This window comes from Mya arenaria, chromosome 5, assembly GCF_026914265.1.
Source record: "Mya arenaria isolate MELC-2E11 chromosome 5, ASM2691426v1".
Lineage (NCBI taxonomy): Eukaryota > Metazoa > Mollusca > Bivalvia > Myida > Myidae > Mya > Mya arenaria.
In genome coordinates, this window is record NC_069126.1 from 25,835,940 (window position 1) to 25,908,028 (window position 72,089).

At 40.9% G+C, this 72,089-nt stretch overlaps 2 protein-coding genes and 1 pseudogene across 2 annotated transcripts; 2 read left to right on the forward strand and 1 right to left on the reverse strand.

Annotated features, from left to right (window-relative positions):
* The first annotated feature begins 6,425 nt into the window (after positions 1-6,425).
* LOC128236236 (uncharacterized) lies at positions 6,426-24,302 on the forward strand (annotated as a pseudogene).
* Positions 24,303-27,331: 3,029 nt separating this feature from the next.
* LOC128236095 (tetraspanin-1-like) lies at positions 27,332-44,177 on the reverse strand. The gene is made up of 9 exons (XM_052950946.1): positions 44,055-44,177; positions 40,348-40,814; positions 36,733-36,999; positions 36,317-36,391; positions 33,603-33,710; positions 33,189-33,380; positions 32,688-32,771; positions 32,061-32,134; positions 27,332-27,412 (listed from the first exon to the last, which is right to left on the reverse strand). The coding sequence occupies exons 2-8, from the start codon at positions 40,405-40,407 to the stop codon at positions 32,066-32,068; spliced, it is 855 nt and encodes a 284-aa protein (XP_052806906.1). The 5' UTR covers positions 40,408-40,814; positions 44,055-44,177; the 3' UTR covers positions 27,332-27,412; positions 32,061-32,065.
* An 18,446-nt stretch (positions 44,178-62,623) lies between these two features.
* LOC128235579 (uncharacterized) lies at positions 62,624-64,135 on the forward strand. The gene has a single exon (XM_052950391.1). It carries the CDS (start codon positions 62,624-62,626, stop codon positions 64,133-64,135), a length of 1,512 nt encoding a protein of 503 aa, XP_052806351.1.
* The last annotated feature ends 7,954 nt before the right edge of the window (positions 64,136-72,089 follow it).

A 72,089-nucleotide genomic window follows, 5' to 3' on the forward strand; every position in this document is an offset into this window, starting at 1 on the left:
GGATGTCAGGCCCCCGATATCACCAGGTTATCAATATACAATGATGTGAATTGGGGATGCCTGGCACCCGATATTACAAGGTTATCAATACACAATGATATGAATTGGGGATGCCAGGCACCCGATATTACCAGGTTATCAATACACAATGATGTGAATTGGGGATGCCAGGCCCCAGATATTACCAGGTTATCAATACACAATAATGTGAATTGGGGACGTCAGGCCCCCGATATCACCAGGTTATCAATACACAACGATGTGAATTGGGGATGTCAGGCCACCAATAGCACCAGGTTATCAATACACAATAATGTGAATTGGGGATGTCAGGCCCCCGATATCACCGGGTTATCAATACACAACGATGTGAATTGGGGATGTCAGGCCACCAATAGCACCAGGTTATCAATACACAATGATGTGAATTGGGGATGTCAGTTTACTGATATTAACAAGTTATCAATACAGAATGATGTGAATTGTGGATGTCAGGCCCCCAATATCACCAGGTTATCAATACACAAGGATGTGAATTGTTGATGTAAGGCCCCCGATATCACCAGGTTATCAATACACTATGATGTGAATTGGGGGTGTCAGGCCCCCGATATCATCAGGTATACAATACACAACGATGTGAATTGGGGATGTCAGGGCCCCGATATCACCAGGTTATCAATATACAATGATGTGAATTGGGGATGTCAGGCCCCCTATATCACCAGGTATACAATACACAACGATGTGAATTGGGGATTCCAGACCCCCTATAACACCAGGTATATAATACACAATGATATGAATTTTGGATGTCAGGCCCCCGATATCACCAGGTGTCCAATACTCAATGATGTAGATTGGGGATGTCAGGCTCCCAATATCACCAGGTATACAATACACAATGATGTGAATTGTGGATGCCAGGGCCCCGATATCACCTGGTTATCAATATACTATAATATGAATTTGGGATGTCAGGCTCCCGATATCACAAGGTATGCACTATATAATGATGTGAATTGGGGATATCAGGCCCCCGATATCACCAGGTATACAATACACAACGATGTGAATTGGGGATGCCAGGCCCCCTATAACACCAGGTATATAATACACAATGATATGAATTTTGGATGTCAGGCCCCCGATATCACCAGTTGTCCAATACTCAATGATGTAGATTGGGGATGTCAGGCTCCCAATATCACCAGGTATACAATACACAATGATGTGAATTGTGGATGCCAGGCCCCCGATATCACCTGGTTATCAATATACTATAATGTGAATTTGGGATGTCAGGCTCCCGATATCACAAGGTATGCACTATATAATGATGTGAATTGGGGATATCAGGCCCCCGATATCACCACTTTATCAATATACAATGATGTGAATTGGGGATGCCAGGCCCCGATACCACCAGGTATACAATACACAATGATGTGTATTGTGGATGCCAGGCCCCCGATATCACCAGGTTATCAATATACAATGACGTGAATTTGGGATGTCAGGCCCCCGTTATCACCAGGTATACAATACACAATGATGTGTATTGTGGATGCCAGGCCCCCGATATCACCAGGTATACAATACACAATGATGTGTATTGTGGATGCCAGGCCCCCGATATCACCAGGTTATCAATACACAATGATGTGAATTGGGGATGCCAGGCCCCGATACCACCAGGTATACAATACACAATGATGTGTATTGTGGATGCCAGGCCCCCGATATCACCAGGTTATCAATATACAATGATGTGAATTGGGGATGCCAGGCCCCCTATATCACCAGGTATACAATACACAACGATGTGAATTGTGGATGTCAGGCCCCCGATATCACCAGGTGTCCAATGCTCAATGATGTGAATTGGGTATGTCAAGCCCCCAATATCACCAGGTATACAATACGCAATGATGTGAATTGTGGATGTCAGGCCCCCGATATCACCAGGTATACAATACACAATGATGTGAATTGTGGATGTCAGGCCCCCGATATCACCAGGTATACAATACACAATGATGTGAATTGGGTATGTCAGGCCCCCAATATCACCAGGTATACAATACACAATGATGTGTATTGTGGATGTCAGGCCCCCGATATCACCAGGTTATCAATTAACAATGATGTGAATTGGAGATACAAGGCCCCCGATATCATTAGGTATACAATACACAATGATGTGAATTGGAGATACCAGGCCCCCGATATCACCAGGTATACAATACACAATGATGTGAATTGTGGATGTCAGGTCGCCATTATCACCAGGCTATGAATACACAATCATGTGAATTGGGAATGCCAATCCCCATATATCACCTGGTATGTACAATGATGTGAATTGTGGATGTGAGGCCGCCATTATCACCAGGCTATGAATACACAATGATGTGAATTGAGGATGCCAGACCCCATATATCACCTGGTATGTACAATGATGTGTACTGTGGATGCCGGGCCCCAAATATCACCAGGTGATCAAAACACAATGATGTGAATTGGGGATGCCAGGCCCCCGATATCACCTGGTATGTACAATGATGTGAATTGGGGATGCCAGGCCCCTGATATCACCTGGTGATTAATACACAATGATGTGAATTGGGGATGTTAGGCCCCCGATATCACCTGGTATGTACAATGATGTGTACTGTGGATGCCAGTTCCCCGATATCACCTGGTATGTACAATGATGTGAATTGGGGATGCCAGGCCCCCGATATCACCAGGAGATCAATACACAATGATGTGAATTGGGGATGCCAGGCCCCCGATATCACCAGGTGATGAATACACAATTATGTGAATTGGGATGCCAGGCCCCCGATATCACCAGGTGATCAATACACAATGATGTGAATTGGGGATGCCAGGCCCCCGATATCACCAGGTGATCAATACACAATGATGTGAATTGGGGATGCCAGGCCCCCGATATCACCAGGTGATCAATACACAATGATGTGAATTGGGGATGCCAGGCCCCCGATATCACCAGGTGATCAATACACAATGATGTGAATTTGGGATGCCAGACCCCATATATCACCTGGTATGTACAATGATGTGTACTGTGGATGCCAGGCCCCCGATATCACCTGGTATGTACAATGATGTGAATTGGGGATGCCAGGCCCCCGATATCACCTGGTATGTACAATGATGTGAATTGGGGATGCCAGGCCCCCGATATCACCTGGTATATACAATGATATGAATTGTGGATGCCAGGCCCCCGATATCAACTGGTATGTACAATGATGTGATTTGTGGATGCCAGGCCCCCGATATCACCTGGTATGTACAATGATGTGAATTGGGGATGCCAGGCCCCCGATATCACCTGGTATGTACAATGATGTGAATTGGGGATGCCAGGCCCCCGATATCACCTGGTATGTACAATGATGTGAATTGGGGATGCCAGGCCCCCGATATCACCTGGTATGTACAATGATGTGAATAGGGGATGCCAGGCCCCCGATATCACCTGGTTTGTATAATGATGTGAATTGGGTATGTCAGGCCCCCGATATCACCTGGTATGTACAATGATGTGAATTGGGGATGCCAGGCCCCCGATATCACCTGATATTTACAATGATGTGAATTGGGGATGCCAGGCCCCCGATATCACCTGGTATATACAATTATGTGAATTGGGGATGCCAGGCCCCAAATATAACAAGGTTATCAATACACAATGATTTTAATTACATCATCATGCCCTATACATTATACACTGTAAATTTTCTTTTTAAAGGGGTCAAATGTTTTTTTAATCATGCCATGCTGTTTTGTGGAAATAATGATATGCTTGAGATTAAAATAATGACTTAAGTGTTTTCATGTTATTGTGTAGTGACCCCATAATAATTTTGGTATCATTTGAAAATATTTTTATAATTGGAAAGTTAATATGCATAACGTAAGAGTTGAAAAACCATTTGTTTGGCCTTGGAAGATGGCAATATTGGCCAGTTCACGTCTCGTTTCAGTTGAAATAAAGAACAGACATTTATAAACTGTATAATGCATAACTTTATTACTTATGTTTCTTCGGATATTTATTTTACATCAAGTGAAAGAAATATGTTATCAGTATTCAAACCCTTTCCAAATGAAAACATCATTATTTAAGGTCAGATGGAAATTCGAATATGTTCATGAATATGTTCAGATGTAGAACTGTACACATCAAACAACTCACATGTACCTCTAGTAATAGTCTTTAATTTGAAGTTGAACTAAGTCTTATTGAAATTGAAAGTCCCAATTTGACCAATGTTCAAGGTTCCGCCCTTTAGTCAGGTTACGGGCAACTGAATGGAGGAGGTTACAAGCAACTGAATACAGCCAGTAATGAGTTGTCAACTTTGAAAAGACATTTGATCTCAACTAGCTATATATTTTTGAATGGTATATTTTCAGTGCTTGAGCCTTGAATTTTATTTGAAATTACGTAAACTATGTTGAGTGTATGTTTTAAAATGAAAACAATTTCTTATATGAGCGATCAAATTGGGGATAACTCGTGGAGTTAGTTTTGCTGAATATAGATGAAGTTTTCTTTCCTTTTAGATAAGTGAAACTACTACTACCATCATCATCATCATCATCATCATCATCATCATGTTCGTTGATTTTTTCTATGTGATCACATAGCTTGTCTACCTCGTCTTCGTATAATTTAGGGTTCATTTTGGCAATCAACAGAAAATGGAGCGAGAGCAGCAAGGCCGCAGGCCAAGAAAACTACTATTCGAAGACGATAAATGACTATGAGTAATAAGGACTAGACACTCGTATCGTGATAATTGTCACTATCGGTAAGGTTCAATAATTTTATCCAACATTTTGTGACACAATAGTTCTACATCTCCATTGCCCATAAGTCGTCCGTTAAGTAAATGGAAGCTGTTACAAAAAAGTGATTTTTAAGAAAACCGAAAACACAGCGAAACATTAGCGAAAAACAACACTATTTTCCCGCGATAACTGACGCTCTATGCGAATCAAGAGAATGAACACTCTAACAAGACGAACCTTGTGGTGTAATGTCTTCGCGGAGAACGAAGAATTGATGAAAATATCAGCTTTCGTTGCTGGAACGCAAACAAATGACAGACGTCTAAATATTGACGACAGTGGTGTACTTTGAAGACTCTTGGTTTAAAAACGGTTTCGAATATAATTAAATATAATCCCTAATTTGGCATTTGCTGTTTTATTTGAATACCAATTTTTGGATATGTGTTTTTTTTATGTTAACATCATGAATTTATTTGTTAAACAACGGAAACAACTTAAGGAACAGGTTCAGAGTTATTGTTTGTTCTACGCTATAAAAGTAGACCTCGTATAATAATTACTAACTCATTTTGTCAAAGAAGAACTATGTGTGAAGTGATTAGGCATTTTCGCCGCAAATAGGTTTTCTTTACACATACAATATGGTTCGTGGCTAACAGTTTACGGTGTCTAACTGTATACGATGACTAACTGTATATAGTGACGATCTGTATATGGTGGCGAACTGTTTACGGTGACGAACTGTATATAGTGACGATCTGTATATGGTGGCGAACTGTATACGGTGATGAACTGTATACAGTGGCGATCTGTATAACGTGACGAACTGTATACGGTGATGAACTGTATACGGTGTCGAACTGTATACGGTGACGAACTGTATACGGTGTCGAACTGTATACGGTGGCGAACTGAATACCGTGACAAACTGTATACGGTGACGAACTGTATACGGTGTCGAACAGTATACGGTGACGAACTGTATATAGTGGCGATCAGTATATGGTGACGAACTGTATATAGTGGCGGTCTGTATGTGGTGGCGAATTGTTAACGGCGACGAACTGTATATGGTGGCGAACTGCATATAGTGGGGAATTGTATACGGTGACGAATTGTATACGGTGATGAACTGTTTACGGTGACGAACTGTATATGGTGACGAACTGTATATAGTGGCGATCTGTATATGGTGGCGAATTTTATACGGTGACGAACTGTATATAGTGACGATCTGTATATGGTGGCGAACTGTATACGATGACGAACTGTATACATTGGCGAACTGTATACGGTGGCGAACTGTAAACGGTGGCGAACTGTATATGATGACGAACTGTATATTGTGTCGAACTTTATACAGTAACGAACTGTATATGGTGGCGAACTGTTAATCGGTGGCGAACTATATACGGCGGCGAACTTTATAGTGACGAAGTGTATGCGGTGGCGAACTGTATACAGTGACGAACTGTATACAGTGTCGACTAGTATACGGTGACGAACTGTATACGGCACTACATTCCAATTATCGTTGTAAATGTCGATTTTATATTCAAATGAGCATGCCAATGTACTGAAGTAACATACTTTCGTTCATGTACGTTCATGTACGCCACTGATAAGGAGTTACTGCCTCACACTATGGATTGTATTAACAAAGCTTTGACTTTGATTTGTAAGTAGCTATATGTTTTTACTATTTAGATAATTTAGAGCAAAACGTTTCTTTTCATTTTTGATCCCTGGGTAACGATTAACCGTGACTATACAGTCTCCTGACTCTTAAAACTTACTTTTGTGCGTGTACAAATGCTTTGTCGTGTGTGTAGCGTTGCTCTCACTGTCACGATTAAGCCTGCGATTGCCAACGATTTAGAACATATTGGTGATTCCTGACAGTTGATGAACACATTCGTAACAGCATCTCAGTGAATCGTGGTGTGATAGTGGTGGATCGTGGTGATCATATCGTGGTGGGTCTTGTGTATCGGGTGATGGTGGTGAATCGTGGTGTGATAGTGGTGGATCGTGGTGATCATATCGTGGTGGGTCATGTGTGTCGGGTGATGGTGGTGAATCGTGGTGTGATAGTGGTGGATCGTGGTGATCATATCGTGGTGGGTCTTGTGTGTCGGGCGATGGTGGTGAATCGTGGTGTGATAGTGGTGGATCGTGGTGATCATATCGTGGTGGGTCTTGTGTGTCGGGTGATGGTGGTGAATCGTGGTGTGATAGTGGTGGATCGTGGTGATCATATCGTGGTGGGTCTTGTGTGTCGGGTGATGGTGGTGAATCGTGGTGGGTCTTGAATGTGGGGTGATTGTGGTGAATCGTGGTGGGTCTTGGATATTGGTGATGGTGGTGAATCGTGGTGGGTATTGTGTGTCGGGTGATGGTGGTAAATCGTGGTGGGTCTTGTGTGTCGGGTGATGGTGGTGAATCGTGGTGGGTCTTGTGTGTCGGATGATGGTGGTGAATCGTGGTGGGTCTTGGATATGGTGTGATTGTGGCAAATCGTGGTGGGTCTTGTGTGTCGGGTGATTGTGGCGAATCGTGGTGGGTCTTGTGTGTCGGGTGATGGTGATGAATCGTGGTGGGTCTTGTGTCTAGTGTGTCGGGTGATGGTGGTGAATCGTGGTGGGTCTTGAATGTGGGGTGACTGTGGTGAATCGTGGTGGGTCTTGGATATGGTGTGATTGTGGCGAATCGTGGTGGGTCTTGTGTGTCGGGTGATGTTGGTGAATCGTGGTGGGTCTTGTGTGTCGGGTGATGGTGGTGAATCGTGGTGGGTCTTGAATGTGGGTTGATTGTGGTGAATCGTGGTGGGTCTTGTGTGTCGGGAAATGGTGGTGAATCGTGGTGGGTCTTGTGTGTTGGGTGATGGTGGTGAATCGTGGTGGGTCTTGAATGTGGGTTGATTGTGGTGAATCGTGGTGGGTCTTGTGTGTCGGGTGATAGTGGTGAATCGTGGTGGGTCTTGGGTGTCGGGTGATTGTGGTGAATCGTGGTGGGTCTTGTCTGTCGGGTGATTGTGGCGAATCGTGGTGGGTCTTGTGTGTTGGGTGATGGTGGTGAATCGTGGTGGGTCTTGTGTGTTGGGTGATGGTGGTGAATCGTGGTGGGTCTTGTGTGTTGGGTGATGGTGGTGAATCGTGGTGGGTCTTGAATGTGGGTTGATTGTGGTGAATCGTGGTGGGTCTTGTGTGTTGGGTCATGGTGGTGAATCGTTGTGGGTCTTTTGTGATGGGTGATGGTGGTGAATCGTGGTGGGTCTTGTGTGTTGGGTGATGGTGGTGAATCGTGGTGGGTCTTGAATGTGGGTTGATTGTGGTGAATCGTGGTGGGTCTTGTGTGTTGGGTGATGGTGGTGAATCGTGGTGGGTCTTGTGTGTTGGGTGATGGTGGTGAATCGTGGTGGGTCTTGAAAGTGGGTTGATTGTGGTGAATCGTGGTGGGTCTTGTGTGTCGGGTGATAGTGGTGAATCGTGGTGGGTCTTGTGTGTCGTGTGATTGTGGTGAATCGTGGTGGGTCTTGTCTGTCGGGTGATTGTGGCGAATCGTGGTGGGTCTTGTGTGTCGGGTGATTGTGGTGAATCGTGGTGGGTCTTGTGTGTCGGGTGATTGTGGTGAATCGTGGTGGGTCTTGTCTGTCGGGTGATTGTGGCGAATCGTGGTGTGTCTAGTGTGTCGGGTGATTGTGGTGAATCGAGGTGGGTCTTGTGTGTCGGGTGATTGTGGCGAATCGTGGTGGGTCTTGTGTGTCGGGTGATTGTGGCGAATCGTGGTGGGTCTTGTGTGTCGGGTGATTGTGGCGAATCGTGGTGGGTCTTGTGTGTCGGGTGATGGTGGTGAATCGTGGTGGGTCTTGAATGTGGGGTGATTGTGGTGAATCGTGGTGGGTCTTGTGTGTCGGGTGATTGTGGTGAATCGTGGTGGGTCTTGTGTGTCGGGTGATTGTGGCTAATCGTGGTGGGTCTTGTGTGTCGGGTGATTGTGGTGAATCGTGGTGGGTCTTTTGTGTCGGGTGATTGTGGTGAATCGTGGTGGGTCTTGTGTGTCGGGTGATTGTGGTGAATCTTGGTGGGTCTTGTGTGTCGGGTGATTGTGGTGAATCGTGGTGGGTCTTGTGTGTCGGGTGATTGTGGTGAATCGTGGTGGGTCTTGTGTGTCGGGTGATTGTGGCGAATCGTGGTGGGTCTTGTGTGTCGGGTGATTGTGGCGAATCGTGGTGGGTCTTGTGTGTCGGGTGATTGTGGTGAATCGTGGTGGGTCTTGTGTGTCGGGTGATGGTGGTGAATCGTGGTGGGTCTTGAATGTGGGGTGATTGTGGTGAATCGTGGTGGGTCTTGGATATGGTGTGATTGTGGCGAATCGTGGTGGGTCTTGTGTGTTGGGTGATGTTGGTGAATCGTGGTGGGTCTTGTGTATCGGGTGTTGGTGGTGAATCGTGGTGGGTCTTGAATGTGGGTTGATTGTGGTGAATCGTGGTGGGTCTTGTGTGTCGGGTGATGGTGGTGAATCGTGGTGGGTCTTGTGTGTTGGGTGATGGTGGTGAATCGTGGTGGGTCTTGAATGTGGGTTGATTGTGGTGAATCGTGGTGGGTCTTGTGTGTCGGGTGATAGTGGTGAATCATGGTGGGTCTTGTGTGTCGGGTGATTGTGGCGAATCGTGGTGGGTCTTGTCTGTCGGGTGATTGTGGCGAATCGTGGTGGGTCTTGTGTGTTGGGTCATGGTGGTGAATCGTGGTGGGTCTTGTGTGTTGGCTGATTGTGGTGAATCGTTGTGGGTCTTGTGTGTTGGGTGATGGTGATGAATCGTGGTGGGTCTTGAATGTTGGTTGATTGTGGTGAATCGTGGTGGGTCTTGTGTGTCGGGTGATGGTGGTGAATCGTGGTGGGTCTTGTGTGTTGGGTGATGGTGGTGAATCGTGGTGGGTCTTGAATGTGGGTTGATTGTGGTGAATCGTGGTGGGTCTTGTGTGTCGGGTGATAGTGGTGAATCGTGGTGGGTCTTGTGTGTCGGGTGATAGTGTTGAATAATGGTGGGTCTTGGATATGGTGTGATTGTGGCGAATCGTGGTGGGTCTTGTGTGTTGGGTGATGGTGGTGAATCGTGGTGGGTGTTGTGTGTTGGGTGATGGTGGTGAATCGTGGTGGGTCTTGTGTGTTGGGTGATGGTGGTGAATCGTGGTGGGTCTTGAATGTGGGTTGATTGTGGTGAATCGTGGTGGGTCTTGTGTGTTGGGTGATGGTGGTGAATCGTGGTGGGTCTTGTGTGTTGGGTGATGGTGGTGAATCGTGGTGGGTCTTGAATGTGGGTTGATTGTGGTGAATCGTGGTGGGTCTTGTATGTTGGGTGATGGTGGTGAATCGTGGTGGGTCTTGTGTGTTGGGTGATGGTGGTGAATCGTGGTGGGTCTTGAACGTGGGTTGATTGTGGTGAATCGTGGTGGGTCTTGTGTTGTATGTCGGGTGATTGTGGTGAATCGTGGTGGGTCTTGTGTGTCGGGTGATTGTGGCGAATCGTGGTGGGTCTTGTGTGTCGGGTGATTGTGGTGAATCGTGGTGGGTCTTGTGTGTCGGGTGATTGTGGTGAATCGTGGTGGGTCTTGTGTGTCGGGTGATTGTGGTGAATCTTGGTGGGTCTTGTGTGTCGGGTGATTGTGGTGAATCGTGGTGGGTCTTGTGTGTCGGGTGATTGTGGCGAATCGTGGTGGGTCTTGTGTGTCGGGTGATTGTGGCGAATCGTGGTGGGTCTTGTGTGTCGGGTGATTGTGGCGAATCGTGGTGGGTCTTGTGTGTCGGTGATGGTAGTGAATCGTGGTGGGTCTTGAATGTGGGGTAATTGTGGTGAATCGTGGTGGGTCTTGTGTTGTGTGTCGGGTGATTGTGGTGAATCGTGGTGGGTCTTGTGTGTCGGGTGATTGTGGTGAATCGTGGTGGGTCTTGTGTGTCGGGTGATTGTGGTGAATCGTGGTGGGCATTGTGTGTCGGGTGATTGTGGTGAATCTTGGTGGGTCTTGTCTGTCGGGTGATTGTGGTGAATCGTGTTGGGTCTTGTGTGTCGGGTGATTGTGGTGAATCGTGGTGGGTCTTGTGTGTCGGGTGATTGTGGCGAATCGTGGTGGGTCTTGTGTGTCGGGTGATTGTGGCGAATCGTGGTGGGTCTTGTGTGTCGGGTGATTGTGGCAAATCGTGGTGGGTCTTGTGTGTCGGGTGATGGTGGTGAATCGTGGTGGGTCTTGAATGTGGGGTGATTGTGGTGAATCGTGGTGGGCCTTGGATATGGTGTGATTGTGGCGAATCGTGGTGTGTCTTGTGTGTCGGGCGATGATGGTGAATCGTGGTGGGTCTTGTGTGTCGGGTGATGGCAGCGAATCGTGGTAGGTCTTGGATATGGGGTGATTGTGGTGGATCGTGGTTGGTCTTGGATATTGGTGATTGTAGTGAATTGTGGTGGGTCTTGTGTGTCGGGTGATGGTGTTGAATAATGGTGGGTCTTGGATATGGTGTGATTGTGGTGAATCGTGGTGTGTCTTGGATATGGTGTGATTGTGTTGAATCGTGGTGGGTCTTGTGTGTCGGGTGATGGTGGTGAATCGTGGTGGGTCTTGTGTGTCGGGTGATAGTGTTGAATAATGGTGGGTCTTGGATATGGTGTGATTGTGGTGAATTATGGTGTGTCTTGGATATGGTGTGATTGTGGTGAATCGTGGTTGGTCTTGGATATGGGGTGATTGTGGTGAATCGTGGTGGGTCTTGTGTGTCGGGTGATTGTGGCGAATCGTGGTGGGTCTTGGATATTGGTGATGGTGGTGAATCGTGGTGGGTCTTGAATGTGGGGTGATTGTGGTGAATCGTGGTGGGTCTTGGATATGGTGTGATTGTGGTGAATCGTGGTGGGTCTTGGATATGGGGTGATTGTGGTGAATCGTGGTGGGTCTTGAATGTGTGGTGATTGTGGTGAATCGTGGTGGGTCTTGGATATGGTGTGATTTTGGTGAATCGTGGTGGGTCTTGGATATGGGTTGATTGTGGTGAATCGTGGTGGGTCTTGGATATGTGTTGATTGTGGTGAATCGTGGTGGGTCTTGGATATGGGGTGATTGTGGTGAATCGTGGTGGGTCTTGGATATGGTGTGATTGTGGCGAATCGTGTTGGATCTTGTGTGTCGGGTGATGGTGGTGAATCGTGGTGGGTCTTGTGTGTCGGGTGATGGTGGTGAATCGTGGTGGGTCTTGTGTGTCGGGTGATGGTGGTGAATCGTGGTGGGTCTTGTGTGTCGGGTGATGGTGGTGAATCGTGGTGGGTCTTGTGTGTCGGGTGATGGTGGTGAATCGTGGTGGGTCTTGGATATGGTGTGATTGTGGTGTATCGTGGTGGGTCTTGTGTGTCGGGTGATGGTGGTGAATCGTGGTGGGTCTTGTGTGTCGGGTGATGGTGGTGAATCGTGGTGGGTCTTGTGTGTCGGGTGATGGTGGTGAATCGTGGTGGGTCTTGTGTGTCGGGTGATGGTAATGAATCGGAAAGAGCCATGAAAGCGTTACACTTTTCAAAATTGTCTTGATTCTGCTACGGTTTGTTCTAAAAGTAATGCTATCGTAACTCACCCGGGAATTGTGTTGCGGGCATCGGGTGTCCATTGTGGGACTTTACTTAGTAGTTGTTGCTGAGTGTTCTATATCGTGACTTAAATATCAAGACGACTCAGTAATTGAATACGATTTGCTACCCATTATACGATTATTGCCCCTCCTCTACGTTAATTGGCCGGGGGAAATCTTCATGTGTGCGTGTTTGTGTTTGTGTGTGTGTTGGGGGGGGGGGGGGGGGGGGTGAAAAACAGGCTGAAGCTGATTTAAGAAATAGGCTGCAAATCCAGAATATAAAAGCTAGAATGCTAGCATTAGTCTATATTTCATACCCAAACGTGTTCAAGTGTTCTATGCTGTGTAGACTGTGATACAGACAAAAATTGCGTGTGAAGAAAAAAAACTACAATATACATATAAAACATGCCACATACTGCGGAATGGTAATAACTATTTAGAGTTTAATAATGAAATCTTTCACTATCTTGTTCGGCATACACAAACCAAATTTTACAATGAATTACAAGGTGCCACGTTCATTAAAAGTGTTATTCCCGGCCATCAGACACACAAGTTTGGTTTTGGTCATGATAAACACAATATATTTAAGAATGGCTTTACCCCTCCTTCTGTCAACCAGTGGTGTTGCGGTCTTTCCGACCGGCGGTCGCGGTCGAATGCGTGGACCTGGACGGTCCAGGATGCGCGAGCCTACTCGCCCAAAACACCAAACTTTGCGAGAACGAGGTGTTCGCGCGCACCGCCTGTCAGCGGACGTGTGGCCTCTGTGGTAAGGCCCAAGTTTATATTATGGCTGTTTTATGTGATTTTAGCAAGACTGCATGGTAAACACGTACCGCTTCAGTTTTAATGTATGCACACATATATATTGGTATATTGTAGTTCTATAATGCATGTTCCTATTTCATCAACACAATGTTTTAGGTTACAAATACACTTTCCTCCCAAATATGATAAAAATATGTAAACACTTTCGGTAGCCGTGACGTGTTACCACTGTGACCAGGCGCTGATCAGCCCCGCCCACTGCAACACCACCAAGGCTTGTCAGCCGGGGGAGGTACGTACGCAGTTTATATTACCAACAACACATTTCACAAAAAGTGAAACCTTATCAATGTTTCACAGTTGTGAAATTGTATTCGCGTGATCACCAAATTAAATTTGTTATATTTCTATTTTTAACTTCACACATTTTAATATTTGTAACATAATCTTAATTTAAAAAAACGCACGCGCACACGCGCACGCACGCACGCACGCACGCACACACACTTAAAGCTAAGCACAAAGGGATTGAAGGTCATGCTAAGGGGGTAATGAAGCTTCAAACATATTGGTTAAAGCTACACACACGAGAACACTTAACACTTAGGGTTTGAAGCAACAAACCAATGGTAAAAACTACACACACTGGAGTTGAAGCTACACACACATGGTGGAATCAACACACACTTGGGTTGAAGCTACACATTACAGTGATAGAACACAACACACACAAAGGGGTTGAAACTACACACAATGATTGAAGCATCACACGCACAGGGATTGAAGAACCACACACACACACGCACACGCACACACACACGCACGCACGCACACGCACACACGCACACACACGCACACACACACACACACACACGCTGAAGCTTAATACACATTGGTTGAAGCTACACATACACGTTGAAGTATTACTGGCCAGGAATGAAACAACACACATGAGTTGAAGACACACCCACGTTGAAACTAAACACACCAGGGCTGAAACAACACTCAGGAGTTTAAGATACACCTATACCACGGTGGAGAACCCACGTGACTTATTTGATAAAGTGCACGGCAACAAATGTCAACAAATCTCGATTTAGGTAAGGTTTTTAAAGATAACTTTCTTAATATTTGGAGAATTCTTGTGAAATAAAGACCAAAAACCCCGCATTTAAAAGATCTATCCACGGTAATAAAGAACTTTCTCTAATATTCTAAAGTTTTACTGAAAATCTTGACCAACTGATTTCTTAGAGTTGAAATCTAAGGCAAAGTGCACGGCTTTTGACAAATCTATCGGTTTACTTCATTTTAGCCGTAAATAATTCATACAAAAATCTTATTTTAAGCATTTTTTTATAGTTTTCAGCGTGTATTGTTTAATATCTAGTTATTTCAAAGGTAAAAACGAACTAAAACCAAATTGATAAAGTACACGGACATTTTAGGATGATAAAGTACACGGTCATTTTAGTTTATGTTTGAAAGTAGAGTGCGGTTTACAAACTAATAGTTATATAAGCATTTTCTATTCGCGAAGTCAGAATGTATAATGTTTAGTTTTTATTTAAGTTGTATCAATAAATTTTGCATTATAACGCACACCTAAATAACTAAATATTTAGCAATTATATTTAATGAGGAGTTGAAAGATAGTCTATGGTATTATTTAAGAGAAAGGCTGCCATTATAAGTTCGATTACTTTTAAATATGCAGATCAATACAGAATCATAAATACATTTCTTCAAAAATCAGATAGTTTTACTTATAAATTTTAATATTGAAACAACACACATGAGTTAAAGCTTAACACACAAGGGTTGAAACAACACACAAGAATTGAAGCTTAACACACAAGGGTTGAAACAACACACATGAGTTAAATCTTAACACACAATGGTTAAAACAATACACAAGAATTGAAGCTTACCACACTAGGGTCGAAACAACGCACAGTGGTTGAAGCTTACCACACAAGGGTTGAAACAACGCACATATGTTGAAGCTTACCACACCAGGGTTGGAATAACGCACATATGTTGAAGCTTACCACACCGTGGTTGAAACAACGCACATGCGTAGAAGCTTAACACACAGGGGTTGAAACAACAAAAAGGAGTAGAGGCTTAACACACAAGGGTTGAAACAACGCACAGTGGTTGAAGCTTACCACACAAGTGTTGAAACAACGCACATAATTTGAAGCGTAACACACCGGGGTTGAAAAACACACAGGGGAAGAAGCTTACCACACAATGGATGAAACAACGCACAGTCGTTGAAGCTTAACACACCGGGGTTGAAACAACGCACATGAGTAGAAGCTTAACACACAAGGGTTGAAACAACGCACATAAGTTGAAACTTAACACACCTGAGTTGAAGCTTATCACACAGGGGTTGAAACAACGCACAGTGGTTGAAGCTTTCCCGCACAAGGGTTGAAACAACGCACATACGTTGAAGCTTAACCTACCGGGGTTGAAACAACGCAGAGGAGTAGAAGCTTATCACACAAGGGTTGAAACAACGCACAGTGGTTGAAGCTTTCCAACACAAGGGTTTAAACAACGCACGTAAGTTGAAGCATAACACACCGGGGTGGAAACAACGCTCAGGAGTAGAAGCTTAGAAAGCAAGGGTTGAAACAACGCACATGAGTTGAAGCTTACCACACAAGGGTTGAAACAACGCACAAGAGTAGAAGCTTACCACACAAGGGTTGAAACAACACACATTGGTTGAAGCTTAACACATAAGCGTTGAAACAATACACGTAACCAAAAGCTTAATACACAAGGGTTTAAACAATACACAAGAATTAAAGCTTACCACACAAGGGTTGAAACAACACACAGTAGCTAAAGATTAACACACAAGGGTTGAAACAATACACAAGGATTGAAGCTTAATACACAAGGTTTGAAACAACACACATGAGTTAAAGCTAAACACACAAGGGTTGAAACAACACACATGAGTTAAAGCTTAACACACAATGGTTGAAACAATACACAAGAATTGAAGCTAAACACACAAGGGTTTCAACAACGCACAGTGGTTGAAGATTACCACACAAGGGTTGAAACGACACACATAAGCTAAAGATTAACACACAGTGGTTGAAACAATACACATGAGTCAAAGCTTAACACACAAGGGTTGAAACAACACACAAGAATTGAAACTTAACACACAAGGTTTGAAACAACGCACAGGAGTTGAAGCTTACCACACAAGGGTTGAAACAACACATATGAGTTAAAGCTTATCACACAAGGGTTGAAACAACGCACAAGAATTGAAGCTTAACACACAAGGGTTGAAACAACACACAAGAATTGAAGCTTAACACACAAGGGTTGAAACAACACACATGAGAAGAAGCTTACCACACAAGGGTTGAAACAACACACACGAGTTAAATCTTAACACACAAGGGTTTAAACAATACACAAGAATTGAAGCTTACCACACTAGGGTCGAAACAACGCACAGTGGTTGAAGCTTAACACACAAGGGTTGAAACAACTCACATATGTTGAAGCTTACCACACCAGGGTTGGAACAACGCACATATGTTGAAGCTTACCACACCGGGGTTGAAACAACACACATTCGTAGAAGCTTACCACACAAGGGTTGAAACAATGCACATACGTTCAAGCTTAACACACAGGGGTTGAAACAACAAAAAGGAGTAGAGGCTTACCACACAAGTGTTAAAACAACGCACATAATTTGAAGCGTAACACACCGGGGTTGAACAACACACAGGGGAAGAAGCTTACCACACAATGGTTGAAACAACCCACAGGCGTTGAAGCTTAACACACAAGGGTTGAAACAACGCACATAAGTTGAAGCTTAACTCACAAGGGTTGAAACAACGCACAGGAGTAGAAGCTTACCACACAAGGGTTGAAACAACGCACATTCGTTGAAGCTTAACTCACAAGGGTTGAAACAACGCACATAAGTTGAAGCTTAACTCACAAGGGTTGAAACAACGCACATAAGTTGAAGCTTAACACATCGGGGTTGAAACAACACACCTGAGTAGAAGCTTATCACACAGGGGTTGAAACAACGCACAGTGGTTGAAGCTTTCCCACATAAGGGTTGAACAACGCTCATACGTTGAAGCTTAACACACCGGGGTTGAAACAACGCACATGAGAATAAGCTTATCACACAAGGTTTGAAACAACGCGCAGTGGTTGAAGCTTTCCAATACAAGGGTTGAAACAACGCACATAAGTTGAAGCATAACACACCGGGGTGGAAACAACGCTCAGGAGTAGAAGCTTAGAAAGCAAGGGTTGAAACAACGCACATAAGTTGAAGCTTAACACACAAGGGTTGAAACAACACACACGAGTTAAATCTTAACACACAAGGGTTAAAACAATACACAAGAATTGAAGCTTACCACACTAGGGTCGAAACAACGCACAGTGGTTGAAGCTTAACACACAAGGGTTGAAACAACTCACATATGTTAAAGCTTACCACACCAGGGTTGGAACAACGCACATATGTTGAAGCTTACCACACCGGGGTTGAAACAACACACATTCGTAGAAGCTTACCACACAAGGGTTGAAACAATGCACATACGTTCAAGCTTAACACACAGGGGTTGAAACAACAAAAAGGTGTAGAGGCTTACCACACAAGTGTTGAAACAACGCACATAATTTGAAGCGTAACACACCGGGGTTGAACAACACACAGGGGAAGAAGCTTACCACACAATGGTTGAAACAACGCGCAGGCGTTGAAGCTTAACACACAAGGGTTGAAACAACGCACATAAGTTGAAGCTTAACTCACAAGGGTTGAAACAACGCACAGGAGTAGAAGCTTACCACACAAGGGTTGAAACAACGCACAGTCGTTGAAGCTTAACTCACAAGGGTTAAAACAACCCGCACATAAGTTGAAGCTTAACTCACAAGGGTTGAAACAACGCACATAAGTTGAAGCTTAACACACCGGGGTTGAAACAACACACCTGAGTAGAAGCTTATCACACAGGGGTTGAAACAACGCACAGTGGTTGAAGCTTTCCCACATAAGGGTTGAACAACGCTCATACGTTGAAGCTTAACACACCGGGGTTGAAACAACGCACAGGAGAATAAGCTTATCACACAAGGTTTGAAACAACGCGCAGTGGTTGAAGCTTTCCAATACAAGGGTTGAAACAACGCACATAAGTTGAAGCATAACACACCGGGGTGGAAACAACGCTCAGGAGTAGAAGCTTAGAAAGCAAGGGTTGAAGCAACGCACATAAGTTGAAGCTTAACACACAAGTGTTGAAACAACACACGAGTTAAATCTTAACACACAAGGGTTAAAACAATACACAAGAAGTGAAGCTTACCACACTAGGGTCGAAACAACGCACAGTGGTTGAAGCTTAACACACAAGGGTTGAAACAACTCACATATGTTGAAGCTTACCACACCAGGGTTGGAACAACGCACATATGTTGAAGCTTACCACACCGGGGTTGAAACAACACACATTCGTAGAAGCTTACCACACAAGGGTTGAAACAATGCACAAACGTTCAAGCTTAACACACAGGGGTTGAAACAACAAAAAGGAGTAGAGGCTTACCACACAAGTGTTGAAACAACGCACACCGGGGTTGAACAACACACAGGGGAAGAAGCTTACCACACAATGGTTAAAACAACGCACAGTCGTTGAAGTTTAACACACAAGGGTTGAAACAACGCACATAAGTTGAAGCTTAACTCACAAGGGTTGAAACAACGCACAGGAGTAGAAGCTTACCACACAAGGGTTGAAACAACGCACAGTCGTTGAAGCTTAACTCACAAGGGTTGAAACAACGTACATAAGTTGAAGCTTAACTCACAAGGGTTGAAACAACGCACATAAGTTGAAGCTTAACACACCGGGGTTGAAACAACACACCTGAGTAGAAGCTTATCACACAGGGGTTGAAACAACGCACAGTGGTTGAAGCTTTCCCACATAAGGGTTGAACAACGCTCATACGTTGAAGCTTAACACACCGGGGTTGAAACAACTCACAGGAGAATAAGCTTATCACACAAGGTTTGAAACAACGCGCAGTGGTTGAAGCTTTCCAATACAAGGGTTGAAACAACGCACATAAGTTGAAGCATAACACACCGGGGTGGAAACAACGCTCAGGAGTAGAAGCTTACCACACAAGGGTTGAAACAACGCACATAAGTTGAAGCTTAACACACAATGGTTGAAACAACGCACAGTCGTTGAAGCTTAACACACAAGGGTTGAAACAACACACAAGAGTAGAAGCTTACCATACAAGGGTTGAAACAACGCACAGTGGTTGAAACTTAACACACAAGGGTTGAAACAACGCGGATCGGTTGAAGTTTATCATACAATGGTTGAAACAACGCGCAGTGGTTGAAACTTAACACACCGGGGTTGAAACATCGCACATGAGTTGAAGCTAACCACACCAGGGTTGAAACAACGCACAGTTGTTGAAGTTTAAAACACCGGGGTTGAAACAACGCACAGTGGTTGGAGCTTAACACACAATGGTTGAAACAACGCCCTGTCGTTCGAGTTTAACACACAAGGGTTAAAACAACACAGACGAGTAGAAGCTTACCACACAAGGGTTGACACAACGCACAGTGGTTGAAGCTTAACACAAAAGGGTTGAAACAACGCGAAGTGGTTGAAGCTTATCATGCAATGGTTGAAACAACGCGCAGTGGTTGAAACTTAACACACCGGGGTTGAAACAACGCACATGAGTAAAAGCTAACCTCACCAGGGTTGAAACAACGCACAGTGGTTGAAGTTTAAAACACCGAAGTTGAAACAACGCACATTGGTTGAAGCTTAACACACAAAAGTTGAAACAACGCAGAGTTTTTGAAGCTTAACACACAAGGGTTGAAACAATACACAAGAGTAGAAGCTTACCACACAAGGGTTGAAACAACGCACCATGGTTGAAGCTTAACACACAAGGGTTGAAACAACGCGAAGTGGTTGAAACTTAACACACCGGGGTTGTAACAACGTTCATGAGTTGAAGCTAACCACACCAGGGTTGAAACAACGCACCGTGGTTGAAGCTTACCACACAAAGGTTGAAACAACGCGAAGTGGTTGAAGCTTATCATACAATGGTTGAAACAACGCACAGTGGTTGAAACTTAACACACCGGGGTTGAAACAACGTACATGAGTTGAAGCTAACCACACCAGGGTTGAAACAACGCAAAGTGGTTGAAGCTTATCATACAAGGGTTGAAACAACAAACAAGAGTAGAAGCTAACCACACCAGGGTTGAAACAACGCACCATGGTTGAAGCTTACCACACAAGGGTTGAAACAACGCGAAGTGTTGAAGCTTATCATACAATGGTTGAAACAACGCGCAGTGGTTGAAACTTAACACACCGGGGTTGAAACAACGTACATGAGTTGAAGCTAACCACACCAGGGTTGAAACAACGCAAAGTGGTTGAAGCTTATCATACAAGGGTTGAAACAACACACAAGAGTAGAAGCTTACCACACAAGGGTTGAAACAACGCGCAGTGGTTGAAACTTAACACACCGGGGTTGTAACAACGTTCATGAGTTAAAGCTAACCACACAAGGGTTGAAACAACGCACCATGGTTGAAGCTTAACACACAAGGGTTGAAACAACGCGAAGTGGTTGAAGCTTATCATACAATGGTTGAAACAACGCACAGTGGTTGAAACTTAACACACCGGGGTTGTTACAACGTTCATGAGTTGAAGCTAACCACACCAGGGTTGAAACAACGCACCATGGTTGAAGCTTACCACACAATGGTTGAAACAACGCGCATTGGTTGAAACTTAACACACCGGGGTTGAAACAACGTACATGAGTTGAAGCTTACCACACCAGGGTTGAAACAACGCAAAGCGGTTGAAGCTTATCATACAAGGGTTGAAACAACACACAAGAGTAGAAGCTTACCACACAAGGGTTGAAACAACGCGCAGTGGTTGAAACTTAACACACCGGGGTTGTAACAACGTTCATGAGTTAAAGCTAACCACACCAGGGTTGAAACAACGCACCATGGTTGAAGCTTACCACACAAGGGTTGAAACAACGCGAAGTGGTTGAAGCTTATCATACAATGGTTGAAACAACGCGCAGTGGTTGAAACTTAACACACCGGGGTTGAAACAACGTACATGAGTTAAAGCTAACCACACCAGGGTTGAAACAAAGCAAAGCGGTTGAAGCTCATCATACAAGAGTTGAAACAACACGCAAGAGTAGAAGCTTACCACACAAGGGTTGAAACAACGCGCAGTGGTTGAAACTTAACACACCGGGGTTGTAACTACGTTCATGAGTTAAAGCTAACCACACAAGGGTTGAAACAACGCACCATGGTTGAAGCTTAACACACAAGGGTTGAAACAACGCGAAGTGGTTGAAGCTTATCATACAATGGTTGAAACAACGCACAGTGGTTGAAGTTTAACACACCGGGATTGAAACAACTGACATGAGTTGAAGCTTATCACACCAGGGTTAAAACAACCCGCAGGAGTTCAAGCTTACCACACCAGGGTTGAAACAACGCACAGTGGTTGAAGCTTATCATACAACGGTTGAAACAACACACAGTGGTTGAAGTTTATCATACAATGGTTGAAACAACGCGCAGTGGTTGAAGCTTATCACACAATGGCTGAAACATAGCGCAGTGGTTGAAACTTAACACATCGGGGTTGAAACAACGCACATGAGTTGAAGCTAACCACACCAGGGTTGAAACAACGCACAGTTGTTGAAGTTTAACGCACCGGGGTTGAAACAACGCACAGTGGTTAAAGCTTATCATACAAGGGTTGAAACAACACACAGTGGTTGAAGTTTAACACACCTGGGTTGAAACAACTCACATGACTTGAAGCTTACCACACAAGAGTTGAAACAACGCACAGTTGTTGAAGCTTACCACACCAGGGTTGAAACAACGCATATGAGTTGAAGCTTAATGCACCAGTCTATTGTTACCACGGCCTCCCAGGTCCGGAGAATAGCGGGGACTTTGACTTTCGGTCCAGCCAACCCCGGCTAAAATCCCCGCCCTGCGGGGACGAACAGATGGTAAAATCCCCGGCAAATGCCTTATAGTAAATCAGATATTCCGGCGGAAGGAACCAACTCCTTCTAAAGCTTAATGCTTTAAATTAGCCTAGTGTTCCAACTGAACGATAAAGTAAGAGGAATAATCCGTTATTAAATATTCTACTACCAAACTTATTTGGCCAACGTTGACCAAAACATTCGCTCATTTAAACACATCAATTAATTTAATGAAAGTTACAGAATGCCTTAAATTATAACACCAATGGCTTTTCATGAACTATGGAAGAGTCCTAGTGCCACAAAATGTTATATTTTTAATGATAATCTCCTAATACTATCTCGTAACTGGGACGTTATATCTCCTAATTAGGAGAAAGCCCCGGAGAAAGTAACTCGTTATTATTAATTATTATCTCGTAACTAGGACGTAAATTTTCCTAACTACGAGATAGTATTTCATAAATTGCTATTGACTGTGGCAATAATATGGTTTGTTGTTACAGAGATGTATGGTGACGGAAGTGGCATCCTCCAGGGACGGACATCACGAGTTCCACCTTAACTGCGCTGCCCTCGAGGTAAGTTAACTGCGCTGCCCTCGAGGTAAGAATTCGTTTAAAAACAACAACTGTCCCGTGTGTGTACGCCAGTAGCTCACATATTATTTATAGAACTTGCCTATGATATACAAATTACCAGACGTCAAGAACATACATGAGCAAAAATGTTCTACGTCCGTCGGTTAGAACATTCAATACTTTTTCACTTCCGACATTTAGAACATTCAAAACATTTCTAAAACTCTAACAACAGTCGTTGAAACACATGCGTATATAACTATAACGTTGGAATTCCGTCGTTAGGTCACTTTGTATGTAAAAACATGTTCTAGGTCAGTAGGGTACAATATATATCGGTGAACTTATAATCAAAATTAGAATACCTTTTATCGTTTGAGTATATTGATGTGTCTTGTTAAACAATTCAAATCCAGCTGAGCTCTTCATATATAATAATTTTAACAGGTATGTGATGGAAGTGCCCTGTGGTTGCACAGTAACGCAATGGTGGTGGGCCGTCGGCGGCGGGATATCAGTTCCCACTGCTGCGACACAGATCTGTGTAACCAGGCGTCCACCGCCACCCAGCCACCGTCCACTACACTGACAACAACATCGGCCCCCACCACCGTCACCCAGAGTAAGCTCTGCTTCAGCTATAAGTACTTAATGTGTCATGCTGTTCTGACAGCCTGATGACTTCTCATATTTCGAAATTATCTATTTTGCATTACGAAAAAAGTATGCATCCTACTCAAACTGACTATTTTAAGCCTGCACTAGAGACATTCTCTTCATGGTGGAGTACGCAGAGGTAGCAGACGCGGCCACCACATCGGGCGTGCGGCAGTTCCTCGTCGGCGTGACATCGTCTATTGCCGTGGGGCCCACCGACAACCACATCGCAATTTCCATGTATGACAGCGGAATCAACCATGAAGTCAGGTTTAAAGATATACAAGAAACTCATCTCATTGTGAGAAAAATCAACAGCCTTGTCTTAGATCACAGGAGGTCATCTATTGACCTTAACCACGTGATAAACAATCTTCATCACAAACCGGAAACAATGGAGAGCGTCCGTCCGTGCCAAACGTGGTCGTCTTCATATCCAACCACCGGACGGACACAAAAAACCACCTGGTGGGAAGGGCCATCCCCGGAAGCGCCGCTGCCACCCTGGCTTCACTGGCTCCAACTGTAATCGTGGTGGACGTCGGGTCGGCGAGTCTCGGTGACGCCGTCCAGTACGCAACCGACGCAAATCACGTAATTCACGTCTCTATGTACGGCGACCTTCCGTCCCAAGTAGCCAACGTTGTCTCTTTGGTGTGTCAATAATATGAAAGGTCAATAAATATGACAGAGAAGAAATTTATGTTTCTGCACATTTTTCTACATTCATTAAGTATGTTAAACATTGTGTTATCGCATGTTGATATTTTAAGTGAATGAAAATCATTTAGAAACGTTAGATTCTATTAAGTCTACCTTTCATTGCATGTATTGTGTTTAAAGTATACATAGGTTTAATCAATGTACGATTCCAAACAAGCACTTTCTCACATGTGACGAAGCAGCACGCAAAACAGATCATGTTTTCGACACCAGACGGCGCAAGTTCGGGAAATTGTACAATACCGGACAAACACTGACAGGTATTTTGCTATAACAATCACAAAGTTGCGGAGCTTAATTTCAATTGTAGAACTCATAAGATCAAATTAAGTCCTTATTGACACTGCCTTCGAGAAATATTTCGTACTCGTCACAACAGTAACTCAATGTACGAACGTTGTCCGGAAGTACGATTCAACAAGCATTTGGCATTCGTCGGTCTCCCTAAAATCGTGGCCCCTGGTAACATTTAACCAAATCTAATTTAACGCTCTGCAAATCGCCATATATTGCGATCTTACACTGACACCCGAACATTTTTGCTTTTTATCATATGCTGAGAGGATATAAATTGACATGTAATGGCTGTTTAAAAATTGCGCGCCAAATTGTATGCTAACGTAACGTAATGACGTCGTTGAGATTGTGTCCAAACTCTGTTTGCGCTGACGTTTGATTTAGAACTGAGAGCGGGCTAAAATTTCAAAGCAGTGAAAAATATAAAAATGTTATTTCGCTGTTTGCAATGTGTTATAAAAACAGTGAAATAATAGATTTATTACACTTAAGAATCTTTAAAAAATCACCAGAAATCATGTTATAATTAAAAAAACCAACAACATGTACTTTACGGTTCTTTCGATAATTTCATCACCTTTTTGCCACGATTTTTTCGTTGAATACGTCTGTTCTTTCCCTCGTCCATAAAATGGAAAGTGTTACAGCAAAGGGACATAACGTGGTATAATTCAGCCCGTCATCATTTCGAATCCGTTTTGAAAATTACATTATATTTACCTTGATGCTTCCTGACATTCGCCATTCATGTTAAATATTGGAAAACTATACAAGTAAAGAGAGTGAGTCCAGAGTCTAAGAAGATAGCAAGAGTAAAATGACAGTTAAGATGATTTGACATGATTACATCTGAAATGAATGAATTAATTGATAATTGACCGTCAAATTATTCAGAGAGCACACGCATTGCACATTAATGTATATTCAAACCTCGAACACCACTTTTTACCGACCAAGAATAACGAAGCTAGCAAAACAGTTGCTCGAATAACGAATTCAGGATGCTATGTAACAAGAAAAGCCAGTGATTTTAGCTTCAATACCTTTTTTATGGAACGCCACAACTGTCTTATGTTTTGACATATTATGCTATATTGTCTTACTTACATGCTATTTTGTCTAACTGACATGCTATTATGTTTAAAAGACATGTTATTGTGTCTAAATGAAATGTAATTTAGGCTAACTAGAATGTTATTATGTCTAACAGAAAATTGATTATGTCTAACTAACAGGTAATCATGTCAGACTGACATGTTATTATGTCTACCTGACGCGTTTTTATGTCTAACCTACATGTATTTATGTCGAACCGACATGCGATTATGTTTAACTGACATGCTATCATGTCAAACTGACACGTTTTATGTCTAACTTACATGTGGTTATGTCTAACTGAAATGCGATTATGTTTAACTGACATGCTATCATGTCAAACTGACACGTTGTATGTCTAATTTACATGTGATTATGTCAAACCGACATGCGATTATGTTTAACTGACATGCTATCATGTCAAACTGACACGTTTTATGTCTAACTTACATGTGATTATGTCAAACCGACATGCGATTATGTTTAACTGACATGCTATCATGTCAAACTGACACGTTTTATGTCTAACTTACATGTGATTATGTCAAACTGACATGCGATTATGTTTAACTGACATGCTATCATGTCAAACTGACACGTTGTATGTCTAACTTACATGTGATTATGTCAAACTGACATGCGATTATGTTTAACTGACATGCTATCATGTCAAACTGACACGTTATTACGTCAAACTGACGTTTAATTGTGTCCCATAACATATGCTATAATAATAAGTTTGTTAGCCATGACACATATCAGTTAGACATAAAAACAAAAGATGTCACAACATAAGACAGTTTGCTGTGTTCCATACAATTCCACACGTTTAGCTTTACTTGTTTTGCCTTGTCATGTGTTGGTATGTTGAACAACTAGACGTAAACTGCATAAACACTCTAAATGATATTTATTATTCGCAACAACACCAGTAAAATGATAAAAGACAACGCTTCAGAAAACTTGCTATATCACAGTCAATTGTAAATATAAAGTTATTTAACAACACACGCTCAAAAACAACATTATTTAACAAACAGGAATTGATTGCCAGACGAAATACCAAAGATATAGTTTTCAAAATGTGAAAAACTAGCATTCAGTTCAGTTTATAAAATACTAAGACTTGAAACTATTTACGGACGGATAACATAATTACAAAAATTGAATAAAGAGAACAAACACATTTGCCTTGAGCGGATCACTCAGTGTTGCAAGTTGATCGTTATGATGACTATTCTATATCTGAACAACTAACGTACATTGGATGAGAGAAAATCTTTAAGTATGTCCTGTATTAATATTTTTAAATCGATGTTTAAATCTTCTTTTTTTGGATTAACAAAGTAACCGTTGCGTAAAGGTGTATGAACATGAGGACCTTTCTAAATTTCTAGGCCCCGTTTCAATAAAAGTCTTAAGCAGGTTGGGATTATTTTGGTGTAATATTTTTTGGTATTTTGCTGTACATTTGTGTGTATAGAACTTTGGCCAGAATCGGAGTGGATTTTTTGAGGTAATGAAAGGCAGCAACAGCTTCAGTCCGTCTGTGATGTTCAAACAGATTTACGATTTTTGAACTTTCTTCTAAGATCCTTTAATGAAACAGGTAACTCGCCATGACGTCAGTTCGGCTCCGTCTTGTTCTTCCGATTTAGTATCAACAACACGACGGCGCTGACGAGAAGGCACAACTGAAATACGCAAATATAGAGGTACCGGTGATACATTATTGTAATTAAGGGGTTTCTATTATCAATATGAAAATAAAAATGAGTGAGTGCCTTACAGTTGCTGTTCAAGATTTCGAAACTATAATTTTAAACTGATACGCGTTCAGATCCTTAGCATTATACATAGTTATCAATGGTAAATTCATATATATATATATATATTTAAAACACTTTGTTGTTATCATTTTGTACGCATGATTTCTTTACTGAAAACAAAAAGAGCAACATTGATATTGTGCAAAAAGCGAAGCGAACAACAACTACAACAACAACACCAGAAATAAAAACAGTGCCAAAAACGGGTTAAAGGTTTTTATGTAAGGGCAGATGATGTTTGATAAATAAATACAGAATGAATTGCACAAAAGATAAGTCAATGTAACTATTAACATTATTTTTAGTTTATATAATATTTTAGTTTTGCTTAGTTGTAGCTTATTCATATTTATATAATCACAATTCCTGGGAAACCAGTACTGGGGTTCAATCAAAAAGCGGAATCCTCTATCACCCGGTAAAACAACAACTTGTGACCGTTTTTGTTCGTGCTTCTATTAGTCTTAGACCATCCCGAAGTTGCTCTTTTACATAAACCTAGTGTTAATGATGCGATTTATATGACAATCAAACTTGGCTCGGACATTGTGAAGGAACACTGTAGGACCATATTCTCCCTATATCACACGTTCACACCCGTCAAGACTAGGAACACTGTAGGACCATATTCTCCCTATATCACACGTTCACACCCGTCAAGACTAGGAACATTGTAGGACCATATTCTCCCTATATCACACGTTCACACCCGTCAAGACTAGGAACACTGTAGGACCATATTCTCCCTATATCACACGTTCACACCTGTCAAGACTAGGAACACTGTAGGACCATATTCTCCCTATATCACACGTTCACACCTGTCAAGACTATGAACACTGTAGGACCATATTCTCCCTATATCACACGTTCACACCTGTCAAGACTAGGAACACTGTAGGACCATATTCTCCCTATATCACACGTTCACACCTGTCAAGACTAGGAACACTGTAGGACCATATTCTCCCTATATCACACGTTCACACCTGTCAAGACTAGGAACACTGTAGGACCATATTCTCCCTATATCACACGTTCACACCTGTCAAGACTAAGATCCTATTCATCAAACATTTCATTTTTTTACACAACGCAGTCACATATTTAACATTACCACAAACACTGCCTGCAAGTTTCATTTATATGACCGGATAATGACACAGATCTTGTAAGTTAACTAATAAGATCAATGTAAAGGGGGGATTCAGATGATTGGATAATTAATAAGTAAGTTATTGCCTGCAGAAGATATAAACCTACTGTTAAAGGGTTGTAACTCTCGCATTAATTGGCCGATTTAGCTCTTGACCGAACTTGACCGAGGCATACTAACGACAAACACTGTCACCAAGTTTCTGGAGTCACTGATACAATATACCCCACAACCCAACATGTCCACAAACACTGTCACCAAGTTTCTGGAGTCACTGATACAATATCCCCCCCACAATCCAACATGTCCACAAACACTGTCACCAAGTTTCTGGAGTCACTGAGACTATATACCCCTCAATCTAACATGTCCACAAACACTGTCACCAAGTTTCTGGAGTCACTGAGTCTTTATACCCCACAATCAAACATGTCCACAAACACTGTCACCAAGTTTCTGGAGTCACTGAGACAATATATCCCACAATCGAACATGTCCACAAACACTGTCACCAAGTTTCTGGAGTCACTGAGACTATATACCCCACAATCTAACATGTCCACAAACACTGTCACCAAGTTTCTGGAGTCACTGAGACAATATCCCCCCCACAATCCAACATGTCCACAAACACTGTCACCAAGTTTCTGGAGTCACTGAGACAATATACCCCACAATCGAACATGTCCACAAACACTTTCACCAAGTTTCTGGAGTCACTGAGACAATATCCCCCCCCCCACAATCGAACATGTCCACAAACACTGTCACCAAGTTTCTGGAGTCACTGAGACAATATACCCCACAATCGAACATGTCCACAAACACTGTCACCAAGTTTCTGGAGTCACTGAGACAATATACCCCACAATCTAACATGTCCACAAACACTGTCACCAAGTTTCTGGAGTCACTGAGACAATATACCCCACAATCGAACATGTCCACAAACACTGTCACCAAGTTTCTGGAGTCACTGAGACAATATATCCCACAATCGAATATGTCCACAAACACTGTCACCAAGTTTCTGGAGTCACTGAGACTATATACCCCACAATCGAACATGTCCACAAACACTGTCACCAAGATTCTGGAGTCACTGAGACTATATACCCCACAATCGAACATGTCCATAAACACTGTCACCAAGGTTCTGGAGTCACTGAGACTATATACCCCACAATCGAACATGTCCATAAACACTGTCACCAAGATTCTGGAGTCACTGAGACTATATACCCCACAATCGAACATGTCCACAAACACTGTCACCAAGTTTCTGGAGTCACTGAGACAATATATCCCACAATCTAACATGTCCACAAACACTGTCACCAAGTTTCTGGAGTCACTGAGACAATATATCCCACAATCTAACATGTCCACAAACACTGTCACCAAGTTTCTGGAGTCACTGAGACTATATACCCCACAATCTAACATGTCCACAAACACTGTCACCAAGTTTCTGGAGTCACTGAGACCATATACCCCACAATCGAACATGTCCACAAACACTGTCACCAAGTTTCTGGAGTCACTGAGACAATATACCCCACAATCGAACATGTCCACAAACACTGTCACCAAGTTTCTGGAGTCACTGAGACAATATACCCCACAATCCAACATGTCCACAAACACTGTCACCAAGTTTCTGGAGTCACTGAGACAATATATCCCACAATCGAATATGTCCACAAACACTGTCACCAAGTTTCTGGAGTCACTGAGACTATATACCCCATAATCGAACATGTCCACAAACACTGTCACCAAGATTCTGGAGTCACTGAGACCATATACCCCACAATCGAACATGTCCATAAACACTGTCACCAAGTTTCTGGAGTCACTGAGACTATATACCCCTCAATCTAACATGTCCACAAACACTGTCACCAAGTTTCTGGAGTCACTGAGACTATATACCCCACAATCTAACATGTCCACAAACACTGTCACCAAGTTTCTGGAGTCACTGAGACTATATACCCCACAATCGAATATGTCCACAAACACTGTCACCAAGTTTCTGGAGTCACTGAGACTATATACCCCACAATCGAACATGTCCACAAACACTGTCACCAAGTTTCTGGAGTCACTGAGACTATATACCCCACAATATAACATGTCCACAAACACTGTCACCAAGTTTATGGAGTCACTGAGACTATATACCCCACAATCCCTCATGTCCACAAACAATGTCACCAAGTTTATGGAGTCACTGAGTCTTTATACCACACAATCTAACATGTCCACAAACACTGTCACCAAGTTTCTGGAGTCACTGAGACAATATACCCCACAATCGAACATGTCCACAAACACTGTCACCAAGTTTCTGGAGTCACTGAGACAATATATCCCACAATCGAACATGTCCACAAACACTGTCACCAAGTTTCTGGAGTCACTGAGACAATATCCCCCCCACAATCCAACATGTCCACAAACACTGTCACCAAGTTTCTGGAGTCACTGAGACAATATACCCCACAATCTAACATGTCAACAAACACTGTCACCAAGTTTCTGGAGTCACTGAGACAATATACCCCACAATCGAACATGTCCACAAACACTGTCACCAAGTTTCTGGAGTCACTGAGACAATATACCCCACAATCCAACATGTCCACAAACACTGTCACCAAGTTTCTGGAGTCACTGAGACTATATACCCCACAATCGAACATGTCCACAAACACTGTCACCAAGTTTCTGGAGTCACTGAGACAATATATCCCACAATCGAACATGTCCACAAACACTGTCACCAAGTTTCTGGAGTCACTGAGACAATATACCCCACAATCGAACATGTCCACAAACACTGTCACCAAGTTTCTGGAGTCACTGAGACAATATACCCCACAATCGAACATGTCCACAAACACTGTCACCAAGTTTCTGGAGTCACTGAGACAATATACCCCACAATCGAACATGTCCACAAACACTGTCACCAAGTTTCTGGAGTCACTGAGACAATATACCCCACAATCTAACATGTCAACAAACACTGTCACCAAGTTTCTGGAGTCACTGAGTCTTTATACCACACAATCTAACATGTCCACAAACAATATCACCAAGTTTCTGGAGTCACTGAGACAATATACCCCACAATCTAACATGTCAACAAACACTGTCACCAAGTGGCATCATTAATGGATCATAAATACTTAAGTTATTGTCACCAACGCCGCCGATGCCAAAGGTAATACATGTATATCGCCTTATCGGGCGGCACGGTAATGTCGCATTTGCATGCGGCACAATAAACAAGCATGCTTAAACAAGTAATGTATTGTTAAATGAGCATTGTACAACAGGGAAGCATACAGATTTCAGTCCTTGTGGCCAGTTTTCTCCCTCATTGTACACAGAATGATCACAGCAAATACAATCAGCGCAAGCTGCAAATATAAGTATTGCTATTTCATTTTTGAATATTTTATATATATATATATCAAAAGACTTGGACTATTTTGAAACAATCCAACTAATAAAAAGGTTTGGGGTAATTACCGCTTTGATAATATACATAAATTATTGAGTTATATTACCAAACTGTCTTAAAATACTCGTTTTGAAACGTCATCACAATTATCTTTTTTTTGGTATAACAGTCAAGAACCTAAACGTTACACATCAAAACCTGACGACAAAGTTCACAAACTCATTTTCTCACAAAAATAATGTAATTACTCTCATTTGTGGAATTTGTGACTTCCTGTACTGTTTAAATATTTACATTTTTAAATACAAAAAGTTGAATCTACTGCAGTTTTGTATTTATTTATTATTTAAGAAAGGTTACCGAAAACATTTTTATTCAATACAAAGAACATACGCGAATGAAAATATTTTAAGTGTAAATCGCAAGATCATGATTTTTTATACAAACATTGTGAAAAACATGAAATTTGGAATAAAGTCTAACAAGTTTATCGATTTCCTATACAGTACCTGAAATACGCCAATACCAACAAGTGACGCCACTACTATTGTTGTGTTGCCCAGTGTCTGCTCCCAGACTTTATTATAACAGCCCTGAAAACAAGTGACAATTATACAGAGAGAGTTTATTGGCGCAAAACAGTATAGACCGTTTTTAAAATGTATTAATTGTGACCCTACCATGCACACCACTGCCTGCCCGTTGTTAGACAATCCTCAACGCCCGAGTCTTCCACCGCAATGAGTACGGACGTTCGCTTTTATCAAAGCTCATGACATACTCCTCTTTTGTTAACACCGTCAACGGTCTTATGAAAACGCATGTTAAAAGCATCACGCTTTAAGGGTTAACAATGGCTACTTTGGTCTGCTCAGTATATATCATGGCTGAGACTCAAAGTTAGTCCGACTCCCATATTGAAATTCTGGTGGCATAGTACAAATAAGAACAAACATACGTACGAAAACACGTTTTCTCGAAAATCACCACACACGCACCACACAACCCACCTCTTCCAAATAGTTGTTGGCAGTTGTTGCCCCTGAGATGTCCGCGCACGTGAGGTCGTTTGAGTCGGGGAGTGTCCGGCAGCACGCGATGGGTGTCTTGAGGGTATAACCGGAACCGGTACTCGAGTAGTCCGTCTCCCAGTTTTCAGCGCCCGTAAAGTCTGCGTAACTATTCGCCCCGCAACAACCAACCTAAAACAGAAGGGGTGTGTGTGTGTTGGGGGGTGTGGGGGGGGGGTAGTGTTACATTATATTTTGTATTGAACACACAAAGCTTATGGGTTCAATTTTAAGACATGGTAATCCTGGACAATCTGCCTCTCAATACATAATAATACTCCGGGATAAAATCTAAAACTGCTCTTTGACAATAGTATATTTGTTCCAACTTATATAATGTGATAAAAGTTTTACCTGTTGCATTACTACGTTCCATGCCATGGAGATGACGTCACTTCCGGCTAAACCTGCGTAATCTGTTTGGATTTTGTCCTTTAGAGTTTTTTTGGCCGGGTCATGGAACTAAAACAATGAGTACAAAACTGAGCGTCATGATTGAAATGAATGGAGTATGTGTATATTATATATACGTTATGATGTATTCAGTATACTGGCAGTTTTGACAGGGTTTTGGAAGGAACAGGAATGAACGAAAAAATAATTACACAATTGAAATTGAAACGCACCCACTGGAATTTCTAACGTGACAGCCAAACATTTTTGTGTTATTCTAAATTGACTGCTAACACGAGTTGGTTACAATTACGCACGTGCCTTTGGGTCGGATTTTTCTATCCGTACCGGAAACACATGATAGATACTTATAATCTCCACAAGTCACCTGGACTAGATGTCTCTGTTATACTGTTCACAAGTCAACATCGTTGTGTATTCAATATTATTGTTACTCTTGAAATACCTATACAATTAATGGCACAAATATCAAATATGTTTTATTTTAGAAATGCTGACCAAGTTTCACACTTATATATCTTGCTTTAAGGCTGTATAATAACTTGTGAATATATATATATATATTTAAGCTAGTAACCGTTACTTAAAGGGACTGTATCACAGTTTGGCACCAAAAAAAGTTTTTTTCTGTAACGAATCTCAGGACAATTATCTAATAAAATGTGTTACGCTTTGATATCATAATTGTAAAAAAAGTATCATAAATGTAAAAAAAGATTGTGTTGGAGACCGGGTTTGAACAGCGTCTTACTCACTGAGCTATAATGGCTTATTCTTATCAGGTGACATAATTAAGCTTATATACCTACCTCGGTAATATCACGTGATAACACCGACTAGCCAATCACGCATAAGGAATGAATTCTACCTGGTAGACATACCCAGTAATATTTTTTAATGGAAAAATACGAAATAACTGCTAAACTTAAATAAATTGTAAACTATGTGGTACTTCGGTTAGTAAGTTTCAATGCATTGTACACATCGATGCCAAGTTTATGTCAGTTTTCGACAATTTTCTTTTTTTTTCTCGCTATTTTATCATACGTGAGACAGCCCCTTTAAGGCTATTTTAAGTTTCTTTTACTTATTCGCTATATGGACTGACTATTTAAGCTAGTCACCATACATATCTTAAAGCCTAGTAAATTGACTTTTACATAGTTGTATATAATGTTGTGATGTTGCCAAATACCGATATATATATATATATATATATATATATTGGAACTTTCTTTTCGCATATCAACAGCTGTTCAAATATAGCTTTTTTCCATATGTTACATGTTACAAGTTGATATACACAACTTTTATTTGCTTAGTCGGGTGTGCTTGGTAATCGGACACACAGTATCTACTCTTATCAAAACGCATATATAATTCATAGAACTGTCACTATTTGAGCCTTGTAACATAATCTTTTGATCATGGGCAGGAAACAAATATTTTATTTTTATTTTTTTATGAGCTATTTTCTTACAAAATGGAACCCAAATGGTCTTTATGTAAACTGTTAGAGTTCTTTTGAATATCCTGAGAAAATTGGAAATAATCGTTTTTGCACAAAGCGTACCTATCGTGTCTGGCGATCCGTAATTGCACGTGTACTAACCGTGTCTGGCGATCCGTAATTGCACGTGTACTAACCGTGTCTGGCGATCCGTAATTGCACGTGTACTAACCGTGTCTGGCGATCCGTAATTGCACGTGTACTAACCGTGTATGGCGATCCGTAATTGCACGTGTACTAACCGTGTCCGGCGATCCGTATATGCCCATGTACTAACCGTGTCTGGCGATCCGTAAATGCCCATGTACTAACCGTGTCTGGCGATCCGTAATTGCCCATGTACTAACCGTGTCTGGCGATCCGTAAATGCCCATGTACTAACCGTGTCTGGCGATCCGTAAATGCCCGTGTACTAACCGTGTCTGGCGATCCGTAAATGCCCGTGTACTAACCGTGTCTGGCGATCCGTTAATGCCCGTGTACAAACCGTGTCTGTCGATCCGTAATTGCACGTGTACTTACCGTGTGTGGCGATCCGTAAATGCCCATGTACTAACCGTGTCTGGCGATCCGTAATTGCACGTGTACTAACCGTGTCTGGCGATCCGTAAATGCCCATGTACTAACCGTGTCTGGCGATCCGTAATTGCACGTGTACTTACCGTGTCTGGCGATCCGTAATTGCACGTGTACTTACCGTGTCTGGCGATCCTTAAATGCACGTGTACTAACCGTGTCTGGCGATCCGTAAATGCACGTGTACTTACCGTGTCTGACGATCCGTTAATGCACGTGTACTTACCTTGGCGATCCGTAAATGCACGTGTACTAACCGTGTCTGGCGATCCGTTAATGCACGTGTACTTACCGTGTCTGGCGATCCGTTAATGCACGTGTACTTACCGTGTCTGGCCATTCGTAAATGCACGTGTATTTACCGTGTCTGGCGATCCGTAAATGCACGTGTACTTACCGTGTCTGGCTATCCGTAAATGTACGTGTACTTACCGTGTCTGGCGATCCGTAAATGCACGTGTACTTACCTTGGCGATCCGTAAATGCACGTGTATTTACCGTGTCTGGCGATCCGTTAATGCACGTGTACTTACCGTGTCTGGCGATCCGTAAATGCACGTGTACTTACCGTGTCTGGCGATCCGTAAAGAATCCCAACGATGATGATCTGGACCACAAGAATCAACGAGCAAATCACTACATACTGAAAACACAACACAGGTATGAAACCATGGCAGTCGAAGAGCAATCATATAACTAAGATTACATTACAAAGACATGTGTTGTAAACATTATGGTTATATTTAAACCAACAGTTGACAGGTAACAGTGCTCTAAAAGTAGATTAATGCGTATTTGATAATTATCGAATGTGGAAAACGACAAATGTTAACACGATTCTCACGCCTTTGTGTAAAATATTTTCGATGCGTTTGTTTTTACGATTTCACTTTCTAATGATAAAAATAATTGTGTAATATTATCCAATTTCCCAAACTTAAAACAGCGCGATTAACGAAGCATTTGGATAACAGTTGTTCGTACCGTAACAAGTAGAATCTTCAATTTACAGCACGATCCACACGTGCCGAGCACGGATATCACGATGAGGAAGATGCCGAAGAAGATGAGTCCCAGGGCAACCCCGAACAGCATGTCGGACAGGTTAAGCCCCGACAGGTCAACTGTACCCAGCCCGGCAGTTGACGCCGACTTCTCCAGCTCCGCCTTGACAGTGTCCACGTATTCATTGAGAACCTCGGAGCCGAAACGCACAAATAGTCCTGCCGCAAACAACGCCAGACCCAGCAGCTGGAATGCACTGATTTGCTCATAAATATGTAAATATTGCATACATATATTGGGTGCTACCAGTATAGTGGTTTTTAAACAGAACGTGCTGTGTGCGTGTCTTAGGTAGGTAAGCCTCAGATATGTGGCCAGCCCAACCAAACATGGCCAAAGTTGTTAATCCGTACCATATACCACAGGGTCATCGGGTTTGTATGATAGCAGTGTTGGACCACATACGTGGAGCTTTATGCGTTGCGGGTAAGTCACTGTAATCAGTACAACTGTCTGTGATCATTACGGCCATGTTTGCGCTATGAACAGAAGTGCCTATTATGCTTTTCGGTGAATGGGTGCATCAGTGAAATAACAACAGTGAACTGTGAGACTAATTTATCACGGTACGTATCCATATCGGTACCCTCTTTGCGAAATCTACTGATACGGTACACCCTCTTTGCACATGCACCGGTCATTCTCTGCTGAAAACAAATCGGCGATGGACAACAATCTAGTTAATGTTCATTCTACTGATGAAAGGAGGTATGCCATGTGCAAAAGAAGTATACCACGGAACTCTAGAATGTTATAGCGATGTCTTTCTTGTAATGTGCCCATTTTTTCATTTTTTAGTTGATTGGAAAATGCTTAGAATTGTTAAAATATGTATTCCAATGTGAAATAATGTGTACAAAATGTTGCTCGTTGTCTGATTACTTTGATTATGGTGGCGGCCTTATAATGTCTCTGATTGTATTTGCCCTTTTCGTCGATGATAATCTTGAGATGTTTTATGAATATGATCTTGTAAGCAGACTTACCTTAGATGATAACACTGTTATACTGATGTTGCCGACGGTATGGTAGTTTTTGGCAATATTGTTGATGAATTACAAAATAGCTCGAATTTGTTACATACTTATTGTTTGAAATGGAGTCTAGATGTTAACATAGAAAAGAAAAAAAAGGTCTTTGGGGACAGGGGCATTTAACGTGAAAATGAAAAATGGACGTATGGCAATAAATATCTTGAAACAGTTGATGACTTAAATTACATTGAAATAGTTTTTAATTATACAGGGAAAGGTTTTAAAGTGACTCGCTCATAGTTTTCCCGGTAGTGCAGCTGAAAACACTTATTTTATCATTATTTTACTTTATGATATCGAAATCGCAGAAAAAAATAAATACAGTTATAGCACAAAAAAGGTATTTTAGGGTTCGAACACACGCCGGTCAAGAAAAAAAAAAACAGCCGGCTAGTCCACATGGCCACCGGGACTTTAACAAAAGTTGTGGATATGTTGACCTGTTAAGGATACATTGATAACATCACGTGATAATATCAATCAACCAATAACGCAACACAACAGCCGTAATAAGTTTTCAATCGCGTTATAATCGCTAATGAAAATTGTGGTCTTCAAAGGCGATATTTTAGCAAATATCAATATTTGCTGAAGGGTTCCAGCTTTTGGTATTTTTGTTTTAACACTGATTAGCCACACTTTATTTCGTAATTAAAAAAGAGTGCATTTTACAAACCATGAGCGAGTCATTTTAAGGCCCTTTTACATGTTAATATAAATAATACAAAGCATTACCATTTTGTGCCTAGCGTTATTTGTAAATTGATTGACGCTTTTGTTGGGGCCTCGTTGAATCATGGGTCTGAGATAAGGGGATTTTCAAAATCGAACGAAATCGAGCGTATTCACCTTAAATTTTGTTAATATATTCTTGATGTTAAAACGAGTTTATGCAACATGGCCGTTTACGGTGAAATAGGTAGATACCCTCTATGCGTCCATAGCTGTGCCAGGATTATAGATTTTTTGTGTAAAACTATTTCTACCGACAACATTATCACAAAATAATTTGTAGTGACATGTGTCTTGATTATCGTAACAATTGGGCCAATAAGGTAAACTCTTTCTTAGATATGTACGGTTTCTCATATGTGTGGTTAAGTCCAAACTCAGTTAATTTGAAGAACTTTCATATTACGTTTAAGAATAGAGTGCTCGATGTTTTCAAGCAACCATGGTATGAAGGGATAAGCAATAATTATACTTTATGCACATATAAACTCATTAATTAAGGAACATTTTGAAACTGAACTTGATCCAGATATTTTACCAAAGAAAGAAGGTTTTTTCTAAGCTAAAATTGTCATCGCATAAACTTCATATAGAAACAGGCAGATATGAAATAGAACAAAATAATATAGCTCAACGTTAACGTACTGTGTGTAACTGTAATGATTTAGAAGACAAGTATCATTTTAGAATAATATGTCCTGCATATAACAACCTCAGAATTGTTTAAACCATATTATATGAGAAACCGAAGTACATGTATGTACCCGTTTATCGAACTAATGCTATAAAAAACATAAGCATACTAAGAAGCGTAGGTAAATTTATAAATAAAGCATTTCTGTTCAGAAATTCTTATATAAATACTATCGTTTAGATCTTTCAAGTAAAATATGACATTTGTTAAAGGGACTGTACACCAGATTGGCACCATTTTTTCTGTAACGAATCTCAATTATTTGATAAAATGTTTTACTCTTTGATATCATAATTGTAAAAAAGTACCGAAATGTAAAAAAAATAATCGAGTCGGAGACCGGATTCGAACCGGTGTCGCCAAAATTGCAGTCCAGTGTTGTATCCACTGTGCTACGAAGGCTTATCCTAAACAGTAGGAATATTTAAGCTATACATAACTTGGTAATATCACGTGATAATATCGACTAGCCAATCGCGCATAAGGAATGAATTCTACTAGGTAGACACCCAGTAATCTTTTTTAATGGGAAAATACGAAAAAAATGCGAAAATAAATTAATTGTAAACTATGTGGTACTTCAGTTAGTAACTATCAATGCATTGTACACATCGATACCAAGTTTATGTCAGTTTTCGACAATTTTCTTTTTTTCCCGCTATATTATCATACGGAATACAGCCCCTTTAATAGCCTCCCATAAAATTTTACTACTCTTAGACTATTAATTATATGTTTTTATATGTTTTTAAAAACTTATAACATGTTTACGACAAAAACAGTTCTTGCTGTCTTCTGTCTGTCTTGACGAGGGTCGTCATTCTTAGCTGCGGTTGTGGGGATGTTTTATTCTGTCGACAACGGGTGTAGGAAAACTGGCCATGGTTGAGGAATTTGACATGGTTGTGGGGCCGGCTATAGAGTTGAGGCGTCCATCACATCAATTCACTCTCTGGTGGTTATAGATGGGTTTTCACAAAAAGCCCATTGTTTCTTCTTCTTTAAACACACTATTTCATTTATAAGAAGTACTATTTATACGGTTATTTTTAAAAGTGATTTCTAAAAGCTTACCAAGAAGAACAGGTTAACCACGATCAGGAAAACTCGACACAAAGTTTGCAGACACCCCATAGTTTCTTTCGCCTTTTCTTGTGCAGAGCAGATCCACAAGCAAGCTTCAGACTTCTAGTTTAATATTTTATATTATCAACGGTTTCTGTATGTGTCAATGATCCTTGCACCAAGTGACAATGTTTTTTGTTCCACGTGTCAATGGATCTTGCACCACGTGTCTATGTTTCTTGCACCGCGAAACGATGTTTCTTGCACCACGTGTTAATGTTCCTTGCACGACGTGTCAATGTCTAGCATTGCGTCAACGCCTTGCTGTTTTATGATATATATTTAACAGTTCCCTTGACAATCGCAGTATTCACGTGATGGCCCTGTTTACCAAGTCGGCATTTGGCAAACGCCGAAGAATATTGCGCTTCTGATGTCTGTTGTGTTCTTGCGCACACGAGGTCCAATCAATTGACCTAAAACAAATATTGAAAGATCTTAATAACACAATACTGACAGTCAATGGAAGCGCACCACGATTGGAACCGATCAAGTATCTTAATATGAAAGTGTAAACATGAATATAAAGAAAAATGTGTTAATATTACATTTGTATAGACTTCTAAAACAAATGAAGTAGTATCGGTCGTTACGACGTTTTTTTCCATTCCTTGACAAAGAACACGTTTTGCTTGTTAAATCATGTTTTTTCCCTAAATATTTAGTACATAAAATTAAGTTATAGTGGTGCGTTTTTATTTGACGTCGGTGTATTAATTATGGTTACAGTCAGGTACTTGACGTCCGCGTTTCAATTTTCATGAAGAATGCCGTGTTTCCAAAACAAACATAAACACAGCACCGGTTATAGAATGTAGCATTGAGAACGATTAAAGTTTAACTATTTCATGGCCAAACTATTGACTGACTTTCCATTATTTGCCAAACTCATCATGAAATCAGCATTATGAATTTCAACCATATTCATTTATAAAAAAACTGTTGGTAGTCTGATAAAAGCAATATTTACTTAAAAAACACAACTGTGACATATGTGAGTTGAATTATCTTCTTATTACATACACATCTTAAATTCGAGTTCAAACATTGAAAAGGGCATTTACAACGGAGTCAAACATCACAACGCTAGGTTGTTAGGTAAAAATCGAGTTGAGTTAGATATTGAGCAATGACTTTAGTATTTTAGAAAGTTTGGGGCAATGTCTTCGGCGATTGCTTCTATTTTATGAAATATGTTGCATTTTTGTGACCAAGAATTCCTGTCGCTGTTTGTTCAACATATTTCTCAACCAAAGACATATCATAAACACTGGAGCACATTGGCACAAACCGAAAGTCTATTCAGTTTTAGTGCAAACGGAATTTCAACATATCTTCAATAAAATATTTCGTCGTAAAATGTGTTCATCCCCTTACCTCATGTAAGTATGTAGCATTATATATGCTTTACCCGTGCAAACGATTGAACGTTATAATAGAAACTAATTAAAAGGAAAAATGATGATTACTGGCATAAATGTTTAATTTTTTGCCTACTTAACCCAGTTTGCATTAATTAATGCCCTTAAGAATAGATTTTTTAACGTCGGAGAATAAACTTGCGTTGTCTGAGTACGATTTCATGAAGTGTTTAGTCCGAGAAAAAGACCATTTCCCAATGCAGCTTCAATACAATAACAAACTTATTATCCATGAACATACATATACGTATATAGGCATTTGGAAATATTGACACTAACGAGAGGGAAATAGTTACAAGAGAAATAATGAAAAAGTAAACAGTATATTGAACACTCATTGTAAGGGTCGCGGCTATTAAGAAACATGGTCTACATCTGTAGGTGGTTATATGTCAGCTATTGGTCCACAATTCAGTCCAGTTTGGTGGCAACATTCATTGCATTTTAAAGCAAAACCCAAAAGACACTGCCAGTAAGGGTGAGTTTGTTGGAAGGTACCGCTCTAATGTCGATAAATGGAGACGGAATCGTCACAGTGAAATGGTCCGCTTCATATATAAATTATTTCAGAATACACCTTTCAAAATCTTTAATAGGTGTGAATATTCCAGGGCGAAGTACAACACGATTGGCTGCTGCTTACCCCTTTCCCCTTTCAACCACGCCGGCTTACAACAAACTGCTTGGCGCATTATCACGGATGCGAAACAGTGGCTCCAGCTCTTTTAGGAGCTGTGTACAAAAAAGAGCCAATGACACTTCCGAGCTAGAGCAAAAGAACGGTTGGTGAAAATGTTCTACTTTCGTTTGTAAACATGTATGTGTCTGATGGGAGAATCGGTTTTATAACTCCACAAACAATATGTTTACAAAATAACCGAAATACGTGTGAAGATTAAACATATTTATATGGCACTGCATTCCCCGATTTCTCAAATAAGCCCTCATAATTGTGATATTAGATAAAATAACGAGTCATACTCACGTTTTACGATGATATCCGTTCTTTTGCTCTAGCTCGGAAGTGTCATTGGCTTTTTTTATACACAGCTCCTTAAAGAGCTGGAGCCACTGTTTCGCAACCGTGATTATACACCCAAAACAAAATAACAAAAAACCCCGTACAGAATGACAATTTCCGATGTGTTATGGACCAACTGTATACATGTCAGCATCCGTCGTATTTTACAGATCGCAAGAGTTTGCTTGGACTTTGAAGGAAAGTTTTCATTAATATTAAGTCGTCAACTTTAGGATAAACATATTTGTACATACCTTACTCGAGACACGAAAAAACAACAACAAGCAGGGCAAATCAAAGAAAGCATATGCTTAACTAATATCTCTAATCAATTTTTGTTTACTTCCGTTTCCGATAATGACGTCAAGTATTATGCGCGAGTGCAATTCCCGCCAGTTTTCAATAAAATAAATAGTTAAGTATATTGGCGTTATTTGGCTCTTAAGTAATAGTAAGATGACATGAAACAACATTTTAATAATAAAGAAATGGCTGAGTAAGCGTAGCAAAGGGAGAGATTTGGCTTTGGAAATGATCGTTCCAGTATTTTTCGAGGCTTTCGATTTCAGTAACGGAAATTGTGTTTTCGAAAGACAGTTCATGGTTCATTGATCAGAAAAGATTGTGTTACCATTAATACAATGGCAAGAAAACTTAGAATGTCGACGGTAATCCCTTTTTATCTAATACTTGCATGTAAATACGTCTAAATGTAGGGTGGTGACAGCGCTTTGTCTAGTATAGTGTGCTTACAATTTCATTAGAATTATATCGATTGATTGCTTGTTGTTTAAAACATTCTATACATAATACAGTAGATTAAACATTTCCGTGGAAACTCGGCCTGTGTACTGTGCTATAACCTAGGATGGCCGAAGAAAGCCCTAGGGCTCATTTCCAACGGTATTCTTACAATAGATAAAAAGAAAATAATAGATAAAAGAAAACAACAACCACAATAATAAATAAGTCCATTAGCAATCTGCATTAAACCATTCATTAAAAATTAAAATGCTTCCTAGACTGTTCTAGTTGGAACGAGTTAAACATTCCAAAATGTAGTTATAGAATTATGTTTGTTATGATCGGACACAAACATCTCTGACAATCAATTTGGTCCAAATACAAAACCATTATAATAAACGTATTTCGGTATTACATTGTTGATAAGACAAAATTTGCCATTGAAACAAATGTCAAAAGTTATATCAAACCTTGATATATTTCGCTGTCCTGTCGATGATACCAATTTAGTGAGAAAACCAATGAATTGTTTAAAGATTACTTCGTTATGGCAGATTGTGTGTAGTCATATTACAAATAATACATTTAAGTTGATAAGTTCATTCAAATAACGGAAGTCCTTGGTTTGTTTAAGCAAACAAGCAAACTCAGAAATCAATATTTTCTAGGTATGGTCTGTTTTCATACCTGGATAAACTAGAAATCGATCAGCCATGGCCATCTAAACGTGCTGCAAATAAATTAAACGAACGTTCCATTGAAGACACCTGTATTGGTGATCAGTATCGATAGTTCATATCAAGTTCTGCCTCGCGGCTGCATGTATTGATACGACTAAATCCGAGCATAATTCATTTCGTCAAGTATTCACAAATTCAATTTATTCTTGATGGCTTATGCCATTTTGCGGGTTCACCTTTTCCGGGCCCATATGTAGGTATGCCGGTGAGCATGTGCTAAATGATGTCAACTTATCAGAAGGCGATAATGGGTATTTGCACTGAGTTTCCTAGCCATGTTACGGAATGTATTGAGGGCCATCGACTGTACATGTGTTGATCTGAAACGCGATACTCGATAGTATAGTACGATGATGAAAACGCGAAATCACGAAACTTCGATAACGAAAATGCGACAGTGCGATGATGAAACCGCGACAGTCAGAAAACGAAAACGCGCCAATACGACAGAACGATGATGATAATGCGATATACTATCGTGTTTTCACCATCGTAATGTCGCGTTTTCCGACCATCATTATATCGTAATGTCGCGTTTTCACCATTTTCACTATCGTAATAGCGCGTTACCACCATCGTAATGTCGTGTTTTCACCATTGTAATGTCGCGTTTTCACCATCGTATTGTCGTGTTTTCACCATCGTAATGTCGTGTTTTCACCATTGTAATGTCGCGTTTTCACCATCGTAATGTCGTGTTTTCACCATCGTAATGTCGCGTTTTCACCATCGTAATGTCGTGTTTTCACCATCGTAATGTCGCGTTTTCACCATCGTAATGTCGTGTTTTCACCATTGTAATGTCGTGTTTTCACCATCGTAATGTCGTGTTTTCACCATCGTAATGTCGCGTTTTCACCATCGTAATGTCGTGTTTTCACCATTGTAATGTCGCGTTTTCACCATCGTTAAAGCGTAATGTCGCGTTTTCACCATCGTAATGTCGCGTTTTCACCATCGTAATGTCGCTTTTTTCACCATCGATATATCGTGTAATCGCGTTTTCGTTATCGTAGTATTTTAGTATCACACTGTCGCGTTTTCACCATCGTACTTTCGTGTTTTCATCATTGTACTATCGTCTTATTGTCATCGTAGTGCCGTGTTATAACCATAGTTATGCGCATAGAAGAATATCCCCTCCATGTGACAAAATGTCGGTTTCAGGGGTGTTTGTCTTTTAATCATGATTTCAATTGAAGATTATATCATGTTTTTTAATGGATCTGAACTACTGTGTGTGTTTTTTTAAAGTTTTAACAACGATTGACAAAATAAAGATTGAATTATGAATTGTCTTCCTACAAGTAAACCAACCAGTTAAAACAGTCCGAACTGTTTCCCAAATGCGATACCTCCCATTTCACTCATCATCATCCACAACAAAAACTACGCATCATGATCTCGTTATCATTATTGACGTCATTGTCGCATCATGATTAGACAAAGTGTCATTGTTGTTGTGCACGTTTGCACTTACTTTACAGAACATTCATGAAAACAGTACTTTAATAGTTCAGCTATGAAAGACGATTAAAATATATTATAACTTAATAAATTATTATCCTGAAAAAAATCCGATTTTGTTGTTGTCCAATTATCATCATAAATTCACCAAAATCTAATTTATCATTGTGTAAAAGTAGTCTCTAGCAAGCACTCATTATTGTGTCGTGTTCTTAGAACAAAAGCGTCTATAATGATCCACAAGTGGTTGTGGATCATAGACGATTTTGTTCTCCGAATACAACGTTCCGGACTGATATTTTTTCTTAATTGCGAGGCGGGGTCCGATGGTTGCTCTATCCCTCCAACATGTTAAATCGCGGATGTAGTTGTACTAAAGATCCAATAGCAACATAAGCTTTGAAGTTTTTTTTTAACTTTTATTAAAATACTCATGGCCTATTACAGGCAAACAGAGTTAACAAACAAAATACAATAATAAAATGGAATGGCCAGCAATGGATACACATAACATACAAAGAATGACATGGAAATTAGCTCTACAACACTACAATAAGATAATGAAGAATGACAAAATAGTTTGCACGAGAAGAAAAAAGAAAAGAAATAAGGAAGGTGGAGTTGGAACTAAATAAAATTTATCTTTTGAATTTGAACAAAATAATTTTTATGAATTTAGCTAATCTAATTATAGTAGAGGTGTCAGTGCTACACATTATTTTTTGGAACTTATGTGTATTTGGATACTGATAATAATATTTATCAATAAACTTTTTCCTATCAGCATCAAAAAAAGAACATCTCAAAAGATAATGAAACTCATTACCAAGGTCATTTATATCACATAATGTACACTTTCGTAAAGCCCTATCAACATTCATATAACGACCACTCGCAACAGGAATACAATTGTTCAAACATCTAAATTTACATATCGTATAAGCAAGATTCCATAAAACATTTGTAAGATAGTTTTCCAACTTAAATTCTGTTTTGAATAATCTGTAGCTCATACATTTAGAAAAAGTGTTAATGTCACTTGACCAAGTTTGCTTATACTGATCATGCAAAGTCAATTTCACTTAACTTTTAAACATATTTACATTTATAACCGATTGAGAGAGCCAATACTCTGACAAACCTAGATTATTTAATACACTTTTCACTTTAACAATTCATGGGCAACTGTAAACATTATTGATATGCAAATAAAACATAAGTTTATATAGGACAGCACAATATTTATCTGCATTTCCGGAGACTAACGAACTCCAAAAGTTGAGCATTCTTCCCTCAATCTTAATAGGGTAAACACCAAGTTCACCAAGAAACATAACAGTTGGAGTTGATTTATTTAATTTAAGTATCATTTTATAGAATTTGAGTTGAAATTGAGTAATAATATAATTATTTTCAAAGCCCCATACCTCACTACCATATAACAAAATAGAAGTTACCAATGTATCAAATAGCTGTATTTGAATATCTATAGGAAGCAAAAGTTTTCTAATTTTAATCATTACTGAAAACATTGCTTTTCTTGCTTGATTACAAAGATGTTTTTTGGTTACATTGAACTTACTATTACAATTAAACTTCACACCAAGATAACTAAAATCATCAACAACATCAAGTTTAGCAATATCATAATAAACAGTAGGTTTAATTCTTATGTTACCTCTTGAAAACACTCTACTTTCGTTTTAGCAGAGTTTACAGTAAGGTGCCATTTCTGACAATACTCAAACATTGTATTAAGAGCTATTTGCAATTCATTTTCATTTTCAGGAAAACTACTGTATCGTCCGCATAAAGCAAAAGATATAACCTCAGATAAACATCCAACTCACTTGTATCAAAGTATATGTGTGAGTTTCAGATGTCAAAAGAGAAAGACATTCACAATTTACAGAAATAAATTGAACTAGATCATTAAGAAATAGTGAAGTATTGGCGAAAGATTTTCACTTGGCGCACCCCTAGAGAATTACTGAACGTATTGGACAGCTCCCCATTAACCTTTTACAAAAGATTTGGCCTTCTGATAAATATTGCTTATTAGTTTCAAAATTTTCCCGTCAATATTGTTCAGTAACTTCACCCATAAAGCAGTTCTATCAACACAGTCGAACGCCTTACGGTAGTCAATAAATGAACAGTATTTTTTTTTTATATAAGTAAAAGTCTACCAACATCTTGAGAGTGTAAATATGATCAACAGTACCATACTTTGCACGAAAACCCGCTATTTCCTCAATTAGCAAATTTGAATCTTCTAAAAAGCCATTGATTCTATCATTTATGAATGAAGTGAACAGTTTCCCCAAAAAACTTAATATTGTTATCCCTCTATAATTGTCTGTATCATCAGAATTACCCTTATTTTTATAGATTGGAAGGATAATTCAAACACACCAAGAATCTGGAACTTGACCAGAATCTAATAATATATAAAATAATTTACAATATATAGGAAGCATTTACTGTTTTGAGTACTTTGTATATCCATTTAATATATTGTCCAAAGGTGAACATGCTTTGTTATTCTTAAGTTTACTAATAGCTTTTTCAATTTCCTTGACCGTAAAATGCTCATTTAACCAATTATTATATTCACTAACATCATTAATAATGAAGTCACCAATATCACCAGCAGTTTCATCACTATTGAGATTTTTAAATTGTTCATAAAATGTTTGCAATAAAATCTTATTAAGTATTTCTTTTTTCCACCTGCATATTTGTTTAATAAGGTCCAATAGTCCTTGGGACATGTTTATCAAATTCCTCATTTTTTTCTCAACGCCTTAATGATAATCCTTAAACTTTTTATTTAGGGATTTTTTATATTCTTTGCTTGCAGCCTTTAACTCATCGAAATTATGAATCGAATTAACCATTTTATATTCACTTTTACTTTCATGATATTTTTTTGTTTAGCCTTACAATAATTATCAAACCATGATTTTGATTCATGCTTCTTTTTATTACCAGACCGAACCTTGGTTCGTATAAGATTGCAATTACATGCAGCGTCTGTTAAAATGACTCCAATTCTTTTAGTAATAACATTGACAAATTTGTTTGTACACGTATTAATGTCATCACAAGCATTATCACTCTCAGTACATATTCGACTTAATTCGTCACGATCAATACTTGCCAAATAATCTGGCAATTTATCATTTTACCACATATAAATAGGAGCCCTATTATTTTCAGTCTTAACATTACTGCAACTATGTCCTATATGTACTTGACTATTACATATAAAATCAAAACTAATAGGATCATGAACATCTGACAATAAAGGATCAAATGGAAGGATGTCAAACTTATCAATTTTTGGAAACAAGCAAGGTGAAAAAACAAGATAGTCAATAACACTAACATTCTTACATGTGGTTTTGCCAATGAATACATCACTGCCTAATCTACCATTTACAATGTAAACATCAAGAGATTTAAAATGTGAACATCAAGGGGTTTACAACGTTTACTGAAACGATACCCGTACTTATTGCAAACACTGTCTTCTGAGTGACGATCTGTCACAAAGCCTAATACTTCAAGATTATTCCTAAATTCACATTGTGTTTGATAGTCAAACTAATTATCAGTTAAAACATCATCAACTGAGACAAAGTCAGATAAGTGTACTGTACGAGCATTGAAATCACCAAGAAGACATATGCTGTAACCCTCAGCTTTAAAATCAATAATATCACTCTCTAACTTATCAAATATATCAACAAAGGAATATACAAAACTTTCAGGTGGTATATAAATTACACCAAACATACATTTTTCATTTGAAAGCTTACTATCAATTTCAAACCACAAACAATTTTCATTGTTACAATTAACAAATTTAACATATTTCCATAAGTAATCTTTGACAAAAAACCCTATTCCACCAAACTTCTTTAAGCCTCCAATTCTGTGAACACCTTGGAATTTAAAAACACTAACATCCACGTTATCGAAATCATCTAACTTTGTCTCAGTTAAACAAAAAATATCACATTTTAACATAAACTTATCAAAATCAGGGAAACATAATTTCGAGATAATACCACAAACATTCAAAAGAACAAATTTCAGAGTTTTACAATCAAAACTTTTTACAAAATGCATAATCATTTAAATTATGACTAGATTTTATATCAATCTGAGTTTAAATAACATGACTATCGTCTTTAGGTTCATTATTGACATCACCAAATAAGTTCTGTACAATGACACACAGGACAGAGTTTATACCGCTCACAACATCATCGTTCCCAACATCATCCTCCTCTTCCTAGCCTAGATCTTCCAAGCCAAGTGCTTTCAGATCAACGTCAATGCCGGTCTTGTGTAGGTCATCAGGAGAAGAAACTGTGTTTACTCGTCCATCTTTGGTGAACACAATATTGCCGTCACGGGTATGAACCTTGGTAACACCAGGAGTGTCTTTAATGATTGCCTTCAGTCGCAAACGTAGTACAGTGACATCATCTGTAATTATAATGTTTTTGAACTGCATGATGTTTTTTTTAGATTTTTCTTACATCTGAAGATTGACTGGATACTTTGCCGACTAATGAAACGCACAAGAATCTGTCTTGGCTTCATAGAATGATTTCGTCCATGAGCTTTACTGCCTACACGATGACAAACACTTATGTCTTTCTTAGTAAAAAGATCATCAGGACTGACATCTGGGGTATCTTCGTTGCCCTTGAATGACTTGGCCGCATTAACGATACTCAATACAACCTCAAGTAAATGTTCTCTCTCATTTTCATTGACATTATGCAACCTGATGTTTTCCCTCCGAGAGTATTGCTCAAGAGCATCATCACGGAACCTAGCAACACGAATTTTTCAAAAAGGTCTAATTTAGCGTCCATTTTTTGGCCACACACTTGGCGATCGCCTCGATCTCCTCTACTGAAAGTTCATTTTGCTTTCTACGTGGGCCCATTTTCCCAATATTGCACAGTTGGAACGACTCAAATGCAACTATAATATAATTTGTTGTTTGTAGATCCGGAAAAACTGTCTGTTCAGGCTTAACTGCCGTTCATATGTTATAACTAGCCGAAATTAATCGAAAGAAAATTAATTTTTGTCCGCCATTACGGAGCACTCAACAAACAGCAATCAGTCAATCAGAATAGCATGGTGGCATATGACTGCCGTACGATGGCCTGTTAACGTTCGCCAATTGTTTTGTGTTAACCACTTAATTTTCGCGATGATTATCTAGCTATCTAGTTAATATTCGCGTTATCTTTTGGTAAGATATATATCATAAGACTAAAAACAGGCTTGAAAGAGCCCAGAACTTCAACCTAATATTACCCTTTTTAGCTGTACAACACTAGCAGGTTAACTTGTTACGGTTTGCGAATTCCACTTCGTCGGTAACATACTAACTGGTTAACGTAATACGATTCGTGTAACCACTTACTAAGTGAAATACGGAAATCATAAGTAAATAACCAGTTGTATAAATATATTTATAGATAAGTGGTGAAACACGAATCTTATTACGTTACCGCTATAATGTTCTTGATTGCGCGATGAACACGTGTATAAAGCAGCACTTACACTGTACTTCGTAGAGACACCTAACTTGGTTTACCTAGTTGATCCAAGTGAGTGCGCAGCATAATGATACCACACACACAGTATTCACAGGCATTTTTGGACCATGCAAGTAATCTTATACATGTATACGAATGCAACATCTCGCAGAAAAATCCATTTTAATCGGTACACCGATATTTCGGGTCATAATCCAAGGATAATTCAAATCTACATTGATGATCAGAAAGTTATAAAAACGCTGGTGATGATTATTTGGGTACTGATTTAGATGATAACTCCACTCCTCACCATCCTTGAGTCTCATGGTGACGGTTATCACGACAACAACTGTTACGAAATTGATTTGTGACAGATATAATGATGATCACCAGTATTGATAACAATTGTGATTTGCTATCCTTGATGATGTTGTTTGATGAATACTTTTAAACTCTGTCAGGTAAATCCATCATATCCCAGGAAATGCCTTGTCCCTCTAAAGGCCTGTCGCTTGCCACAGCATATGCCCTGTAACTTTAATGGCTGGTTGCCCCCAGCATATGCCCTGTTACTTTAATGGCCGGTTGCCCAAGCATATGCCCTGTTACTTTAATGGCCGGTTGCCCCAGCATATGCCCTGTAACTTTAATGACCTGATACCCAAGCATATACCCTGTTACTATAATGGCCGGTTGCCCTAGCTTAGCCCTGTTACTTTAATGGCCGGTTGCCCCAGCATAGCCCTGTTACTTTAATGGCCGATTGCCCCAGCATAGCCCTGTTACTTTAATGGCCGGTTGCCCCAGCATATGCCCTGTTACTTTAATGGCCGGTTACCCCAGCATATGCCCTGTTACATTAATGGCCGGTTACCCCAGCATATGCCATGTTACTTTAATGGCCGGTTGCCCTAGCATATGCCATGTTACTTTAATGGCCGGTTGCCCTAGCATATGCCTTGTTACATTAATGGCCGGTTGCCCTAGCATATGCCATGTTACTTTAATGGCCGGTTGACCCAGCATATGCCCTGTTACATTAATGGCCGGTTACCCCAGCATATGCCATGTTTCTTTAATGGCTGGTTGCCCCAGCATTTGCTCTGTTACATGAATGGCCGGTTACCCTAGCATATGCCATGATACTTTAATGGCCAGTTGTCCCAGCATATGCCCTGTTACTTTAATGGCCGGGTTACTTTGATGGCCGGTTACCCCAGCATATGCCCTATTACTTTAATGGCCGGTTGCACCAGCATATGCCCAGTTACTTTAATGGTCGTTTTACTTTAATGGCCGGTTGCCTCAGCATATGCCCTGTTACCTTAATGGCCGTGTTACTTTGATGGCCGGTAACCCCAGCATATGCCCTGTTACTTTAATGGTCGGTTGCTCTAGCTTATGCCCTGTTACTTTAATGGCCGTGTTACTTTGATGGCCGGTTACCCCAGCATATGCCCTGTTACTTTAATGGCCGGTTGCCTCAGCATATGCCCTGTTACCTTAATGGCCGTGTTACTTTGATGGCCGGTTACCCCAGCATATGCCCTGTTACTTTAATGGTCGGTTGCTCTAGCTTATGCCCTGTTACTTTAATGGCCGTGTTACTTTGATGGCCGGTTACCCCAGCATATGCCTTTTTACTTTAATGGCCGGTTGCGGCAGCATATGCCCTGTTACTTTGATGGCCGGTTGCTCTAGCTTATGCCCTGTTACTTTAATGACCGTTTTACTTTGATGGCCGGTTGCCCCAGCATTTACCCTGTAACCTTAATGGCCGTGCTACTTTGATGGCCGGGACCCCAGCACATGCCCTGTTACTTTAATGGCAGGTTGCTCTAGCTTATGCCCTGTTACTTTAATGGCCATGTTACTTCGATGGCCGGTTACCCCAGGATATGCCGTTTTACTTTAATGGCCGGTTGTCCCAGCATATGCCCTGTTACTTTAATGGCCGGTTGTTCTAGCTTATGCCCTGTTACTTTAATGGCCGTGTTACTTTAATGGCAGGTTGCTCTAGCTTATGCCCTGTTACTTTAATGGCCGTGTTACTTTGATGGCCGGTTACCCAAGCACATGCCCTTTTATTTTAATGGCCGGTTGTCCCAGCATATACCCTGTTACTTTAATGGCCGGTTGTTCTAGCTTATGCCCTGTTACTTTAATGGCCGTGTTACTTTAATGGCAGGTTGCTCTAGCTTATGCCCTGTTACTTTAATGGCCGTGTTACTTTGATGGCCGGTTACCCAAGCACATGCCCTTTTACTTTAATGGCCGGTTGTCCCAGCATATGCCCTGTTACTTTAATGGCCGGTTGTTCTAGCTTATGCCCTGTTACTTTAATGGCCGTGTTACTTTAATGACCGGTTGCCCCAGCATATGCCCAATTACTTTAATGGCCGGTTGCCCCAGCATATGCCCTGTTACTTTAATGGCCGGTTGCTCTAGCTTATGCCCTGTTACTTTAATGGCCGGGTTACTTTGATGGCTGGTTGTCCCAGCATATTCCCTGTTACTTAAATGGCCGGTTAACTCAGTGCAGCCCTGTTACTTTAATGGCCGGTTAACCAAGCATATGTCATGTTACTTAAATGGCCGGTTGCCCCAGCATATGCCCTGTCACTTTAATGGTCCCAACGTATGTGGTGTTACATTAATTGCCGGTTACCCCAGCATATGACATGTTACTTTAATGGCCGGTTGCCCTAGCATATGCCCTGTCACTAAAATGGCCGGTTGCCCCAGCAAAGCCCTGTTACTTTAATGGTCGGTTGCCCCAGCATATTCCCTGTCACTCTAATGGCCGCTTGCCCCAGCAAAGCCCTGTTACTTTAATAGCCGGTTGCCCCAGCATATGCCCTGTCACTTTAATGGCCAGGTGCCCCAGCATATACCCTGTCACTCTAATGGCCGGGTGCCCCAGCATATACTCTGTCACTCTAATGGCCGGATGCCCCAGCATATACCCTCTCATTTTAAGGCCGGTTGCCCCATCATATTCCCTGTCACTCTAATTGCCGGTTGCCCCAGCATAATACACCCTGCCACTCTAATGTCGGGTTGCCCCAGCATATACCCTGTCACTTTAATGGCCGGTTGCCCCAGCATATACCCAGTCACTGTAATGGCGGCTGCCCCAGCATATACTCTGTCACTCTAATGGCCGGTTGCCCCAGCATATACCATGTCACTCTAATGGCCGGTTGCCCCAGCATATTCCCTGTCACTCTAATGGCCGGTTGCCCCAGCATATTCCCTGTCACTCTAATGGCCGATTGCCCCAGCATATTCCCTGTCACTCTAATGGCCGGCTGCCCCAGCATATTCCCTGTCACTCTAATGGCCGGCTGCCCCAGCATATTCCCTGTCACTCTAATGGCCGGTTGCCCCAGCATAATATACCCTGTCACTCTAATGGCCGGTTCCCCAGCATAAACCCAGTCACTCTAATGGCCGGATGCTCCAGCATATACCCTGTCACTCTAATGGCCGGTTGTCCCAGCATATACCCAGTCACTATAATGGCCGGTTGCCCCAGCATATACCATGTCACTCTAATGGCCGGTTGCCCCAGCATATTCCCTGTCACTCTAATGGCCGATTGCCCCAGCATATTCCATGTCACTCTAATGGCCGGCTGCCCCAGCATATTCCCTGTCACCCTAATGGCCGACTGCCCCAGCATATTCCCTGCCAATCTATTGGCCGGCTGCCCCAGCATATTCCCTGTCACTCTAATGGCCGGCTGCCCCAGCATATTCCCTGTCACTCTAATGGCCGGTTGCCCCAGCATATTCCCTGTGACTCTAATAACGGTTTTCGCTAAATGTCATAAACACCGATCAATGCCGCGCTGGACTTCGTCACCGGGTCATATTTATAGGTAACAGTTATTACATGTTTAAGTAACAGTAAAGATGAAGAATGTGTGTGTTTTAGAATCATTTATTTTATTTAAAAAAGAAATGAGCAAAATAGTTTGGTTTATGGAGAAATCAGTGTAAACCCATTGCAACTAGATATCGATTCACAAATGATCAGTTATTGGTCAACTCTTATAGTAGCCACTAAACGTCCAGTGTTCATGCATTATGTGATGCTCGGTATATGTTTTTGTATGGTAGTATAAGTGGAAGCAATAACCTCAATTGAATAAAAAAACATTATCAGTTCTATTCTTGACAAATGTTGTATGACTCATATTTGGCTTAAAAAGTCAGAGGTTGTCCGATTTATTTATGGATGAGTAGTTTTTCTATTTTTGATACATCGAGAAAATGTTTTAGCTGTATATGTTTTAAAGAACGCTTTGAATTTGTATTCTGTTTAGATAAAACTCCTCCTAAAAGGAAAATTCAGAATTGTACATATTCGACTACCAATTAATGTCGGAGCCTGTTAAATAAAGAGCTTAATAAAATAAAATATATTTTTTTGGAAAAAGCTGAATTGGTGATAAATCCCACTAAATCTGAATGTAGCTATTTGCTGAATATAGAAAAAGAATTTTATCGGTCTCCAAATGTATTAAAATTCAACGAAATACTGAACACGACAGATTAATCCTGATTATAACAATATCAAATTATAAACTTATGTTACTCATTTATTTCCGAAGTACCAGTATACAAATGTATGTTGTTGATCAATTTAGTTTAAATATGTAGTTTCAGTTTTAATTTCGGTTTGGCAATATCAGCAAAAGCATGCTTTTGGCCAAAATGCGTCAAAAATTTCTAAAAGTACACTTAGGCTAGATGTTCGATTAAAATATGAGCATGAAATGAACAAAAAAAAAAACTCAATTTTTTTTTTTTATGCTTCGGTCACAAATCACCTGGCCGCCGGCGGATGCGTCCGATCTCAAGGCATCGGACGGACTGAACACGTCGGAGCCGGTCGCCATCCGATGACAGGCACTGAAGCTTGGACAAAAGTGCGCCGGCCGGGCATCTGCCGATGATCGGCCGGCAATCGGACAGTTTGGGAAAACTTTTGGGTGGAGCATCGGGTTATTTATCGGATTGCGGCTGGCCGATCATCGGCCGGGTATCGTCCGAGCGCCGCAAGGATGCCGGAAAATTTAAATGAATCGTACGATTTCCGGACGGGAATATGGTGGGCCTCGGCCGGGCGTCGGCCGCGCTTCGCACTCCGCGAGGTGACTGTTGCGCGCCGACTGGAAGATGGTATGTAAATGATATATAAATCCCACAGTCATCCATTCGCAGACAGGACTTTACCAGTGATCGATACATGTACCCGCACCAGAGGATAGCGAGGCTGAGGGAGTGGCTAGCAAAAGCGGTATATTCAACGATTCTTAGATGCCACAGACCCTTGTAATTGGTACAATCGGTTTCCAAGAGCCGGTTCTGCCTCATGAAGACCTAAACATGCCCTACTTCTTCGTGGTTGACAATGCTTTCCCTCTGCTCACATACATGATGAAGTCCTTCGCCAAACGGTACCTCGCAGTGGACGAACGCATTCATAATAACAGGACACCAAGAGCACGCAGGGTCATCGAAAATGCCGTTGTCATACACGCAATGAGGTTTCGATGCCTGCTTACTACATTGCGTTGTTCTGGAATCTGCCATCTGGATCACAAAGGGCTGCCTTGTTCTCCACAACCTAATGAGGATGAGGTATCTAGACCTTCAAAACGTTGATGCTGGCCAGGAGAACGATGACCATCAACTGATTCCGGGGGCATGGACGAATCATGCCGTCATGAAAGAGGTGGAGGAAGAAGGCTGAGGACCGAGAGCAACAGCAGCGGCAAAGGAGCAGCGGGCGTATCTCAAACACTACTTTACGAGTGATACAGGAAGTGTGCCATGGCAGATGGCCGTGCCATCGACATGTAGACTTCGATACCTGTGTCTTAGTTATGGACCCATGTATATAGAATACATTTTAGAATATATTTTAAGATAAAATCTAAAAGAGATTAACTGTTAATTTTGTTTGAATCCCTGTGAATTTAGTATATGAAAGCGACACTTCAAAAAAGAAATAATGAAACGGAAATTAAGTATCACATTACATATTTCAAATCATTTTTATTTTAATAACTTTTCTTTATTTTCCACGTTATTTATAACTTCTTTAATTTTTTGTTTTTAAGGTTTGAAAGAAAAAAAGAGAATACATTTCCTACGTTATTCATTAACAGCAAAGAAAATAATGATAATGTAAAGCAAAGTAACATGAAAAAATACAGTAGCAACATGATGCAAAGTACCAAGTATCCAAAGTTGAGATATACCCTACAATTCAAAAGTCTGATACGAAAATACATCCGCTTTATGCTGCTCGGGCGAAGCTGCTTGGTCTGATTCCCTGTGGACAGGCTGATCTGTTATGGCTTCCGTCAGTGTTGGTCACCTCTATTTGCCGCTGTGTCTGGTTAACTGCGATGTCACCAACGTTGTAGGAGCCGCTGAAGTGACTGGGGCAGACTACACTCCTAGTGGAAACATCACTGGATACTGCTGCTCCTGTGTGGCATCTGAGGCAGAAGCTTTGGTTGGAAGGGCATCTGAGGCTGAAGGAGTGGTGGGAAGGGCATCTGAGGCTGAAGCAGTGGTAACGAGGGTATCTGAGGCTGAAGCAGTGGTTAGAAGGGCATCTGAGACTGAAACAGTGGTGGAAAGGGCATCTGAGGCTGAAGCAGTGGTGGAAAGGGCATCTGAGACTGAAGCAGTGGTGGAAAGGGCATCTGAGGCTGAAGCAGTGGTTAGAAGGGCATCTTAGGCTGAAGCAGTGGTGGGAAGGGTATCTGAGGCTGAAGCAGTGGTGGGAAGGGCATCTGAGGCTGAAGCAGTGGTGGGAAGGGCATCTGAGGCTGAAGCAGTGGTGGAAAGGGCATCTGAGGCTGAAGCAGTGGTGGCAAAGGCATCTGAGGCTGAAGCAGTGGTGGGAAAGGCATCTGAGGCTGAAGCAGTGGTTGGAAGGGCATCTTAGGCTGAAGCAGTGGTGGGAAGGGCATCTGAGGCTGAAGCAGTGGTGGGAAACGCATCTGAGGCTGAAGCAGTGGTGGGAAGGGCATCTGAGGCTAAAGCAGTGGTGGGAAGGGCATCAGTAGCGATTGCTGTTGCAGAATTGGTTGCTGTGGCTATGGCCTCTGATGGGGAGTCAGGTACCTCATGGCAACATAAAAGGTTTCCTTCTGGTATTGACGCCAGTGTTTCTCTGGTATTTCGCGCTGCAAGCTGCCAAGCCAGTTGGGCCAAAGCGTCGCACTTACAAGTAGTACTTCCACTTGTTAAAATTCAACACGACGGGTAAACACCATGCAACAAATAAGTTATTTAGCACTGACATTGTGTTTGGTTGGATGGATTTACGTTTTAACAGTTTTTCAGTCATATAACGGCGGTCAGTTAACCTACTGTTCTGCAATCCTGGACATGTTCTGCCGAACTGAGCGATTAACCAGTACGAAATGAACATACTCCCACATGCTACTGACAATTTCACTACCTGGAACAACGGTAGGGAGCGAATGGTGTAGAAATAATTTCATGGCCACTCCTGTGGAAGTTATGTGACCGGGCCGAGGTTCGAACTCACGACCTTAGGATTGGAAGGCAGAATTCAGGAATTAAACAATTAACTCTGCGGTGCTTGCCCGATTCTCATGTAAATCCATCCTGCTCTCAGCAAGGAACTGACTAAGAACTCCACTGATGTCTTTCTTTTCCTCTTTCCTTTTGGACTTCTTCAGTGGAGGCTCGGATACCGGGGGGGGGGGGGGGGGGGGGAGACAGCAATGCAGCTGGCGGGGGCTGCACTAGAGCTACGCTCTGAGGACACTGACGCTGTGTCTGCGTCATCGCGGTCGTCGTCAGGTACAGTCACCTATAGGCATAGGCAAGGGCAGACTTATAAAGACTTCACTATAATGCTTACTTGCAAAAGTTCATAGCTGAAGATATTCATAAAAACACGTACATACGGAGTGTAAACAACAGATCCGAGGAATAAGAGAGGATGAAGTGCGAAACAAGTGGACAAGAGGTTAGCCTCATTTTTCTAGTGCAAAAAAGTTAGGGTCGGTCTGTGTTACTTATTTTGCTACAAATTTTATTAAGACATGTCATGCACATGTAGTTTTCATGTTAAATGTATGTTTATAAGTATGCAACCCTCTACTGTTAGCTTTATCAGTTGATTGTCATGCATGCATTTGTTTCAGTAGTTTAGGGTTCGGGCTGCATGAAAACTGAGCATCATCAGTGTACCCGGCCCGGTGTGTGTGTGTGTGCGCGCGTGCGCGTGCGTGTGTGCGTGTGTGCCTGTGTGCGTGCGTGTGCGTGTGTGCGTGTGCGTGTGTGTGTGTGTGTGTGTGTGTGTGTGTGGTGTGCGTGCGTGCGCGTGAGTGTGTGGTGTATGTGTGTGTGGTGTGTGTGTGCGTGTGTGCGTGCGTGCGAGCGCGTGTGGGTGTGTGCATGTGTGTGTGTGTGTGTGTGTGTGGCGTATGTGTGTGTGACGTGTGTGTGTGTGTGTGCGGGGGGGGCGTGTGTGTGTGTGCGTGCGTGCGTGCGCGTGTGTGCGTGTGTGTAAAGCATAAGTATAAATTCGTTAATAAAGAAAAGCAGATAAACCAAGCTAAAGTTTGTACAGTCTTCTGATCTTCACAGGATATAAAGTGTTTTAAATGCTGAAATGACATGATACAAAATGTTAATATTAACACTACACAGTCATCTAAAGGAAAATGCCTACCAGTTGCTAGTCTTAAAATGTTCCCTATACGGAAAACGCCAACAAGTCGTAAAGTCTTACAGTGACCATTACAGGGCCACCCTCAACAGTTGTAAGTCTTAAAATGTTCCCTACATGGAAACGCCAACAAGTCGAAAATCTTACAGTGGCTACTGCAGGGGCACCCTCACCAGTTGTAAGTCGGACAAGGTTCCCTACATGGAAACGCCAACAAGTCGTTAGTCTTACAGTGGCCATTACAGGGCCACCATCACCAATTGTAAGTCTTAAAATGTTCCCTATATGGAAACCCCAACAAGTCGTTAGTCTTACAGTGGCCATAACAGGGGCACCCTCACCAATTGTAAGTCTTAAAATGTTCCCTACATGGAAACGCCAACAAGTCGTAAGTCTTACAGTGGCCACTGCAGTGACACGCCTAGGAATCGTAGGTCGTACATTGACAACTGCAGTGAGACTCCTAGGAATCGTGAGTCATACATTGATGACTGCAGTGACACTCTTAGGAATCGTAGGTCGTACATTGACTACTGCAGTGACACTCCTAGGAACTGAGGTCGTACATTGACTACTGCAGTGACACTCCTAGGAATCGTAGGTCGTACATTGACTACTGCAGTGACACTCCTAGGAATCGTGGGTCGTACAGTGACAAATGCAGGGACACGCCTGGGAATCGTGAGTCGTACAGTGACTACTGCAGTGACACGTCTGTATATCGTTAGTCGTACAGTGACTACTGCAGTGACACGCCTGGGTATCGTGAGTCGTACAGTGACTACTGCAGTGACACGTCTGGATATCGTTAGTCGTACAGTGGCTACTGCAGTGACACGCCTGGGAATCGTGAGTCGTACAGTGACTACTGCAGTGACACGCCTGGGAATCGTGAGTCGTACATTGACAACTGCAGTCACACGCCTGGGATTTGTGAGTCGTACATTGACAACTGCAGTGACACGCCTGTGATTTGTGAGTCGTACATTGACAACTGCAGTGACACGCCTGGGATTTGGGAATCGTACATTGACAACTGCAGTGGCACGCCTGGGATTTGTTAGTCGTACATTGACTACTGCAGTGACACGCCTAGGAATCGTAGGTCGTACATTGACAACTGCAGTGACACGCGTGGGATTTGTGAGTCGTACATTGACAACTGCAGTGACACGCCTGGGATTTGTGAGTCGTACATTGACTACTGCAGTGACACGCCTAGGAATCGTTAGTCGTACATTCACAAATGCAGTGACACGCCTAAGAATTGTTAGTCGTACATTGACAACTGCAGTGACACGCCCAAGAATCGTGAGTGGTACATTGACAACTGCAGTGACACGCCCAAGAATCGTGAGTCGTACATTGACAACTGCAGTGACACGCCTAGGAATCGTTAATCGTTCATTGACAACTGCAGTGACACGCTTAGGAATCGTGTGTCGTACATTGACAACTGCAGTGACACGCATAGGAATCGTAGGCCCTACTGTGACAACTGCAGTGACACGCATAGGAATCGTAGGCCCTACTGTGACAACTGCAGTGACACGCATAGGAATCGTAGGCCCTACTGTGACAACTGCAGTGACACGCATAGGAATCGTAGGCCCTACTGTGACAACTGCAGTGACACGCATAGGAATCGTAGGCCCTACTGTGACAACTGCAGTGACACGCATAGGGGTCGTAGGTCCTACTGTGACAATTGCAAAAAAATACTAATTGTAGCAAGTCTTACGAAACAACGAAATGGATTCTTTCTGACAGTGATTCTAGTATATCTATCCGTTTTCTGTCTCTCTACAAATAGACAAAATTCTTATGTCAGATTATTGCTGTTTACTTGTATAATTTTAATAAAAATATAATTGTATTATAGTCAGTTTATATATTTTCATGCATTCCTTAACGTTTGTTATTTTTAATTTAATTACACAAAATCTACCTCAGTGATCCAGTTAACCCCCTCAATATGAAATTGGCAAGTTCATATAGACATAGATATGCCCTGTCCATGTTAATGCAACCTATTATATCATATACTTATATACTTTGAAATCTATTAGAAGACTTCAATAGCAAACAAAACAAACTTAGTTGTCTCTTTATTTGTGCCTTCACATGCGATGGAGTTTACCTAGCCTAGTATACTTCCAATATGTAACGTTATCAGTAATATTCTTTTTGAATGTAGACCTCATTATACAAACAAATTGTTTAAACTCGGTATTTGCATAAAATAAGCGGTGAACTATCAGGTTTCTATCCATTGATTAAATTCTTTTGAGCATGTTTGACTACCGTATGATATTAATGATCGATATCATTACGTCAATACATAAGTCTACAATTTATTTATTATGTGTATGAAAAAGAACATTCTGGTGAATCGATGTAGATGATCGAAGCGCATCTATTCTTTGAAAGAAAAACTGCCTCCTTGTACATGTGTGATTGGGATGTATTAACATTTAACAATGCAAACATTAGTTTGTACAGGAGAATCAACGAACGCTTGCTATGGAAGTGAGTGGTAAGCGTTCCCTGCCCGGAGGTAACCGATGTGAGGAGCATGGGCTGGAACTCGAGAGTTACTGCCCCTCTCACGGCTTACTGTGTTGCAGAGACTGCGTCAGCCACTACCACACTGACTGCGACGCCACCACAATCAGCGAGGCGGCAAGGGACGGTCATAACGCGTGCAACTTCGATTTGCTGTCGTCTAATCTTGGTGCCCTCCTTGCCAATTTTGAGTCTGCCCGCCATGGAGAACGCGAGGTTGTACGGTGCGTGGACAATCAGGGGAGAGAACTGGAGAGGAGGGTAAAGAAGTTTAGGGAAAATGTAAATAAAATGCTCGATAAGCTGGAAAACTCCATGATTTTGAAAAAGGATGAAATATGTGGAGAGGAACGAACTATTCTAAAGAAGCGTATTGATGTTTGTGATGTAGCTATAAGTAACATCAATGATTCTTTGCAGAAAACAAAAACAGTAAATAAATCAAAGAATAATGAAAATGTCTTCATTACAGCATGTCGGCTACAGAACATGGAAAAGAAATACAAAGAGGTATATGAAGAGCTCGTAGAGGGCAAAGGAAAGTTTGCCATACAATTTATTCCTAACGATGATCTTGTCCAAGCGTTGGAAAGTTTCGGTTCAATAAACGTCAAATCAACGACCAAGCCTACACAGTTAGAAGAGGAGACGTTACCCGACGCTCGCCTCGTTAAGGTTGCAGAGATAGATGTGTCAGCGGCATCTGACTCCACAATTAGTACCATCACAGGATGTGTCTACCTTCCAGATAACAGACTAGTGTTGGCGGATGAATCTAACAGCTGTTTAAAAGTTGTTCCTTGTGACGACCAGGAAGTAAGGTTTGTTAAGAAACTAGAAGTCCAGCCTTGGGATCTAGCTCTGCTAAATGAAACAGATATTGTTCTCAGATGCAGCTCTGGCACTGGGGAAAGCGTCAACAAGTTGTATGTATTTACGCTGTCTGGTGATATTGAACTGTCCAAAACGGTTGACGTGCCAGGTAGACCAAAAGCCGTTTATTGTCATGAAAATAAAATATACCTGGCCGTGTCTACAAATTCGGATGTTTTCATTTTAGTGATTGATGCAAACGGAAAATCAAAAAGAATCATTCCAAAGAAGAAGGTTTTGAAAGAACCACAGTACATACGAGTGGTACCTTCACAAGATAGAATATACGTATCAGACTTTAGCACGGGAATTGTTGCGCTAACATTAAACGGGAGCGTTGTGTTCCGTAAGCCAAGCACACATCTGGACGAGTTCGGTGGAATTGCTATGGATACAAACGGTTGCTTGTTTATCTGTGCTGGAAAACCGTACGGGATTTACCGAGTATCTGGCGACGGTTCAGCTATCACGCCATATGTGACTTGGGAGGATGAAACAATTGATCCACAGGCTTTAACATTTTGCAACAGACTTGAAACATTTTTGGTGACTTGCTGCAGATCGAATAGAGCTTTCGTGTACCGCTATACAAATTAGATAATTGGTTGTTCTACATATGTGGATATTTATTGTTCAGATGCATTATGTTAGGGAGTTGACCCTTCGCATTTTTGTATTTATTCAATAGAACGATGTTGAAACTACTAACTACGACTTTATCATGCTAACCATGTGATTGGTACGTGGTGTCGTTATCTGACAACTTCGATAATTTACTGAGCCATTACAGCACATATAGCTAGCCTTCGTGAACTCTAATCTCACACTTGGTTAGATTGTTGTATAACAGAACGTCAATTAAGAAAGGTCATTCCTTGCTTAAAGGTTATTCCTTGCTAAAGGTTTTCAGATGTCGCAATGACATCTGTTTAAAGTGACTGTCTAGCGTTTTTGAACCAGAAAATAGTTTTCCCTGTAATGCATCTAAAACACTTATTTCATTATTGTTTTTTCTATGATATCAAAATTGAAGAAAAAAATACATTGGAAGTATAAAACAATCATTTTGGTTTTAGTAGGGTAAGAACCCACGCCGGTGAAGTTCAGAAAATATAGAAGACCCTTAACCACGAGGCTGGAATGAATTATACAAAGACATAGTTTGGCATTTAGAAATCATTGATAACATCACGTGATCGTGTCAATAAACACGCAACAATGAATCGTTGTTATCGTTAGTAACGCTTTTGAAAATTGTGGTCATAAAAGACGAGATTTTAGCAAATATCAACATTTGCTGAAGGGTTCCAGCTGTCAGTATCTTAGTGTTGTGCGAGTCCCTTTTACCCATATTGGCATTGTCGGCAATCACGGTAATTTCTTCCATTACTCCTCATACACAACGAAGCATAGCGTAGGCTGTATCGGGGGTATCCGACGATACATATTGCAAGCCATCCAATATAGCCCGAGCTAACGCCTTGCTCTAACATTGGACAAGTCATTGTTCTATCATATAAGTGTGGACATAGATCCAGCAGTACTTTGAGCAAAATACGATTGCATTAATAATTTACAATTACTCTGCCTGTTTTAATATAATCTTATTTATACTTCAGCTGACCTACCATTAAAATGAGAATCATTCAAATGGCTTCAAACTTAAACACAAAAATGGTCTATGAATACGACCTCAATGACCAAAAGGTGTCACAACCAAACTGTGTATTGCGGGTCCTTTGGTAGCCACTATAATATCCTGCTACTGTTCATTTTAACAACTAATGGATGAAATAAATGGTACATGAAAGAACGCAACTGAGCACTTTGCATACATATTTTTTAGATTAAAATCGTGTATGTTTGATGGGCTGTCATAATTATGTAATGTGTTTGTATTTGAGGAAGAAAAGGTGATTAATTATGTTTGCTATTTATGTGCATGTCTAAAACTCTCATCGTACTTGTCATGACGAGTGTTGTGGATAATTGCACACGCAGTTTATGCGTTACTTGTGAGTTTTTACATGTGTCTGGAGAAACAAATATATGCCACTGCGCGTTTGCTATTTTACTGTAAAATATCTATTAACAGATAATGAATTTGTGACACAAAAACTATACACGCACTTCCAAACACGATTCAATGACTTAATTAAGCAAATATGAGTATTTTAATACAACAGAAAAGACGATATGCGTAGAAACTGTACATCTTATTTAACCGAAAGGAGCCACGGACCATCTTCAAAATAGATTTCGATCTGTTTACCATTTTTGGAACCGACCCGATTCTGTTTTTTGACATGGATAGATAGGTAGATACTTTTAATTCCTCCATTAGTGAAGAGATTAACATAAATACAAATGAATACAAATAATAAATATACACACATCGATGATATGATATACACAAACATCAAAAGAACATTATGATACTATATAGATGGATATTACGAATGTTAGTCATCTCGAATACTCATTAACAAAACAACAATAACAACATCATCCCTGCCCATATAGATATGATTATGCGTAATAACCCCCGTGAAGCACAGTTGTCCATATCCACAGTTAACATCATCCCTGCACATATAGATATGATTATGCGTAATAACCCCCGTGAAGCACAGTTGTCCATGTCCACAGTTAACATCATCCCTGCACATATAGATATGATTATGCGTAATAACCCCCGTGAAGCACAGTTGTCCATATCCACAGTTAACATCATCCCTGCACATACAGATATGATTATGCGTAATAACCCCGTGAAGCACAGTTGTCCATATCCACAGTTAACATCATCCCTGCACATATAGATATGATTATGCGTAATAACCCCCGTGAAGCACAGTTGTCCATATCCACAGTTAACATCATCCCTGCACATATAGATATGATTATGAGTAATAACCCCCGTGAAGCACAGTTGTCCATATCCACAGTTAACATCATCCCTGCACATATAGATATGATTATGAGTAATAACACCCGTGAAGCACAGTTGTCCATATCCACAGTTAACATCATCCCTGCACATATAGATATGATTATGCGTAATAACCCCCGTGAAGCACAGTTGTCCATATCCACAGTTAACATCATCCCTGCACATATAGATATGATTATGAGTAATAACCCCCGTGAAGCACAGTTGTCCATATCCACAGTTAACATAATCCCTGCACATATAGATATGATTATGAGTAATAACCCCCGTGAAGCACAGTTGTCCATATCAACAGTTAACATAATCCCTGCACATATAGATATGATTATGAGTAATAACCCCCGTGAAGCACAGTTGTCCATATCCACAGTTAACATAATCCCTGCACATATAGATATGATTATGCGTAATAACCCCCGTGAAGCACAGTTGTCCATATCCACAGTTAACATAATCCCTGCACATATAGATATGATTATGCGTAATAACCCCCGTGAAGCACAGTTGTCCATATCCACAGTTAACATAATCCCTGCACATATAGATATGATTATGAGTAATAACCCCCGTGAAGCACAGTTGTCCATATCCACAGTTAACATAATCCCTGCACATATAGATATGATTATGAGTAATAACACCCGTGAAGCACAGTTGTCCATATCCACAGTTAACATAATCCCTGCACATATAGATATGATTATGAGTAATAACACCCGTGAAGCACAGTTGTCCATATCCACAGTTAACATCATCCCTGCACATATAGATATGATTATGAGTAATAACCCCCGTGAAGCACAGTTGTCCATATCCACAGTTAACATCATCCCTGCACATATAGATATGATTATGAGTAATAACCCCCGTGAAGCACAGTTGTCCATATCCACAGTTAACATCATCCCTGCACATATAGATATGATTATGAGTAATAACACCCGTGAAGCACAGTTGTCCATATCCACAGTTAACATCATCCCTGCACATATAGATATGATTATGAGTAATAACACCCGTGAAGCACAGTTGTCCATATCCACAGTTAACATAATCCCTGCACATATAGATATGATTATGAGTAATAACCCCCGTGAAGCACAGTTGTCCATATCAACAGTTAACATAATCCCTGCACATATAGATATGATTATGCGTAATAACCCCCGTGAAGCACAGTTGTCCATATCAACAGTTAACATCATCCCTGCACATATAGATATGATTATGAGTAATAACCCCCGTGAAGCACAGTTGTCCATATCCACAGTTAACACAATCCCTGCACATATAGATATGATTATGAGTAATAACACCCGTGAAGCACAGTTGTCCATATCCACAGTTAACATCATCCCTGCACATATAGATATGATTATGAGTAATAACCCCCGTGAAGCACAGTTGTCTATTATCCACAGTTAACATAATCCCTGCACATATAGATATGATTATGCGTAATAACCCCCGTGAAGCACAGTTGTCCATATCCACAGTTAACATCATCCCTGCACATATAGATATGATTATGAGTAATAACCCCCGTGAAGCACAGTTGTCCATATCCACAGTTAACATCATCCCTGCACATATAGATATGATTATGAGTAATAACCCCCGTGAAGCACAGTTGTCCATATCCACAGTTAACATAATCCCTGCACATATAGATATGATTATGAGTAATAACACCCGTGAAGCACAGTTGTCCATATCCACAGTTAACATCATCCCTGCACATATAGATATGATTATGCGTAATAACCCCCGTGAAGCACAGTTGTCCATATCCACAGTTAACATCATCCCTGCACATATAGATATGATTATGAGTAATAACCCCCGTGAAGCACAGTTGTCCATATCCACAGTTAACATAATCCCTGCACATATAGATATGATTATGAGTAATAACCCCCGTGAAGCACAGTTGTCCATATCAACAGTTAACATAATCCCTGCACATATAGATATGATTATGCGTAATAACCCCCGTGAAGCACAGTTGTCCATATCCACAGTTAACATAATCCCTGCACATATAGATATGATTATGCGTAATAACCCCCGTGAAGCACAGTTGTCCATATCCACAGTTAACATAATCCCTGCACATATAGATATGATTATGAGTAATAACCCCCGTGAAGCACAGTTGTCCATATCCACAGTTAACATAATCCCTGCACATATAGATATGATTATGAGTAATAACACCCTTGAAGCACAGTTGTCCATATCCACAGTTAGCATAATCCCTGCACATATAGATATGATTATGAGTAATAACCCCCGTGAAGCACAGTTGTCCATATCCACAGTTAACATAATCCCTGCACATATAGATATGATTATGAGTAATAACACCCGTGAAGCACAGTTGTCCATATCCACAGTTAACATAATCCCTGCACATATAGATATGATTATGAGTAATAACACCCGTGAAGCACAGTTGTCCATATCCACAGTTAACATCATCCCTGCACATATAGATATGATTATGAGTAATAACCCCCGTGAAGCACAGTTGTCCATATCCACAGTTAACATCATCCCTGCACATATAGATATGATTATGAGTAATAACACCCGTGAAGCACAGTTGTCCATATCCTCAGTTAACATCATCCCTGCACATATAGATATGATTATGAGTAATAACCCCCGTGAAGCACAGTTGTCCATATCCACAGTTAACATCATCCCTGCACATAAGATATGATTATGAGTAATAACACCCGTGAAGCACAGTTGTCCATATCCACAGTTAACATCATCCCTGCACATATAGATATGATTATGAGTAATAACCCCGTGAAGCACAGTTGTCCATATCCACAGTTAACATAATCCCTGCACATATAGATATGATTATGCGTAATAACCCCCGTGAAGCACAGTTGTCCATATCAACAGTTAACATCATCCCTGCACATATAGATATGATTATGAGTAATAACCCCCGTGAAGCACAGTTGTCCATATCCACAGTTAACACAATCCCTGCACATATAGATATGATTATGAGTAATAACACCCGTGAAGCACAGTTGTCCATATCCACAGTTAACATCATCCCTGCACATATAGATATGATTATGAGTAATAACCCCCGTGAAGCACAGTTGTCTATTATCCACAGTTAACATAATCCCTGCACATATAGATATGATTATGCGTAATAACCCCCGTGAAGCACAGTTGTCCATATCCACAGTTAACATCATCCCTGCACATACAGATATGATTATGCGTAATAACCCCCGTGAAGCACAGTTGTCCATATCCACAGTTAACATCATCCCTGAACATATAGATATGATTATGCGTAATAACCCCCGTGAAGCACAGTTGTCCATATCCACAGTTAACATCATCCCTGCACATATAGATATGATTATGAGTAATAACACCCGTGAAGCACAGTTGTCCATATCCACAGTTAACATCATCCCTGCACATATAGATATGATTATGAGTAATAACACCCGTGAAGCACAGTTGTCCATATCCACAGTTAACATCATCCCTGCACATATAGATATGATTATGCGTAATAACCCCCGTGAAGCACAGTTGTCCATATCCACAGTTAACATCATCCCTGCACATATAGATATGATTATGAGTAATAACCCCCGTGAAGCACAGTTGTCCATATCCACAGTTAACATAATACCTGCACATATAGATATGATTATGAGTAATAACCCCCGTGAAGCACAGTTGTCCATATCAACAGTTAACATAATCCCTGCACATATAGATATGATTATGAGTAATAACCCCCGTGAAGCACAGTTGTCCATATCCACAGTTAACATCATCCCTGCACATATAGATATGATTATGAGTAATAACACCCGTGAAGCACAGTTGTCCATATCCACAGTTAACATCATCCCTGCACATATAGATATGATTATGAGTAATAACCCCCGTGAAGCACAGTTGTCCATATCCACAGTTAACATAATCCCTGCACATATAGATATGATTATGAGTAATAACCCCCGTGAAGCACAGTTGTCCATATCCACAGTTAACACAATCCCTGCACATATAGATATGATTATGAGTAATAACCCCCGTGAAGCACAGTTGTCCATATCCACAGTTAACATAATCCCTGCACATATAGATATGATTATGAGTAATAACCCCCGTGAAGCACAGTTGTCCATATCCACAGTTAACATCATCCCTGCACATATAGATATGATTATGAGTAATAACCCCCGTGAAGCACAGTTGTCCATATCCACAGTTAACATAATCCCTGCACATATAGATATGATTATGAGTAATAACCCCCGTGAAGCACAGTTGTCCATATCCACAGTTAACATAATCCCTGCACATATAGATATGATTATGCGTAATAACCCCCGTGAAGCACAGTTGTCCATATCCACAGTTAACATAATCCCTGCACATATAGATATGATTATGCGTAATAACCCCCGTGAAGCACAGTTGTCCATATCCACAGTTAACATCATCCCTGCACATATAGATATGATTATGCGTAATAACCCCCGTGAAGCACAGTTGTCCATATCCACAGTTAACATCATCCCTGCACATATAGATATGATTATGAGTAATAACCCCCGTGAAGCACAGTTGTCCATATCCACAGTTAACATCATCCCTGCACATATAGATATGATTATGAGTAATAACCCCCGTGAAGCACAGTTGTCCATATCAACAGTTAAAATAATCCCTGCACATATAGATATGATTATGAGTAATAACCCCCGTGAAGCACAGTTGTCCATATCAACAGTTAACATCATCCCTGCACATATAGATATGATTATGAGTAATAACACCCGTTAAGCACAGTTGTCCATATCCACAGTTAACATAATCCCTGCACATATAGATATGATTATGAGTAATAACACCCGTTAAGCACAGTTGTCCATATCCACAGTTAACATCATCCCTGCACATATAGATATGATTATGAGTAATAACCCCCAAGAAGCACAGTTGTCCATATCCACAGTTAACATCATCCCTGCACATATAGATATGATTATGCGTAATAACCCCCAAGAAGCACAGTTGTCCATATCCACAGTTAACATAATCCCTGCACATATAGATATGATTATGAGTAATAACACCCGTGAAGCACAGTTGTCCATATCCACAGTTAACATAATCCCTGCACATATAGATATGATTATGAGTAATAACACCCGTGAAGCACAGTTGTCCATATCAACAGTTAACATAATCCCTGCACATATAGATATGATTATGAGTAATAACCCCCGTGAAGCACAGTTGTCCATATCCACAGTTAACATCATCCCTGCACATATAGATATGATTATGCGTAATAAAACCCGTGAAGCACAGTTGTCCATATCCACAGTTAACATCATCCCTGCACATATAGATATGATTATGAGTAATAACCCCCGTGAAGCACAGTTGTCCATATCCACAGTTAACATCATCCCTGCACATATAGATATGATTATGAGTAATAACACCCGTGAAGCACAGTTGTCCATATCCACAGTTAACATCATCCCTGCACATATAGATATGATTATGAGTAATAACACCCGTGAA

Excerpts from the sequence above, each read along its gene's own strand:
- LOC128235579 (XM_052950391.1), top strand. The coding sequence starts at position 62,624 with ATGGAAGTGAGTGGTAAGCGTTCCCTGCCCGGAGGTAACCGATGTGAG.
- LOC128236095 (XM_052950946.1), bottom strand. The coding sequence starts at position 40,407 with ATGGGGTGTCTGCAAACTTTGTGTCGAGTTTTCCTGATCGTGGTTAAC. Across the intron at positions 37,000-40,347 it reads TGGTTAACCTGTTCTTCTTG|CTGCTGGGTCTGGCGTTGTT; the intron begins GTAAGCTTTTAG and ends AGTGCATTCCAG. Across the intron at positions 32,772-33,188 it reads CCAACAACTATTTGGAAGAG|GGCTGTTATAATAAAGTCTG; the intron begins GTGGGTTGTGTG and ends ACTTGTTTTCAG.